This window comes from Caretta caretta, chromosome 1, assembly GCF_965140235.1.
Source record: "Caretta caretta isolate rCarCar2 chromosome 1, rCarCar1.hap1, whole genome shotgun sequence".
Taxonomy (NCBI): domain Eukaryota; kingdom Metazoa; phylum Chordata; order Testudines; family Cheloniidae; genus Caretta; species Caretta caretta.
The window spans coordinates 217,816,127-217,888,004 of record NC_134206.1 but is presented as its reverse complement, the minus strand read 5'-3'; the positions used below and the strand labels follow the sequence as shown (position 1 = coordinate 217,888,004).

General features: G+C 48.5%; 1 protein-coding gene across 1 annotated transcript; it reads right to left on the bottom strand.

Annotated features, from left to right (window-relative positions):
- Nucleotides 1–15,500: 15,500 nt before the first annotated feature.
- On the bottom strand, nt 15,501–70,727 carry LOC125623284 (antigen WC1.1). The gene is given in 17 exon segments (XM_075125098.1): nt 15,501–15,930; nt 17,147–17,290; nt 17,930–18,019; nt 19,136–19,219; nt 21,688–21,783; nt 24,069–24,254; nt 24,663–24,977; nt 25,053–25,115; nt 25,685–25,999; nt 28,577–28,891; nt 28,971–29,288; nt 33,218–33,523; nt 33,778–34,092; nt 48,379–48,693; nt 60,835–60,871; nt 68,337–68,489; nt 70,659–70,727. Coding segments are annotated over 17 exon segments (3,270 nt in total). The 3' UTR covers nt 15,501–15,781.
- Between the last annotated feature and the right edge of the window lie 1,151 nt (nt 70,728–71,878).

Here is a 71,878-nt window from a genome sequence, read left to right as displayed (position 1 = left end):
GTGGAACAGAAATAACTGGGCTGGCCCTGATGCTGAACAGGGCAGTCGCCTCTCATCACTCACAAGCAATGCCTTGTCCTGGCTTCTTGCAGGATGCTGAGGAAGTCCCCCAGGGCCCCTCGAAGCCCATCCGAGTCTGGGAGGAGGCGAAACTTCCCCCAGGGAAGTAAGCGGAAGAGCCCGCAGCAGCAGTAGAGGTGTGTGCCTCAGCCCTTCTGTGATGATGAGTGGGTGCCTCCTGGATCGGTGGGTGGAGGGGGCTGGAAAAATGGCAGGGGCCATGGCCCTGAATTGCAGTGGGGCTTGGCCCCTCTGGGGGTTGGGGTTGTAAGACCAGGGTGTCACTGGGGGAGAAGACTCCATAGACCTTGTACTACTGTGGGCTGCCACGAGATGGAGACACAGCAAAACCCAGGCAGAGGGGGTAATGGCCCCTCCTGCTGGCAGCAGCTGCAGCCTCTACAGCTGAGGGGGGCATTGGGGCGGCAGCAGAAGCATCAGGTGGAGACTGACTGAATTGCCCACCCCGACCCATCACTCTGCAGGGTCGGAGGATGTTTTCCACCAGTCAAAGGGGATGCTCGGTGCATGGTGGGTTGTTAAGTCTAGGATTGCAGGGTGCCGGCCAGAGCATGAGATGCCCTCTGATGTTGCAGCCCCATCTGCTGGCTCCTTTTCAGGGGGGCCATGCATGTCGCAGCACAGGGCATTTGGGGGGTGGTTGATGATGGGAGCCCAGGGCCTGCCCAGATTACACTCGGTGGCTGTGGCTGGCTGTCGATGGCAGGAGAGGCAGTTGGAACAAGAAGAACGGGCAGACCCTGGGTCCCCGTATTCCACACAGACTGGGCAGCTCTTCCCTCTCCCACAGTGGAGAGTAGACCGATTCACTGCCAGTTCCTCTGCCCCCTCCAGCAATGGCCCGGAGAGCAGGGACACCACTCATAGCCTGACATCATCTTTCCTTCCAAGTGTGGCTCTCCCCCAGTCCCCAGGCTGAGTCTGCATGCTGGGCGGGGAAGTGAGGTGGCCGCTGGGAACCAGGGCTGTGACTGGATCTTTTCTGGGCTGGGCAGCAATGAGGTGGGGAAGCCAGGGATCGCTGTGCCAGATCCTGTTGTGCCTCGGGGCTATTACCCTGCTGGGGCGGGAGCGGGGGGCAAGGGTTTCCTCTAAGATCTCTGTCACCCAGCCTGCAGCTTGGCAGCCCCCGGTATTACCACTGCTCTGTCTTTGATCAGATTCACCATCACCTGCTAACACCTCCTGCTTCATGGGGCCAGACTCGGAGGAGAAAGAGGCCCTGAACTACATCGACGGCTTTCTCGAGGGCAATTAACAGGTACTAAGAGCCCTCCTCTGATCTGACAGCTAGTGCCCTGTCCACATGCACCAGCCGCCCTTCTCCGGATGATACACGGACTCTAAGGCCTGACGGGACCACTGTGACCTCCTGTATAACACAGGCCAGAGACCTGCCCCCAAATAATTCCTGTTTAAACTAGAGCATCTTAAAAATGTCCCATCTTGAGTTACAAAAGATCACACACCATGCCCCTTGCTCAGTTGTTCCAATGGTCTATTACTTCCTCTGTTAAAAACATACATTTCCAGTTTCAATGTGTCTAGCTTCAATTTCCAGCCCCTTGTGGACTTGTGCATACTGGATTTGGCCAGTCCCCAATGTGACGGGTTGCCCCCATTTGAGGTGCCACCTGATGTACTGGAATACCACTGAGCCCGCCTCTTCTGTCAGGCTGGGCCCCCTTTACCTTGTCTTGCTGGCCTAGGCTCACAAGCTTCTTCCAACCATGCACACAGGCAGGGCCACGCCCAGCTGCAGAAAGACACAGACACTGAGATCAGCTCTGGGAAGACTCAGCTGAAGGGGCTTGTCCCAGTATTGTGCTGCCCACCTCCTCTGGAGTACAGACCCAAAGGTTTTATGAAATTCACCCCCTCCCTCGATGTGGAGAGAGGTATGAACAACTCTTCGCCCTTCCCCACCGGTTACTAATTGCACTAACTGGGTTGTGGTATAAAGAAGAAATAAGATTATTAACTTCAAGAGGTAGATTTGAAGTGATTATAAGAGATAGCAAACAGAACAAAGCAGATTACCTTAGTCAATAAACAAACCACGCAAATGCAGCTTTACACACTAGATAGATAGGATATACATTTGCATATTCTCTCCCTGAGTGATAAACAGGTTGGCAGATTCTTAAGGCTCAAGCTGCCTTGGCTTTGCAGCTTGGATTTCCCAGGTTTTCTTACACAGGCTAGGAATCTCGCTCCAACCTGGAACCATCACTTCTCATAGTTCAATCTTTGTTCCTCAGGTGTTTCCAGGTATCTTATTGCAGAGAGTGTGAGGGTCCCCCCGCCCCTCTGATGTCATTGTTCCTCTTTTATCTCCTCTTCCCACCTGCTGGAAAACTCTTTTGCTGTGACCTGGGTCCAACAGTTCCCATTGTGTCGTGTTATCTTGGAGAGGTTTCTATTGCACGCAGTTCCTGGTGTAACCCTGGTGCTTGTGTGAATTTCCTCAATAAGCCAGTGTTTGGCTTTTTTACTGTTGCACCTGAAAGGCTGTTTTGAACCTCACAATGTGTTTCAGGAATGCATACATAGCTGAAGTTCATAACATCACATACAATGATAGCACATAGAATCCAATGAGACATTAATGTCTAGCAGATCAAGACTTTTAGAATGATATGTCACAAGACATACCTTGTACCAAACGTATCCTAATTACATGACAGTGGCAAATATTGGGGTGTCAGGGTATCACACCCAGATGTTCCTCCCACACTATCATGCCCCCAGTAAGGCTCTCTGGCTGCTTAGCCCCAATGTTGCAGTTCCTCTTTGGACAGCTACCCCTGAGATCTGCTCCCTCTCTGGTCTGGTATCACACAGCACTGCCCTGCCCTCCCCAGATAGTCACTCCTGTTGCCAGATGAATGGCCTTCTGGCTTTCGGCATATTAAAGCCTGAGCAGCGCTTAGGGGGAGGCTTTCTGACATCTCTCCCACTGGAAGCTCCTTTCCACGCTAACCTTCGTGTTTGTGTCTAATCTCTGCGGGGCATAGGACGAGGCCAAGAAACTTAAGTTCTTGGATTGCGTCAGCACCTTCAGCAGAGCCGTCCTCACGTGACGCTCGTGAGTTCTCTGGGGCAAGGACTGGCTCTCACTCTGTGTGTGTGCAGCACCTGGCACAAGGGGGCCTGATCTCAGGTGGAGTCCCTGGGTGCTAATGCTGATGGAGCCTTTGCAGTGCACTGGTGCATGACGCTGGGGCACTGACCACAGGCCCTGCACTGCGCTCCCCGGCTGCAGCCCTGCACGCCATCGAGTCCACAGTAGGACGACCTGGCTGTCAAGCCCAAGTGTTGCAGGCTCTGCACTTTGCTCCCCAATCGGAGCCTGGCAGGAGCTCGGAGCCCGGCTGGCATTTCCTCACGTTGTCTCTCCAGGAGCTAATTGATCACGAGTCTGTCGACGCCGTGACTGGCGTGGTTCGTCAGCAAGTGATGCTCACCATCATGGAGCTGAGGTACCCGGCCTGCCCACCCAGCCCCAGCCAGTGCTGTGTGCAGCCAGACATGCCAGCCTCTTGGCATGGCCAGTTCTCCAGGGCGTTCTCCCCTCTGCTCCTCCCCCATCTTCTGATTCCCCCGGGCACGTGGCACCAGGTGATGGCGCTGGTGCATGGGCGCTGGCAGAAGTGGGTTGGTGGTGGAGGATCCTTCGGTGCCTGGCGACCTCTCCAAGTGGCTTTATGAAGATGTGGGGGAGGGAGTGAGGGGGTTGGGACCGGTCCCCTCTGCGACCCCGCAGGCGATGGCTCTGCGGGGAGAGGGGCAGTTGGGTGCTGCTGAAGCGGAGCGACTGGAATCGCCGCCAGCTATGCCAGCTGCATCACATCGGCAGCTCAGCGACTCCCTGTGGCTGAGAGGCTGGGCAGGCTGAGCCCTGGCATGTGGCACTGTCTGTGCCATGGGGGGCTCTCTCTCAGTGCCACTGGCATCCTGCTCTGAGCTTCCCAGAAGCCTGCCCTTCAGGCATCCGGAGGGTGGCGGATGCTGAGGGCTGGAGCTCGGCTCTCGCAGTTGGCTCAATAGGTTCCCCAGGAATGGGAAGGGGAGGCGGGGCAGGCGCTGGAGTGGCTCTCCCCACTGGGCACGGGCTTCCTGAGATCGGGGCAGGCGACAGCATTGGCCATGATCCCGTCTCTGCCGGGGTCGACAGGGGTGGTGGTGATTTGCATCAGCAGTGGGCCTATCTGTTCCTCACTGGCTGCCGCCCGCCATGACAGGCATGGCTGTGTCCTGCAGGGGGCAGCTCGAGTAGCCACCTGGCACCTCATTGCATGTGCTGGGGCCATGCTCTTGCCATGGGGATGAAGGGGTTCTTGCTATCTGGGTGGTCCCCACCTTCCTGCCTCCCTGTGCCCTGTCCACCGTGATGAGAGTAATGGGCAGGGGCAGGTCTTGGATCCCTGCCTGGATTCTGCCCTGCTGAGGGCTGACGCAGCATCTCTCTGCTGGCCCGGACTGTGCAGCCGCAGTGCAGATGGCTGTGGTGGGAGGGTCTCTTGCCCCTAGCGGGGCAGGACTGGCAGACTCCTTTGCACTGTGGCCACTGGGTTCAGAGGTGCTTTGGTGCTAGTAGATTCTAGTCTCCTGTCTATGCCGCTTGCGGGATGCTGTTTTATGGCAAAACACAGTGATCTCCACCTCAGCCTGCTGGTATAAGAGAAGGCAGCACCAGCTTCCTCCACCGCCCCCTGGCCTATTCTCATCTGCCACCCCACAGTTGGAGCCCCCACAGATGTTTCCATGTCCTGGGAGCCTGAGGCCAACATTCGCACATCAGTCTCGCCTCAGCCCTCCAATCCGCACGTGACTCTTCTCTTAGCAAAGTGAAGCCACCGCTGTGGGGAATGGAACAATCCAGCTTGCTCGCCACCTGCTTCTCCAGCATCTTCTCCCTGCCTCCAGCACAGACCATCCAGGGTGTGGAGGCTGCTCTGAACACCAAGGTAAGCCCCAAACTGGCTGTGAGGAGCCGCCCCAAACAGAGTGGGAATCCTGCCAGTCGCTCGTGTACCTGCCCCTTGGGTTACCTGGCACCGGCATAAGAGTGTAATGATCACAGCTCCTCGGCAGGACTTCAGCTCAGGAACTGCAGCAGCAAAGCACAGGCCCCACGGCCACAGATAAAGGAGTAACTCCCTCATGGGGTAGCACTAGTAGGCATTTATCCTTCACATGCACTGGCTATTAGCGGGGAACAGACACTGCCTTCACAAGCACATTCATCCCCAGTGCGTGCCTGGGGGCACAGGCCTGAGATCGGCTGCTTCAGACCCACACAGGCCAGGGGAACTGAAGCTTGGCTGGAAATCTTCCCTCTCCCTCCAAATGTGGAATCCTTTCGGACTCTTCCAGTGGGTTAGACTGTGTGCAGTGGCCTTCCTGGGGACAGCAAAGGCAGGTGGGGTCCTGTTGCCAGGAGGAGTTTGCAGTAGGTCCCCTGCGGGTACAAGTGAGTGGGTGAGCTGGAATACCAGGGGCTACCGTGGCCTGGGGCATGTCACACACCAGGGCATTGGTTCCTCACCTAGCTGGGTAATACCACTTGCTCTGGTTTCTCCTCTGCTCTGCATGCAGACTCTGAAAGCCTTGGATGAGATGCGAAAGGCGTTGGTGTGCAAGGATCAGAAGCCCAACCTTGTGGTGCTGCAGAACATCTTGGAGGTCTGGAGGTGTGGGGACAGGAAGGGGACTAGACCTGTAGCTGGGGTGGGGCTCGGGGACCAAGGCTCCATTTAATCCCAAGCATGGGACACCCCCGGGCCTTCTGTTCCTCAGAGTATGTTCTATACAAAGGTTCTTGGGCTGGAGAACCAAGTGCCCCTGCTATATCTGGGAGACATCTGCATGGAGGGCGGGGGGTAGAGGGGTGCAGGATCTGCCGTGATCTCCACTGAGCCCCCATCTGACCCTGGCATTCAAGCCCTGCCCTTGGCTGTGCGCAGGGCCTTGCCTCCAGAGCCCATCAACACCACAGCTGAGCTGCCTGGGAGCGGGGTGGGGTTGCAGAGTGACAGCAAATCTCTTGCAGCCCTTCTCAGCAATCACACTGGGATCCCTGGGCTGTGGGTCTGGAGCATCATTCAAGGGCCCACCCACCTGGCCAGAGCCCAGAACTAGATTTCCCCCAACGTTCTAGTTCTGGGGCCACAGGAAGTAGATTCTGTGGGTGGTTTGTGGTCCAAAAAGAGGGAAATGTTCTTGGCAGAAACTTGGTCTCCTCGATCCTGGAACCTGGGAAGAGGGAATCACAGAAGGCCAGGGCTGGAAGGGATCTCAAGAGGTCATCTACTCCACCCCCTGCACTGAGGCAGGGCCAAGCATTTCTAGACCATCCCTGAGGAGTGTTTGTCCAGCCTGTTTTTTAAAACCTCCATGATGAGAAGTCCACCACTTCCCCCACTGATTTAGTTGGGGATTGGTCCTGTTTTGAACCGGGGGTTGGACTACATGACTTCCTGAGGTCCCTTCCAACGCTGAGATTCTATGATTCCCCAGGTCACCTGTTCCAGTGCTCAGCCACCCATAGAGTTTTTCCTAATATCTAACCTAAATCTCCCTTGCTGCAGGTTAAGCCCATTACTTTTTATCCTACCTTCAGGGGACATGGAGAACAACTGGTCACCATCCTCTGTATAACAGCCCTTAACGTATTTGAAGACTGCTACAGGTGCCCCCTCTGTCCTCTCAAGAGGAAACATGCCCAATTCGTTCAACCTTTCTTCAGAGGTCATGTTTTCTAAACCACTGATCATTTTTGCTGCTCTCCTCCGAACTGGCTCCAGTTTCTTCACATCTTTTTTGAAGCGTGGTGCCCAGAATTGGACACAGTGCTCCAAGCTAATACACCTCAGAATGACATTTCCCTTTTTCACAACAGCATCACACTGTTGATTCCTATTCAGTGTGAGACCCCTGATAACCCCCAGATCCTTTTCTGCAGTAGTGCCCACTTTGTTTCTATGCATTTGATTTTTCCTTCCCACGTGCGTTATGTCACGTTTGTTTTGACTGAAGTTCATCTTGTTGACTTCAGACCAACTCTCCAATTTAGCAAGCTTATTTTAAATTCTAATCTGTCCTCCAAAGTGCTTGCAACCCCTCCCAGCTTGGTGTCATCCGCAAACTTTAAAAAGTACTCTCCTCTCCGTTAACCAAGTTGTTAATGAAAATATTGACTAGTACTGGATCCAGCACACCCCTGGGGGAGCCCACTTGCAGGTTGCAAGTGAGTCAGTGATAACTCCTCTTTGAGTACGGTCTTTCAATAAGTTGTGCGCCCACCTTATAGTAATCTCATCTGAATCATATTGGCTTAGTTTGCTTATGAGAATGTCTGGAACTGTGTCAAAAGCCTTACTGAACTTCACATCCATCATCATATACTGCCTCCCTGCATCCACTAGGCAAGTAACCCTGTCAAAGAAGGAAATTAGATTTGTTTGGTATGGTTTGTTCTGTACAAATCCTGGGTGGCTATTCCTTATCACCCTATTATCTCCTCTAGGTTCTTACAAACTGTTTAATAATTTGTTCAGTATCTTTCTGGGTACCAAAGTTAGGCTGACTGGTCTCTAATTCCTTGGGGCCTCCTTTCTGAAGATATTCCCCTTTCTGAAGATAGGTTCTGGGTCTGCCCTTTTCCAGTCCTCTGGGACCACAGCCCTCCTAAAGGTCCGGACATTACTTAGCCTAGCTACATCTAGGGTGAATATCACGAGGCTCTGCCAACTTAAATACATCTAACTGATCTAAATTGTCTTTTACCTGTTCTCTCCCTAGTCTGCCCTGTATTCCTCCCCCCTTGTTGTTAATATTGTGTTAAGCATCTTGTCACCATTTACCTTTTTAGCGAAAACTGAAGCAAAAAAGGCATTAAACACCTTGGCTTTGTCTGTGTCATCCATTATTTGCTCTCCTTCCCTGCTGAGTAGTGGCCCCACACTTTCCTTTGTCTTTCCCTTGCTCCAAATGCATTTATAGAGCTGCTTCTGATTGCCTTTTATGTCCCTTGCCAGATAGAACTCATTTTTGCCTTAGCCTTTCTGATTTTCATGCTATGTGCTTGTGCTATTTTTTGGTACGTCTCCTTAGCAATTTGTCCCAATTTGTTTCTCTCAGTTCCTGCTCCCCAGGACCACGTCCAAGGAGGTGCATGGGCAGCTGAGGGCTGTGGTAAGGATCAGCTGGCTGATCATACTCATCGCTGGGCATCACAAATTCAAGGTGAGCAGCCTTTGACCCTGGCCGCCTCCTAACTGCATTGAGCAGCCTCATTGTGCAGCGCTTCCTGGCAGGGATAACCCAGGTCTAGAATAGTGACTCAGCAAGATCCTCGGTAGGAGTCCAGTCTAACGAGCACTGATGTCGACAGGTCTGTCCTCTGACTCCAGTGTGCTTTGGGTTGAGTCCCATAATTCTGTCTCCAAGGACTCTCTCCACTGTTCCCATAGGATCAAAGTCTGCTCCACAGGGTCAGTGCATTTACACAGGATCGCCCTGAGAGCACCCTCTGAAACCAGATGTCTGTTCACCCCCTTTGTCAGTTGTCCCCAAGATACTTTGGCATCAGCTCCTGCCAGGCTGCCAGATGAATGCCCCCTGCTCTGGGTGCTCAGGGCCATTTAGCTGCTCCATCCCCTCTGTGGCAGGGCCTCCTCTCTGGCAGCTGGAAGGGGGCGCTTGGATGATGTGCCCCCAGAGGCTGGGGCAGCGGAACAGAAGGAGGGAGGTGGGAGGGGACAGAGGGAAAGGGATGGGAGAAGCCGAAGGAGCCAGAGCAATGAGGAGTGGGTGTGAGGAGGTTGTGCAGACAGCAAGAGAGGAGCGCAAGGGGCTTGGTGCGATGTGGGGAAGAGCAGGGAGCCAGCGCAGGGGCTGCAGGAGGGGTAAGGGAAGGTCTGGCAGGAGGGGGAGACGAGAGGACAAGGCTGCAGGAGAGAGCCAGCAGGAGAGTGCCAGCAGGCTGGGCACGGTGCAGAAAGTGGGGGCTTTGGGGAGATTCAGGATGGAGTGAGAGAGGCAGGATGCAGAGCAGAGGAGTCCAAGGTGACCCCAAGCTCCGGGGCCTGAGGTCAGTGGAGGGAGGGGGATGGCAGAAGGGGCTGGGATGAGGAGCTTGCCCTTGAGATGGAGACTGGATGTTAGTTCATTTGTTACCAGGGTTCTCATTTGGGGGCAACGTTTGCTGACTTTGCTAACCAGATTTCCCGTCCCTGCTGAGCTTTCCTCAGCCCCTGGTGTTGAGCCCCATGGCTCCTCCTGCTCTCATGTCTCATTGACATGTCTCATTGTCTCTCTACGCTGGGCTCTGTCTCCCCTGGTTCTAACCCACTGCTAGTGCAATTGCAGGGGGACATACTGCACCGGTCCTACAGGAGCAAGTGACTCCCTTTGCTCCCTCTCTCCGTCAGGGAGTGGAGGAGTTCAGAGTCCTGGGCCAGCAGGTGGGGTGTCCCACTCTGTGCTGTGCTGAGCAGGAGATCTTCCGATGGGTTGTGGATGGACTTCACCACCTCTACTCCTTCATGCTGTGGCAAAAATGTAAGAGCACTGGAGACCCTTGTCCTTTCTAAATACACTGACATGGGGCTTCCAAAGAGAGAAAACATATTAAAGGAACACTTCCACCTTTACTGCATACTTTTAAACAGTCTCCATTTAGTAATGAGCCTACACCATAGCTAGGATTTCTTTTGTTCCTAATACACTTAAAAAAACCCCCCTCCTTATTATCCTTAGTCCTGCAAGCCATGGAGTTTCCCCTAATGTCTTTAGCTTCCCTTATCCATATTTTACTCTTGATAACTTACATAAGAATGGACATACTGAGTCAGACCAATGGTTCATCTAGCCCAGTATTGTGTCTTCTGATAGTGGCCAGTGTGCCTCATGCTCCAGAGGGGAAGAACTGAACAGGGAAATTTTGAATGATCCATCCCCTGTCATCCAGTCCCAGCTTCTGTTAGTTGGAGGTTTAGGGACATGCAGAGTATGGGGTTGCAGGTCCTGATCATTTTGGCGATATAAAACTCGGTAGCTGTAAATTTTAAATAAATCTATTGAAAAGGGCTTTGTGACTATCTGTGTTTCTGTTTGAAGGTCTCAGTGGCCCTTAAGTGAGCTAAAAGTTTTAAAGGAGCTGAATGTCTGTTAATAAAAATAGTTTGTGAGAACCTAGCTCTTACACCTTTGTAAAAGAGACCCATTTACAGCAAAAAACTGAAATGTAGTTGTAGAATCATGTGGGGGGGGGGAACCCTAAAAATGTGTTTACAATTAAAAAAAAAAACAGGGATGGTTCAGACATGTGTTTGAGTACAATAGAGCTGACCCATCCTGTTGAACTGAATGGTTTTAACCACACCCCCACTGAATAGCCAGGGTGACTGACATTACCCACCCTTGTTGCCATCAGGGTTAATCGTATTAGTAATAAGAAATTAAATTTGACGGGGGTACACCCACAGTAAGGGAGGTGGGTGGGTGAGGATGGTGAGATTTAATATGAAAGGAAATAAAACCTCAGGAGTTGATAGACGCTATTAGACAGTTAAAAATATCACCCCAGCAGTTCGTTGAATGCTATGGGTCACTCTCTTTCTAGCAACTTAAAGTTGTTAAAATAATATATTTGCAAAACTAAAAATGTGTCTAACCCAAAACTGAAATGTTTCAAGGGTTCACTAACCTCCACCATACTTTAGAACAAACATTTGCGCTAAAGACAAACAAACATTTAAAAGCTCTGGGTATTTCTAGGGTGCTGACTATGGTTGTGGTACACCCATTTGATTTCAGAAACAACCCCCAGACTTTAAGCATGAAAGAAACATGTTTAAAAAACAAACAAACAAGCCCCAAGACATTCACTGATATCTGCAAGGGGCTCCACACGTGGGAATGGGTACAGTAACGTTAAGGATTGTTGTGTATGGTGATTTACTGCTTAATACTGTAAGAAGGCCCCAAAGAAAAATGTATTTTAACTAAAAGAAAAAAAGAATAGCCAAAAGGAACCCAGTTGTGCAGACAACTGAATTCCCCCACCCCAGATCACAAAAGGGAATGTTAGGGGAGGGGGGTCTAAAATGGTTTTTAAAAGTTGGTTTTTAAAAGCAGTTTGATTTTTATTCTGAAACAAAAAGTTTGTTTTTTTTTTAAATGGGGTTGTTTGTCTTCTAAAGAGTTGACTTTGATGTTTAAATTGTTAGTAATTCAGGGGCCTAAGCTATACATAAGTGTGGGTGTCTAAAAGAGTATTTTGTTGCAAACTGTTGGTTTGGTGTTTTAAACTGCTGGGGGGGGGGGTGTTTGTGCAAAACATAGGTGTGGTTTTAAAAAATATATTGCTGGGTTTTTTAAACAGAAGTTATAAGGCTGCAAACTATTGGTTTGGTGTGTTTCAAACTAACAGGTGTTTCTGGGGAAAAACGTGTTTTAAAATGGATTTTAAAAGTTGGTTTTCAAGCAGTTTGGTTTTTATTTTGCAAAATGAGATGTGTTTTTAAAAATGTTTCTGGGGTTGTTATTCTGTTAAAGTGGTAGAAATAAACTCATAATCTGTATTTGTTGTACAGCCTGAAATGGATTATTTTGTTTTAAAGCTATGACTTTTTAAAAAGAAAAACACCCTAATGAGCATTTTATTTTTTAAGTTTACAAGACCGTTTCATCATAATCATGTTGTCTGCTCCACAGTACGATCAGAACACAAGAGATCCTCAGGCCAGAGAGTAAACAAGCTCAAAAGAAAAAGAAAAGACAGCTGAAAAGGAAAATTCACCAGATTCAACGGCTGATGGATGGATGAAGCCCAGTAAATATATTTCACTTTTTGGTCTGGTTATTTGATGAGGTTGTGTATTTTAAGTAAATACATGGGTGTGGGTGAGAAAGATGGTAAAATGTAAGCATCCTGGTCTGAAAGCCAAGCCATTGCCTGTCTCCTGTTTAAAGTTTTACTATGCTTTTTGGCCACTTGAAAAAGAGGGTTCACCCCACCAAAGCTCCCAACTTCCCCGGGGGTGTAATATATTTTCTTTAACAGAGCCGTCTGCGTAGACATGACATGACTGTTACTAGGACCAAAGTCTGCTCCGCAAGGTCAGTGCATTTACAGAGGATCGCCCTGAGAGCAGCCTCTGAACCCAGGATTTTGCTCACCCCCTTTGTCAGTCACCCCCGGGATGCTTTGGCATCAGCTCCTGCCAGGCTGCCAGATGAACACCCCCTGCTCTGGGTGCTCGGGGCCATTTAGCTGCTCCAGCTGCTCCATCCCCCCAGTGTCAGGGCCTCCCCTCTGGCAGCTGGAGGGGGGCACTTGGACGATGTGCCCCCAGAGGCTGGGGAAGGAGATAGGCCTTGAGTAATATTGGCCTGTGGTGCTCCTGCTCCTTGAATATTCATGAGGATGGGCCTGGCTCCACTAATGTTTGGGCCCCGGGCCCCGTGCTCTGGGGGGCCTCGCGCCATGGCTTGGCGACGTGGGGCCCTCTCACCTCAGGGGCGGCCTCCCCTCCCCCTCCCCCCCCCCCAGCTCCCCGCGTGCTGTGGAGAGTCTGGGCCCAGGCAGGGCAGCTCCGCATGTTGCCTCCATCCCCGCCCAGCACTGACCCTGCTCCCAGCCCATTGGCCGGGAACCACGGCCAATGGGAGCTGCGGGGGGCGGTGCCAGAGCTGCCTGGCCACGCCTCCACACCAGGGCGCGGGAGAGAGGTGCAGCAGAGAGAGCAGCAGGAGTCTGTCACTGTCAGACAGTGATGGGCACCCTGGGGCTGGCATTAAATGCAAAGTACAGAGGGGGTTTCCTGGGGGGGACTATAGCAAGCCCCCACAGAGCAGACCCAGTCTGCAGCTGGCTCCGTCCATCAGTCCCCCGCGCCATACAGAGACCCACACAACCCTGTGCCCCCCCCCCCAAGACCCCCACCAGCCCCTGTGCACCCATCACCCCTCTCTGGACGACCCCACCCCTTTGTGCCTCCAGGGACAGCTCCTCTCCCCACCATCCCACTCCCTACAATCTCCCCCTTTGCCTCCCCCTTCCTCCCAAGCCCATTGGCCAGGAGGCTCCCAACCTGTTGGCCACCATGGCTAATGGGAGCTGCACCTGACGCAGGGTGCCTGCTTGCAGCTGCAGACCTGCCTGGCTGGGCCTCCACAACACGGGAGGGAGAGCCACAAGTGAGCAAGCCCTGGTCATCCTCAACACAGGCCCAGCAATTCTCTGGGTATTTAATTTCACTTAGGCAAGTAATTCAGTCTACTCTTCCTTTCTAGACAGTTTGTGGCTTTTCCTGGGAGAAAACTTACAATTTCTTTGCAAAGAAGTCCATTGATAGTTTTTCACTTGAAGTATATTTTCTGATTGTTCATAAGCTTGTTTATTTTGTTAACTCAGTTTCATAGGCAATTTTAAAAGTCACTTGAATTGTACCTGATTTTTTTCCATTGGTCCAAAACCACATGGAAGATGTGCAGATTTTTATTTCTGTGGGCCAAACCAGTCAAGGTTCCTTCCCCACTCTGAACTCTAGGGTATAGATGTGGGGACCTGCCTGAAAACCTCCTAAGCTTACTTTTACCAGCTTAGGTTAAAACTTCCCCAAGGTACAAACTATTTTACCCTTTGCCCTTGGACTTCCACTGCCACCAAACTTTATCTAGGTTCCTGAAAAAACATAGTTTGGAAACATCTTTCCCCCCAAAACCCTCCCACCCCTTGCACCCCACTTCCTAGGGAAGGTTTGGTAAAAATCCTCACCAATTTGCATAGGTGACCACAGACCCAAACCCTTTGATCTTAGAACAATGAAAAAGCATTCGGTTTCCTTACAAGAAGACTTTTTTTAATAGAAGTAAAAAACAATCATCTCTGTAAAAGCAGGATGGTGAATACCTTACAGGGTAATTAGATTCAATACACAGAGAATCCCTCTAGGCAAAACCTTAAGTTACAAAAAAGACACACAGACAGAAATATTCATTCTATTCAGCACAGCTATTTTTTCAGCCATTTAAAGAAATCATAATCTAACACACACCTAGCTAGATTACTTACTAAGTTCTAAGACTCCATTCCTGTTCTGTCCCTGGCAAAAGCATCACACAGACAGACCCACACCCTTTGTTTTTCTCCCTCCTCCCAGCTTTTGAAAGTATCTTGTCTCCTCATTGGTCATTTTGGTCAGGTGCCAGCGAGGTTACTTTTAGCTTCTTAACCCTCTACAGGTGAGAGGATTTTTCCTCTGGCCAGGAGGGATTTTAAAGGGGTTTACCCTTCCCTTTATATTTATGACAGACCCAGCTTACCAAGTGATCCAGATCACAGTATCTCCATAACATCCCCCACTTATACAAGGGAATTCCCTCTTCAGTCACCTTCACCTGCTGCTGTCCCTGTTCTCTTTCCTTTTCTCCAGGATCTGCATGTGTCATTTTTGGGGGGAGTTCTGCTCCTCTCTTTGCCCTGGAACAGGGTTGCACAGCCCCTGAGATTTCCCTCCTCAGTCTCCACAGGTCAGTGACATGTCTCAGTCATGTCTTTTTAATTTTTCTCTTTTCAAAAGTAAATTGCTGTATTTCTGTGTCTTCATATGACCCCTGACCCTGTTGAATGCAGATGATTGGAAACTCCTTCTCTCATCATTTCTATTTCCATTCTATCCTTCTACAGATGAAGTGACCAAACTGCAGCAAGGATTGGTGGTGAAGGAAAGAAAGCTATTTCTGTGAAATAGTGATGTACTCTGTGCGCATTCTGGTATTGATTCCACTGAGGGTTCATCCAGAGAGCACTTCTGGCTTCTCCACTAGTCAGTACTCAACTCAGCATTGACTTTAAACTATATTCGTAGATTGTCATGGAAATAAATCTTCCACTGTGTGAAAAAGATCAGTATTACTGGGGTTTCTAGTAACAACTCAGTGACTTGTTACTTGTTTTAGCCTTATTGCTTCAGTAGAAACCCAGATTCTTATTAACTCTCCTCTTGTCATTATTTTCTATAAAATTTATTTATTGTCCTAGCAGAAATATTCATCCTCTGTATTTATCGCTAATGGGAATTCTTTTTACCATTTCCTTCAGTTCAGGTGTGAATTACCCAGGGAGAATTTCCCATTTATCTCCTCGGATTCAGGGAAAGTTTCAGATCTGAATTAGGTTTAGTAACAACTATGTTGCTCATCTCAGAATGTTCCCTTGCTGGTGTCTCACTTTTACCACATGCCTGATAGAACATTCAGTGTAAACTCACCTCCCATCAAACAGCTGGCCATACCCAGAGGTGGCCGACCCTTGTCTCCTGGTTTGTTGTATCTCAGCCTCTCCCTGTGATGAACTCTGGAAACTGCACAATTCCTCTGGCAAGAAGCACTTCCACAACAGGGAAGACTTTCAGAAAGGATTTAATATGCAAAAAGGCACAAATTCAAGATGAAGAAATTACAGGCATAAAAAAGCAGGAAACTTCCACCCCTTGAAACAATGGAAAATTATTCAAAGAAAGTTTATGAATCTTTTCCCTCTCACACTTGTATTTCTTGCAACTTCACACAAATCTTATAAAAACACCTGCTTTGTCTATCAAACTGGAAGGGGCTGTCTCTGGACCATCAGAACAGATGGAGCATTTCTAAGAGAAAGAGGCGAAGCGTTTACATCAACACAAGGTTATTTTGTCCAGTCACATTGTTCTGATATTGATCCCCCAGAGTCACAATGTCCCACATCATCATAACCTGTGTCTCCCAGAGGCAGGAACAGGGTTTCCTTCTCCATCCCAGATACACCTTCACTCCTTCGTGAGTGCAGACTCCCACCTGAAAATACCAAGGGAGACACATACAGTCAGTGGATCCACTCTATGGTGATGGGCAGCAGCAGAGCAAGGCGGCGTTTACAGCAGTGTTTCTCAAACTTATTTGATCAGCCCCCTTCTTTGTGTCCATTGTAGTTGACACCCCCCACCCCCACCACACAAGTACATCTACCGATTTACAAAAATCAACGTGCAATTCTCACTAAATATGAAAAGCAGTCGGGCATTGAGTCACAAAGAGCCATTTAAGCACATAGCTCCCTGGCCGTCGAGCTCTGAAGGCAGGACTACCGCCAGCAGCAGCGGAGAAGTAAGAGTGGCAACACCATACTCTGCCATCCTTACTTCTGCGCTGCTGCTGGTTGCAGCGCTGCCTTCGAAGCTGGGCACCTGGAAAGTAGCCGCTGCTCTCTGCTCTGGCTTCTCATGCTGCCCCAGAATATATTCCATGCTCCACGGTTTGAGAACCTTTGCTCTACGGTGTGGGCTAGGAATTGTTCCTCCTTCAGTCTTCTGGCTTGGTCTAGAAAAGTTCTAATCCATCATCTCGATACATAGTCTAGAAATTAAAACCTTTGGTTTCCAGACCAGCTAACACTGCCCAGTGCCAGCTATAGCTACCTGTACATTGGTGAAAAAAATCCCAAGCACTTACCAGCCAGGAGCACTTAAGGACATCAGAACTTTCACTCTGCCCTAACAATGAAGATAAGCATCAAGCACTAAGCAATGCACATTTCATCACCACTGCACCTCCTCTGCTCATGGCACAACAGGGAGGGGAGTGGAAATTTAGGCCAAGGATAATAGGCAAAGCTCGACTTTTACAGGAAGTGTCATGGGCTCTTTAGCATTTGTGCAGCAGTAACATGACTTTGGTTTATAAGATTCTGCCCAAAAGATACACGTTCAGTAAATAGGTAGGAATCCAGTACATCAAGAGTAGGGCAGCCACACAAGGATTTGAACCTAGACCTTGAGGGAATCTTAGCTATCTTGCTGGTTTGACCAGGAAGTACCACCCAGCACAATCCTACTTTTCCTCTCTCTATTTCAGGCACTGAAGCCTCTTCCTTGAGGGAATGGAGAGATGAGAGAAAGAGAGTTTTTCTCACAGGCGTTGGGTTGGCCAGGGCTGTTCCCTTGCTGTGTACAGCACATTTCCAGCTACCCCACTCTGCAGAGACACTGTGAAGTGCAAACAGTTCTCCACTCACCTGTCTGTGCATCCCTGTCCCTGTCACTCGCCCCAGTGCCTTTGTCATCATTCTGCCCTAAGCCAGGGTCACCTTCAGGGACAGACACTTCTCTGGCATCATCATAAACAGCCCCTGGGACATCTCCAGGCAGGGCAGGGGCATCTGACGTGAAGATGGGAAGTAATTAAGAGAATATTCAAAGTGAAGACAAAAATAAACTACAAGCTGCAGCTGCACCAGCCTCACTGGTCCCTGGGGATCTCTCAGCACTTAACTTCCACCTTCAGGGCATTAAGAGAAGCCCTCCTCTGGAACCCTCAGCCTGGGGGATTTCACATATCACACTGATTTGATATATTTCAGGAGCTAATTGAGAGGATCCTAGAGCTCCCAGATTATAAGCGTCGGGAGGCGTGGAGCCAGCTAATAAGGTTGGGACATGGGTCCTTGGGTGTAAAATCTCTATGTCCCCCCCAGCACAGCGTGTCTGACACAGATGTATATAAACTGGGACAGTGACCTGAGCCAAGTATAGCGTGGGCAGCTCCTGAGTGAACTGCTCCTTCAGTCCCTGCAATGGGCCTTTATTATGCCTTTGGACATCACATGCTTCCCTACACCTGGGCCTCCACACAGCTCTTGTCATGCACCTGGTCAGCGCCCCCAGCGTTACGCCAATAGACAATATTGGTGGGGAGAACTTCCTGGTTTTCTTAACAAACCACTATTGTCCCTACTGGGAAATACAGTTAGTTTTTCGTCAGGGTGACGTTGCTTCCAGGAGGCGGATTCACTGCTCACCTCGGCCTTCTGGAGTCTGGGGGACGTCGTTCAAGGCAGGCTCCTCCACGTTATCGTAATTCAACTGAGACCCCCTCGGGGAAGCTCCCTCTGGAACAGCAAACACCACAGTCAGCTCATGGCACCAGCAGCGTCTCTTCAGCGCAGGTGGCCCTTATAACTAGAGCTGTGTATCATGGCACGTGAGAGGGGAAGTCGCAGGCACCCAGGGTGAGAAGGGCACAAGTCAGAGAACTACAGTAAAACAGGAGTCCCAGAAATAACTCGGGGCTAATCCTGTCCCTGCAGAATCTAACAGCAGCTCTTTTACATGTTTCCATGGGAGCAGGATCTGGGCCTGTGCTTAGATAACAGGTTGGAACATGGGCGCTGCCAGGCTAGAGCCGGCCTGTGTGAATCCAGCTGATCTCTGCAGACAGGTTTGATTTTTCCTGTTACAGTGGGGAGGGGGAACCTCCCCTCTGCAGGAATTAAAGCTCTCACTGGGAGATCACTGGCCTGATCCTTTGTGAGCTCCTGCTCTCCACTAGCCTCTTACGCAGCCCAGAGCTCAGCTTGGCAGCGCTCCAGCTTCTCAGCAGAACTGGCTCATCTGCTCAGTGTCTCCCCCACCCAGCCACAGGCTGAACTCCCAAAGGGCCCAAATCATGGGCTCCCTTGAGAGCAGCTGGGGTAGAAATGCTGCCCTGTTTATGATTAGAGATGGGACCAGGCCAGGAAGTTCAGGTCCAGGATTTTGCTTCAGCCTGTTATAGCGACAGGTGCCAGCCCCAAAACGGAGATCCAGAGCTGGGGTCAGAATCTGCAAATCCCTCTGCCCCCCAAAGTTCTGGTGGGTTTGGATCAGTGAGTTGGGCTGAGCCCATCTGTAATTATAACAAAGGACAATCTTCCTCTCTCTCTTGGGGACAAGAGATGAGCCCTGCTGGGCACTGACGCCTTCCACCCAAAGAGACTGACCCATCTCCTCCAGCTCCTCACCTGGGGAGGTCACTGGGAGCCACTCCCAGGGGTGTGTGCTCAGGAGATGGTCACATGTTCCCTTCCTGAGATTCTGACAGAAATCCTGTTCAATGGGATCAGACCCGACTGTGTAAAATGGGAACCATGTGAGGGGAATGGCTGCAATTTCAAAAAGTGTCATAGAAATTTTTTTCTCTGCCCAGATTTGGGTCTCTCGGCCTGAGTCTGCCCCTCCCCCGTTACCTTGTTCTGATCCAGGATCGTTTTCCCCCTCGCTGTCCCCGGTGTAATACTGCAGCTTCGTCACTGAGTCATCTGAACAGGAGACTGGAGAGACCAGAACCAGAAATTCATCACAGTGAGAACAGCACAACTGTGGGACTGGGAACACATCCGGGGCCTGGAGCAGGATTTCCAGTCTCAGTCTATACTTTCTTCTACAGGACATGGTGACTCACAGCAACTCTGAGCAGTGAGAGGCTGACACAGACTCCCCAAGAGAAATCTCCATGTTACTGTGGTAAATGTGACTGAGGGGATGATACAATCTGACCTGAAAGACGCTGTGGTGAGTGAAGGGCCCGTCTCTGGCTGCTGGTCCAGGGAAGTTCCACAATTCTCCTGGCCTCCTCAGCCACAGAGGGGACTCCTCCTTCGTAAGGGTAAATACCCACCTCCCCCATGAATCAGTCAATCAGCTCTCCGTGGTGTTTCCAGATTAAACCAAGGAACACCCAGAGCAGAGTCTGTGATTCATAAATTTGTTAATCTCTACGGTGCCACAAGTACCCCTTTTCTTTTTGTGATTCACTGTAAGCTTCTTGGCAGTTGTTAGGATATAGATATTCAGGCCTGTCGGTAAAGGCCTGTACTCTAAGAATTTAGGTGTATTCTTATTACTTGGCTAGTTATAGAGGTATAAAAGAAAGAATCAAAATCACTGTGTGCCAATGTAAGGGCCTTCTCTTACTGTGACAGTCTGAGGCCCTGTTCTTAGGCTCAGGCCTTTGGCTAAGCAACCGAGGCAGCCATAAGCTGGGAAGCGAACGGTCACATCCTCACATTCCAAACTAGTCACATTGAAATAAGGTGCTATTGGGCTGTTAGGAATACAATCCTGTCCTGATAGTGCCTATCACCTCCAGAGAAAGGGAAGTGCCCAGAAAATGTAAAAGGAAACTTAGTTTGATAGCATCCTGTCTGGCAAGAACTCACTTATCAATAGCTGGCATGTGAAATCCTCACTTCTGTATTGTTTTGTCATTATAGTTCCCACTTTGCTATTGTTTGTCTGTATAATCTCTGTCTCGTTCTGTGATTGTTTCTGTCTGCTGTATAATTAATTTTGCTGGGTGTAAACTAATTAAGGTGGTGGGATATAATTGGGTACATAATCATGTTAGGATTGGTTAGTTAAATTTCAGGAACATGATTGGTTAAGGTATAGCAAAGCAGAACTCAAGTTTTACGATATAGTCTGCAGATAATCAAGGAAGTAGGGGTGTGGGGGTGGGCATGCGGGTGGGGGAAATGGGAACAGGGAATGGGGCTGGGGAAATTGGAATCATGTTTGGCTAAGGGCAGGAATGGGAACAGGGACACAGGTGTAAGGCTCTGTGGTGTCAGAGCTGGGAAGGAGGATACTAAGGAAGGAAACTGGAATCATGCTTGCTGGAAGTTCACCCCAATAAACATCAAATTGTTTGCACCTTTGGACTTCGGGTATTGTTGCTCTCTGTTCATGCGAGAAGGACCAGGGAAGTGAGTGGGTGAAGGAATAAGCCCCCTAACAGCAGTGGTGCTCGGAGATGCCCTGAGCATGTTCCCAGAGCCCCACCACAGCAGAGCCCTTGGGCAGGATGTTCCCATCAGACATTGAGACAAAATGGCACAAAGGATAAAAGGGCCAGGACTCAAAGTCATGAGGCTCTCCTGGGCTGATCTCTCTGCTACGGGGGCAGGAGGGAGCCGACCCAGCAGACCAGTGGCTGCGGTGGGAGGGGGGCACAGAACATCCCCTGCTCCAATGCTCCAAAGAAGTTTTCAAATGATAGTTTAGCCTGCCCCAGACAGTTGCTTTCCTGACCCCTCACTGGTTACACGCCAAGGCTGCAGGACAGGCAGATGGGAAATTAATTGTCCCTAGAACTGGGACACTCAGTGTATGCTAGGAAGGAAACCCACCTCTCTCAGTCTACATGAGTAACTGCTGGTCTCAGCAGTTACTCATGCTCCCACAGCTACCACAGACCCAGCTCCCACAGCTACAGCTTGGCAAAAAAAACCCAGATGGTTTGGTTTTCTGACCGTTGGGGGAAAAAAGCAAAACATAAGATTGTTTTGAGTTGAGCCCAAAATGACTTTTTTGGGCAATTTTTAGGAAATGCAAAAGTAAAAAAAAAAGTTTATTGTTGAATGAAACCATTTGGTGTTCTTTTGGACATTCGTTAATTTTTGTTTATTTGTTTTTTTTCCGGTAATATTAACGGAAATTTCTAATGGAAAAGTAATATCCAATTGAAAAAAAACAAAATGTTTTCTTTAGAAAGTGTTGAAATGAAATGAATTGTTCTGTGTGTATTTGGAACAATTGGGTGAAATTGACAGGAATTTGTGAAATGTTTGGGTGTCTCTGAATCTCCATTTTTCACCAAAACATTTCATAACGGAGACTTGTGCCCAGCTCTAGTGACAAGCTCACAGGGCGGAAGCTGCAGTGATTTAACTCTGGGTCAGGGCCTCAGATGGACAGGGCATTAGATAGCTGCTGCCTGTTAAGAGTGAGACCCACAGACCTGAGCGACTGAACATCTCCTGCTTTTTTCTCATCAGGTTATAATCAATCTCCTCGTACACGGCCTCAGAGAAGGGATCCAAGGGTCTTCTGGAGCCTGAAAACAAAGGGCAGGGTTTGTACAAGGTCATTGAAACCAGAGATGGGAAACACTGAGGGATCATCCAGCCCCTCCCCGTGGGCCCAGTGCAAGCCTGAACCTGACCGCACATTCCCAGTGCTGGAATTTAAATGAGCCAGGTGACCGGGTTTCTTTCCACAACAGCCCTTTGATGATGGTTCCCAGGGCTAATTCGCTGTCAGGAAGCTTCCTCACATTCATCTTAAATGTTTTTTAATCTCATCTCATTATTACTGGCTATTCCCCTTTGGAGCAGTTTAAATAATTCTTCCCCCACGCAGGTGTTTCTCTGCAAAATGGTGAGAACATCGTTTTTTTTTCATATAAGTTTAAGGCCAGAAGGGACCATTTGAACATCTAGTCTGACCTCCTGTATAACACGGGCCACTGCATTTCACCCAGATACTTGTAGGTTTGAGCCCAAAGATGCACTTAGAGTAAAGCATTTCAGTCCTCAGGAGAATAAACTCTTGTGTGCCACAGGCAGAAAGCAGGAGTGAGTAAGATACCACCAATGCCCAAGGGCCCCGCAGTGGCAGGGAACCGATTACTCAAGAGATACCTTGATAATCCTGGCACGTGATCCACGCTCCATGCTTCAGAGGAAGAGGAAAATCCCCCAAGGTCCCTTTTTGCCAATCTGACCTGGGGGGAAATTCCTTCCTGACCCCAAATCTGACAATTGGTTTGACCCTGAACATGTGGAAAGACACACCAGCCAGATACCTTCGAAAGAGGTTTCTCTGTATCACCTCAGAGGACTGCTCCAGCCCATTCAGTGACACATATCCCTCTGTAGCTAAAGTCTGATGCTTCAGAGGAGGGCAAGAAACAAAACGAAGCAAAAAAACCCACAAAGATGGGGGCTTCCCAGAATTCCTTCCTGACCCCTGCAGGTGACTGGCTGAAGCCCTGAAGCATGAGATCTGATTATAGTCATTGTCTTACTGCAAAGTTGTGACTGTTACATGTATGTTGATGGCAGTCCCGTCCTCTACCTTCTTGCCAAGGACCTGGTAGCTAATGTTTGTATAAAGTGTGTTATAGACGTAAAATCCCCTACAAGTGCCAGCTTTGAGTACAAGTCAGTAAAATGCTCCTTTCCCACACTTTTCCTTCCTAAGATTGTCTTTTCTACTGGATCACTCTCTTCACAACTATTTACCACAGCTCTATTTTTATACATCTTTTTTCCTTGACAATATTTCCAATTTCTCTAGGTCCCTTTTCCATGATGTCTCTCCTCATGATATTCAGATCCCCTCCCTGTGGCAGATACTGTGGCTCCAGGCAGTATCTTTGGGAATCACTAGATTAAAGCTATGAATGGTTTATGTTCTACTGCAAGTGGGACGGTTACCACAGCTCCTCCAGGAAGAAAAAACACTGAGTGTGTGTGGGGGGTGGATGGGTGGGTGGGTGGTTAAGATGAATCACTGAGAGTGTAACAACTCCAGAAAGGTAAAAACCTTCAGGGTGGTTTATACAGACTGGTTCAAACTGGGTTACCAGAGACCAAGAGACAAAGGAGGACTTCTGATATGAAAGGCTGAGTTTAAAAAGCCTCAGGGCCTTCATTTTGATTCTGCAAATGGGCAGGACCTTCTGTCCATGGGGATCCCAACACTGAATCGTTGGAGGGATGTTGGTCTACCAGGCTGCCCATGAGGAAGATGGGTGAATTCTGGTATGTTCAGCAAGTGTGGAGGAATTTTTATTGTTTTTAATGTTTTCTCTGTCACACTTTTATCCTAGGAATAAGGTGTAATCTGCTGAGAGAGAGCTGGGTGGTAACTTGTAACTGCTGGCAATGCCCTGCTCATAGCCCTTGGGGAGAAAGCACAGCATGGGGGCTGGCCTGTAGGGAGACTGGTTTGCTGGGGGTATCACAGTGGAAGGCAGGGGGCTGTGCAGTCTTAAAAACCCCTGGCCGCAATGAGATGGGACAGGGGTTTCCCACCCAGAGACACGTGACAGCAGGAGGCCTGAGTAGGCATTCCTGGAGCGGATCACTGGAGGGTGGGTGGGGGGATACAGATGCCGTTTCTCTGAAACTGTAAAGGTCCCTAGCCAGTATCATCTCCAGATTTCATGGCTGGGCTGTTCCACTGCCAGACAGTTAATGAAATAGTAAAAGAGAGAGGCGTTAACAGGCACCCTTGGCCACCCCACCCAGCCTGGTATCGCCCCTCACCCTGACACCCTGCAGCCCCCCTGCTACTGCAGAAGCATTTCACTCAGTGACACCAGTCAGGACCCACCTCTGCGCTGTGCCCTGGCACTTCGCACCTGCGCCCCCAGGATGATTAAGACCAGGCAGAGCAGGGCCCCCAGGATAATGCAGATGACCACGGGCACCGTGACTCTCCCACTGTCGGTCGGAGGGCGGCGCGGGGGAGCTGGATGGAAATGAACAAGCGACAGGGAGAGATTAGCCTGTGAGAGTCGTGGGAGCCCACAAACCTGTAGCAAGGGGGAGGTGACTTGTTTGTTCCCGGGGGGATCCTCACCTCTGAGAGTCCCTGGTTGTCTCCAGCTGTCACCTCCACAGACTCCCTCACAGCAGCACAGGGCCTGTTTGTTGGTGATTTAGGGCCCAAGTCCCTTGTGCTCTGTGCAGCAATGAGGACTCTCATAAGAAACCAGCACAGTGCGGCCTGTGATGGATGCAGGGGCTATGTGGGCTGGTGCCTGAGCCAGTCTGACCCCACAAAGGTTCCACCCCTCAACATCCAGGATGCTCCGGCACACAGGAGATGGGAGGGCCTGGTCTGGGACCAAAGGGGATGGGTGGGCTAAACCATCCTTCTCCCTGAATATTACAGCATGTAGCAGAAACATCTCCTGTCACTCACCTGAGCAATTCACGGCAGCATCTTCCTTATGACCACAGTTGCTCTCACCCCAGGGCCTGGCAGGACAGTCCCAGAGAGATGACTCTGTCCCTCTGCAATTCAACGTCTCCACCCAGATGGGACCAGTCCCCTCGCCGAATGCAGCCTTGTCCCGGGCAGATAGAGCAGATCCACAGCCCAGTTGTTTACACACAACGTTAGCATCCGCCATGTCCCAGGAGTCATCACAAACTGTTCCCCAGAAGCCACGGTACCAAACCTCCACTCTCCCCGAGCATCTGTCCTCTCCTCCCACGACACGTAACTTGTCCTGGTCTAGAAATGCAGAAACCTCACATGTTACTGGGAGAACTTAGGGACCAAGAGGGAGACAGTGAGAAACAAAGATACCTGTGCAGCTTGGAGAGTTCGGGCATTTGGCAAACAGGGTCTGAGTTGGTTTTGGTTTTTTTTCTATGGAGAGAAAAAGCTGAGGTGAATGCACTGGGTTGTGTGTGTGAGGTGGGAGTAGAATTTATCGGTATTTTAACCCCCTAATTTCAGCACTGTATAAACTGAAATGTGAACTCTGGGTCATTTAATACCTCATTAATTTGCTATTCAGCTGTTAGACACATAGGCCGGCGTGCACCCAGACTTATGGGGGATTCCATTTCTGACCCAAACTGCACAGCCTGGGCCCACCTCTGATTGTTCATCCCAAAAGGATTAATAACCACAGAGCTGCCTAATGTCCGTCTCTAGGGAGAGACTTTTCTTGGCTCTCAGACTACCTTATCGCAGTGTCTAACACCGGTCTCTTTTAAGATTAATTGATTAACTTCCATGTTTGTTGTTAGTCAGACAAATGCTTGTTCCTATAAAACATCATGAAAATATGTTTGTAACTTGTGTTGAGAATTTAAATCTGCCTACACTGAGATGTGAACAACAACAAAAATTCTCTCCTAACCCTTCAATTAATTGAACACATCGCGTACATGTGGGTTTGCACGCGCGCATGCAGGTAGTTTCAGAATTACCAGTACAAGAAATATGGGTCTCTTCTGCTCGGTTATCACACGACTTTGGATCCCAAGGGTCTGACAGGCACTGCCAGAGGGAGCTGTGCTGCTCACTGCATGCAACGTGGTCCAGCCACGTGGGACCAGAACCTGCTCCATATTCAAAGTCACTTGCAATCTGCCCTCCGTCCCCACAGTTCAGCTGTTTGCAGACAATTGCTGGGGTGACTCCAGACATCTGATTGGAGCAAACACTGCCCCACGTCCCATTGTAGAAAACCTCCAGCCGCCCTGCACAGTCACTGTTGCTCACCAGCCTCAGATCTGTGAACTCTAGAAGAAAATGCAGAAAAAGGGAATTTAAATCATTTGATTCTGAAATGAACTGGGGTGTGAAGAGTGAAATCCTGGTGATTGCTAACGATCCTGTGCATCATTTTGCAGGAGCAACTGCTAGAGAACCACTCCAGGAGTAAGAGACTCTTTTAGACACCACAGGCCCCTTCGAAATACAGTGGGCATCTCTGGAAGGCCACCATTTAGCAGCAGCTACATACAGATTGTAATAGATAAAAGGCCGGGAAGGATTGTGACATTGGCAGGCCAGATGCCAGCTCTTGCCCAGGCTGCAGGCCTTGGCTGAGAACTTACAATCTCGTAGCTGGAGACCAGGCAGGGTCACATGTGTGTTAGTTTTGCTGAAAACAGGTATTAGTCTTGTAAGAATGTATTGAGTGTTTAGACTTTATGAAATGCTGGTTAGTTGCTGCTGGCATTAATCTCACTTGTGATGTCTGTGGTCCATGCTACAAGAACATATGCAAGTTTTGCTTTATAACTGAAAATGTTTGCTCTGAACTTGTGAACTCAGGCACGGGAATGATCCCCGCCGCCCATCCCCTGCATGTAGTACATGCAGAAGGTCTTATCCCATTGATTTGAAGGCTGGAAGAGGGAAATAAAAATAATAGATGGGAAGATTTTTCATCTTTTTGGCTGTTTGAACTGTGACAGGGCTAAAGAAACCAAACTGAAGCCCGAGACCCCAAGGGGTTACCCCTGGGTCAGCGCTGAAGGACATTTGGACTTGACAGATCACTACAACTCTGACACTCCGAGGATATAAATGGTAACTCATTTGTGTGTAGGTGATTGCTTGCTTTAACCGTGTAAACAGCCCTTTTATTTCTTTTTCCTAATGAATAAACCTGTATATAGTTTATTACAGGATTGGCTACAGGCATTGTCTTTGGTGTAAGATCCAGGGTACCAAGGGATCTGAGTAAGTGGCTGGTCTCTTGGGATTGGAAGAAACCTGAATGTGATGTGATTTTAGGTGTAAGTGACCACTTATCCCTAAGTCCAGTTTGTTTGGGTGACAATAGACTGGAGAGTCTAAGGGGACCGTCTGTGACTCCATGGTAAGATAGATACAGTGATCCAGGACTAAGTTCCCTCTGAGCTGCGTGGCCATATGGACGCACAGAAGGCTATCAAAGGCCACGTAGGCAAGCAGCCACAGGGGCCTAGACTGGAGAGACACCTCTTCCCCAGCCCTGGAGCTGCCGCAGTGGGGAGAGGTGCCTCTCCCCCAGCCCTAGGCTGCTGCAGCAAGAGAGGCCTTGGGGGAGTCCTCTCTTCCTGCTGCAGCCCCAGGGCAGCCAGAACTACAAACCCCTCATCCCTGGCCCCACCCCAGAGCTCACACCCCCAGCCAGAGCCTTCACCCCGTGCACAGCCACCCTCTGCCCCAGCCCTGAGCTGCCTCCCACATTCTGAACCCTTCAGCCCCAACCCCACCACACATCACCTCTAGACTGGTGCACAGAACAAAATTCATTCCACATATGGATGTAAAAATTAGAGGGAACATTGGTCCAGGAGTTCACATCTGTTGCTGGCTTGGTGAAATCTACTTATAGAACACACCAGCAGTTTGGGGTATTGCCTTGTTTCTCACCATCTGCCCTGAGGTGGGCACTCAGTGCCGTGAGCCTCTCCAGACAGTGTGACAGGGATCATGAGATCAAATAGTCTGACCTTCTGTAAAACAGCTGCATAGAGCCTAATAACTTGAGTTTGACGTAAGCATAGCTTCCAGAAAGGCATCCAGTCTAGACAGGAAGACTTCAAGAGATGTAGAATGCACCATTTCCCTGGTAGTTTGTTCCGATGGTTAATCACCCTCCCTGTTAAAAACCTGGGCCTTATTTCTTATCTGAATTTGTCTGCTTTCAGCTTCTAGCCATCAACTCTTGTTCTGCCTTTCTGCATTAGATTAAAGAGCCCTTTAGGAAGTGGTATGTGCTCCTTGTGAAGAGACTTATGCCATGTAATCAAGTTACCTCTTGGTCATTTTCATAAGCTAAACAGATTCAGCAGCTGAAATCTCTCACTGTAAGGCTTTTATTCATCAGATCACTTTTGTGGCTCTTCTCTGCTCCAATTTTTGTGGACATAAGAACTGGACACAAAGTATTCCAGTATCTGTCTCACCAGCATCATGTACAGCAGTAAAATTTAGTCCCCACTCCTACTCACTATTCCCCTGTTTATACATCCAAGGTTCACATTAGCCCGTTTTGCCACACATGGCACTGGGAGCTCATGTTCAGTTATTTCTCCACTAGGACCCTACATCCTTTTCAGTCACTGCTTTCCATTATATAATCTCCTTTAGATACCTGAGATGCACCCTTCTAGCATTCTAAGGGAAATCTTGCAATATCTCCAATGCCTCTGGGTGGGAGTTGAGGACTTTCTAATGGTGACCCTGGTAGGTAGTTACACAAGGGAAAGGGAGGCAGAGACAGTCAATGAGAGTGTCATTCTCAGCAATCTCCTTAAACATCTGCCCCCTCCATTTAATCCCCTGGTCACCAGGCTCACGTGAGCATTCCCAGAACAGACCTGAGCAGAGAACTCCCGCGTCCTCTTTGTGTCTGCAGTTGTGCTGGCCCCAGCCCCTGGAAGGACACGCCCAGAGATCGGATTCCTTCCCAGAGCAGTTCACATCGTCCAGCCAGATCTGCCCGGATCCTTGCCCATAACGAGCAGAGACAGTTGCACTGATGGCACGTCCACATCCCAGTTGTTTGCAAACGACATCGGAGTCTGACAGATCCCAGGAATCATCACAGACTGTCCCCCAGCGGCCATTGTAATAAATCTCCACTCTCCCGGCACAGCGACCTGTCCCATTCACCAGTCTGATCCGCCGGCTCCCTGCGGGGATAGATCCCAGCTGTTAATATGTATTTTCCTACTGAACAGAAAATTTTTGTGAGATTTGGAAATGAATCACCTGAGCAAAGGACACCGACATCCTTAGCAATTCCTGCCTGGGCTGTCTCAGACGTGGAGATGTCACAGAGAGTCAGATGAGTCTCATTTCCTGCACACTGGACCCTTCACAGCCCCACGGGGCCCGTTCCATTCTCAGTCTTTGGTGGGTTAAAAGCTTTCTCAGCGACTCCACACTGGAGCTCCCTGCACACCACGCTGGCATCGTTCATGTCCCACTGGTCATCCAGCACTCTGCCCCACACACCACGGAGGGAAATCTCAACTCTCCCATCACACCGGCTCTCTCCATTCAGCAGTCTGAGTGATTCAGAGTGACCTGGGCTCAGGAGAGATGGGAAATACACTGAATAACACTCTCTCTTATACACTAGAAATACTGCACATGAAATTGTGGACTATTTCTCAATAAGAAGCTATAAGCCAGTCATCAGAGTGTGTCACAGTGTTGAAGGGAACAACCTCTGTCAGAAGACACTTATTCCTGTGAATCTAAAAGTGGAAGGTGCTGCAATGATTTTAAAACTCTGAGCTTGACACAAGGGCTTGCCAACGGACTCTCTAAATGAGTGAGCGAGGGAATTCCTGCTGATTACTGATTGGGAAAATAGTCTCTGTGCATGGTGGTGGAATGGCTGCTGAGGTTTGTAGTCACTTTATCCAGGCTTAAATGCCTGGAAGCCAGTGAACGGTGCCTGCACAAGCACTTAGCAGGTGGGTCGTGAATGATTTAGGCAAGTTTGCCTTGAGGGAGTTTGGCCAATGGAAGAGCAGGATTCACGGTGGTCAGGAACAGGTTATTATTGGTAAATTCCCTTAGCTTCCTCTGATCTTTGCTCAGCAAGTGGCAACTTTCTTGGTTCACGTAGATCCAGTGCAGGAGCTCCTAGTGTTAGATAGTTCCCGGCACTGGTGGTTCTAACTGGAGCTGTCCCCTGAAATGTGGTGTCATCTCTGAGTCCAACATGAGATTCCTGCTGATCAATTCATAGCACAAGAAGCAGGTTGTGTATGGGGCGGGGAAGGGGACGTGCTTTGTTGGTGAATATTGTGACTCCCTTGGGATGTGAATCTCAGTCTTTCCGTGTGTCTCAGAATCAGTGAGTCCTACAGCAAGGTGGTAAGTTAGGAATTACTCCCCGAGTTCAGACCCAGGTGCAGCCAGGAGAGACTGACCATGTTAAAAGACAACAGCAGAGTCAGTGCAGGGCACACCCACTGGCTGTGTCGGGTACAGTATGTACTAGTATGGCAACCTGACGGGTGCAGTGTGTGTGCACTGGATCCAACCAGCTCAAGGATCTTGGTAGCCAAATAACATTTCAAAGCTAAGAGTGAAATCCTGGCCCCACTGAAGGCAATGGTAAAACCTCCATTGACTTCAACGGAGCCAGGAGTTCACCCTAAGACTTGACCTCCCTGCATGCAGCTAGGGTAGTGCAGGGGTGTAGCCACGGGTGGGCTGTGGCCTACCCAGTGATCATCCAGGCCCACCCAAATCAGGGCCGGAGCCCCGCGAATCCACAGGCTGGGACTCCCACCCCCAGCTCAGTGTCCGTCAGCCTGGCCACATCTTTCTCCTGCCAGCGCCATGCGCTGCTTCCCTGGTCTCTGACCCAAGCACTAGCCCTGCGGTGGGTGTGCCTCCTGAGGGCAGGTCTGGGAGGGACTAGTGCTGGGGCCAGAGACTGGGGCAGCAGCTCCCAGCACCGGCAGGAAAGGGACGTGGCTGGGCTGACGGACACTGAGCCAGGGTCGGGAAGGGTGAGCAGAGCTTGAGCCCTAGTGGGACCCCACTTTGCCCAAAAGGCACGCCTAGGTGACCAGATGTCCCGATTTTATAGGGACAGTCCTGATATTTGGGTCTTTTTCTTATATAGGGGCCTATTACCTCCCACCACTTGTCCAATTTTTCACATTTCCTATCTGGTTACCCTAGGCACGCCCCGCAGCCTGTGTGCCCTGAGCAGCCTCAGCTTTGGAGCCCCCCTCCCTCCTGCCCCTTTCCCAAAGCACCGGATTCCTCCTGCATCCCTCCCTCTGCTCCTCCCGTCACTGCCCACCCCCGAAAGCTGAGGCCCACCCAAGTTTCCTGTCCTAGGTATGCCACTAGTGTACTGTGAGGGCAGAGAGTAGCTCTGGGGCTTTCCGAGGAGGCTCATGGATATAACTGGGTACCACAGCTCCGCAGGAAGGCCGGATGGGATCATGGCAGATGGAGCTCGTATGGAAGGGACCAGGTGTTTTTCCTTAGAAGGGATTCTCCTTCCAGCAATTGTAGGGAGAAATCAGCATCTTCATGTGCTGAGGAGTTCCCTCCGAGAACCAGGGTCTGGGCTGAGTAGCTAGTTAGGAGAGGCAGGGCAGGGCTGCAGGCAATTCAGTGAGGAATGCCGGTAGCAGCCTCTGTGAGAAGCAGGAGAACTTGGAGGTTTTTTGCCCCCAAGGTACAAAGTTATCAGTTGTAAAGAGGAGAGTAGACCTCTGTTGAGAGTTCTGGGCAGGGCCACATAGGCTTAGTCATGGTGTGTAACGGCACCAGTGACTCTGGGCTCTGTGGGGGTCAGTCCTGGAAGCTACGTGTCCATTATTAGGAAGAAGGTTGAAATCCAGGGCTTCTGCAGTAGTTTTCTCTGTAAGGATCCCAGTTCCAGCCAGGCAAGAAGCCCTATGGAGACTCTGTACATGGATCTGAAGATGTGGCAGAGAGGGGAGCTGAAACTTCATAAAGCAGGAGGGGTCCTTGTGGTGAGGGGAGAAGCAGATGATCATAATGGCCCTTTTGGGTCTTAAAACTCTATGGATCTATAGACCCATAAGATGGGCTCCATTTAGGCACAAGGGAACCAGATTGGCTGGCCATTTAAATTAATTTTCTAGTGAATTATTTTCCCGCAGGGCCCTGGCCACTTTCAGTGCCCAGGATGGATAAATCGGGGTTGTGCAGCATCAGACTGTTGCTTGTATGACCCCTGACTCCGCTGCTGACTCACTGGGTGGCCTTGGGCAGGTCACTTTGCTTTTCTCTCTCAGTTTCACCGTCTGTAAAATGGAGCTGTGACATTGCACTCTGTAGGATTTTATGAAAGTATGCTGATGAGTGTGAATATAATGTAACTGAAATATGCTTCCTGTATGCTGGCAAGGGGGTAATGAAGTCTTACAGTGACATGTGATCATGTCACCTGAACTCGAATCCATCTTTAACCTGGTGCTTTTCCATTGAAAAGGAGGGATGGGAACCCAGAGAGGGACAAAGGATTCCCGCCTTATGCAAAAGATATATAAGTGAGTGGAACAGAACAAAGTGGGCAGCCATCATGAGAAATCCCCTAGCTACCACCTGAGCTGGAACAAGAGCTGTCCAGGGAAAGGATTGTGCCCAGACTAGGTAGGCATCCAGTCTGTGAAAGAAACTTATTGAAACATCTCTGAGGGTGAGATTTTATCTGGATTCAGTTTTATTACTGTATTCGGCTTAGATTTGCGTGTTTTATTGTATTTTACTTGGTAATTCACTTTGCTCTGTCTGATACTACTTGGAACCACTTAAATCCTACTTTCTGTATTTAATAAAATCATGTTTTACTTATTAATTAACCCAGAGTATGTATTAATACCGGGGAGGGGGGTTAAACCACTGTGTATATCTTTCTCCGATAGTTATAGAGGGTGGACAATTTATGAGTTTATCCTGTATAAGCTTTATACAAGGTAAAACGGATTTATTTGTGGTTTGGACCCCATTGGGAGTTGGGCATCTGAGTGTTAAAGAGGGGAACAGTTCTTAATTGCTTTCAGTTAAGTCTGCAGCTTTGGGGCACGTGCTTCAGACCCTGGGTCTGTGCTGGAGCAGACTGGCATGTCTGGCTCAGCTAGACAGGGTGCTGGAGTCCTAAGCTGGCAGGGAAAGCAGGGGCAGAAGTAGTCTTGGCACATCAGGTGGCAGCCCCCAAGGGGTTTCTGTGATCCAACCTGTCATAGGAGATAATAATAATACTTACCCACCTACTTCCCTGGAGTTTGGTGAGGGTTTATTAGTGTCTGGAGCGTACTTTGAACACATAAAGCTCTGCAGAAATGGTGAGTACTCTGGAGAATCAGGCCCTGAGGGTCTCAGGTTGCTGCTCAATCACCGCAAATAAGTAGCGAGTTGGGAATTTTGGCTTTAATCGTTGTAAGTACTGTGGGACAGCATCACACACTGAGGGGCAGGTGTCCTTAATCCAGCATCTCTCTTGCACTTACCTGAGCAAATCACACTGGCATCATTGTCGTGTGAGCACTGAGAGGCCCCCAGGGCAGTAACAGGGCAATGGCGCAAATGGGTTTCAGTCCCTTTGCAGTGAAATGTGTCTGTCCAGACAGAGCCAGTTCCCTTCCCAAAATACCCTCCTCCTGGGGCTGATACAGCGAATCCGCAGTCGAGCTGACGACAGAGAACGTTGGCGTCTGGTAAATCCCAGCGTGAGTCACAGAGGGTTCCCCAGGCACCAAGAACCTGGATCTCCACCCTTCCTGAGCACGCTGTGCTGCCGTTCACCAGACGGAACCCTGTGTGCCCCGGGGAGAAGGGAGAAGGGGTTTAGAGAGGGAACATTTAAGATATTTTATATTAAATAATAAAGGAAAGGAAAGTTGGGGGATTGAACCCATTCCCATTATATCGAGTTGTTTAGGTTTTACTGGAAGCTGATAGCAGCTTTGTTATCCCAGCTCCCTACAGAGTGAGATCATTTTTTTTTTGCTGCATTCTACTCTAGAATACACACGACTGGGATTTTAGAGACATTGTGCCAAATTCTTACGTGAGCATATGACACTTGCATCATTTGCATGTGAGCACGTCTGACTCCCGTGTGATATCCTGGGACAGTACATGATGTGTGACTCATTCCCTACACACTGGAATTCCTCAGTCCAGATTGGTCCATGTCCTTCTCGGAAATGAGCTCCTCCTGGGATAGATAGAGCTGTTCCACACTCTAGTCCATTACAGATAACACTGGCAGCTTTGAGATCAAAGTGTGCATCACAGATTGTAGCCCAAGTGTCTCCATGTCTTACTTCCACACGTCCTGAGCAGGCACTGTCCTCTCCAACCAGCTGGAGCTCAATGTGTCCTAGAAAGCCAATGAAGGATGAAAATTACAAAGGAGCCTCAGGGAGTCAGGTGTTCCACTGCCTTAGAACTTTGGCCAAAAGCCCATCCTGGTGCAGTGGGACAGTGCAGGCAGCAATTAGACATTTTTTTAAAAAGCAATGTACAACAAATGGAAAGAGGGGAACTTAATAGCAATCGATATACACTGGAAGTTCTGAGATGTAGAAAATCGATAAGGGAAGCTAAAGCTATCAGGGAAAACTCCATAGTTGGCAGGGCTAGGAACAATAATGACCATTTTTTTCAGTATATTAGGAGTAAAGACAAACAAATAAACAAATCCTAACAAAGGTGTAGCCCATTACAAATGGAGATGGTAAAATAGTTTATAATGATGCAAATAAGGCAGAAGTGTTCAATAAACATTTCTGGTTTGGGATAGAAGCAGGAAGTGTATTCATACTATGTGAAGAGGGTGAACCTCTCTGCAGTCTGTTGGTAACTAAGGAGGATGTTAAACAGTATCTAGTAGGGATAAACTTTTTTAAAAAATCAGCAGGCCTGAATAGCTTATGAAATCTTGGAATAAATAGAAATGTAGGACTGGAAGGAACCTCATGAAGTCATCTAGTCTATCCCCCCACACCAAGAGAGGTTTAAGTATACCTAGTCCATCCCTGATAGATGTTTGTCTAACTTATTCTTAAAAGTCACCAATGACGTGTGTGACGGGTTCGGTTACAGACACCCCCTTGGGACTGTCACCTCGTGTTCTGAAATTACCTCTGAGCCCGTTTTCCCTGCCAGCTTGGGACTCCAAAACCCTGCCTTGTTGAGCCAGACATGCTAGCCTGCTGCAACACACACCCAGATCTGGTCCACACCCCAAAAGCTGCAGACTTCAACCAAAAACTGCTCAGCAGGTCACCTATCTCCAGCATCCAGACACCCAGTTCCCAATGGGATCCAAATCCCAAATAAATCCCTTTTACTCTGTATAAAGCCTATATAGGGTAAACTCATAAATTGTCCACTGACAGAGAGATATGCTGTCAAGGTTCCTCCCCCACTCTAACTCTAGGGTACAGATGTGGGGACCTGCATGAAAAACCTCCTAAGCTTATCTTTACCAGCTTAGGTCAAAACTTCCCCAAGGTAGAACATATTCCACCCGTTGTCCTTGGACTGGCCGCTACCACCACCAAATTAATACTGGTTACTGGGGAAGAGCTATTTGGACGCGTCTTTCCCCCCAAAATACTTCCCAAAACCTTGTACCCCACTTCCTGGACAAGGTTTGGTAAAAAGCCTCACCAATTTGCATAGGTGAATACAGACCCAGACCCTTGGATCTTAAGAACAATGAACAATCCTCCCAACACTTGCACCCCCCCTTTCCTGGGAAATGTTGGATAAAAAGCCTCACCAATTTGCATAGGTGACCACAGACCCAAACCCTTGGATCTGAGAACAATGAAAAAGCATTCAGTTTCTTACACGAAGACTTTTAATAAAAATAGAAGTAAATAGAAATGAAGAAATCCCCCCTGTAAAATCAGGATGGTAGATATCTTACAGGGTAATTAGATTCAAAAACATAGAGAACCCCTCTAGGCAAAACCTTAAGTTACAAAAAAGATACACAGACAGAAATAGTTATTCTATTCAGCACAATTCTTTTCTCAGCCATTTAAAGAAATCATAATCTAACACATACCTAGCTAGATTACTTACTAAAAGTTCTAAGACCCCATTCCTGGTCTATCCCCGGCAGAAACCAGCATATAGACAGACACACAGACCCTTTGTTTCTCTCCCTCCTCCCAGCTTTTGAAAGTATCTTGTCTCCTCATTGGTCATTTTGGTCAGGTGCCAGCGAGGTTACCTTTAGCTTCTTAACCCTTTACAGGTGAGAGGAGCTTTCCCCTGGCCAGGAAGGATTTCAAAGGGGTTTACCCTTCCCTTTATATTTATGACATATGCACAGCTGCTTGCTCCCCCAGGTATTAATTACTTACTCTGGGTTTATTAATAAACAAAAGTGATTTTATTAAGAATAAAAAGTAGGATTTAAGTGGTTTCAAGTAATAACAGACAGAAGAAAGTAAGTCATCCAGCAAAATAAATAAAAAACACGCAAGTCTAAGCCTAATACATTAAGAAACTGATTACAGGTAAAATCTCACCCTCAGAGATGTTCCAATAAGCTTCTTTCCCAGGCTAGACTCCTTTCTAGTCTGGGCCCAATCCTGTCCCCTGGTACAGTCCTTATTAGTTCCACCAGACATCTGAGGTGGAAAACAGGGGCTTTCTCATGACTGACAGCCCCGTCTGTCCTGCTCCACCTCTTTTTATAGCTTTGGCACAAGGTAGGAATCTTTTGTCCCTACCCCTCCTTCTAAATGGAAAAGTACCAGATTTAAGATGGATTTAATATGGATGTCATGTGAGACCTCATTGTTCATTACCCACAGGCTGGCCCACACGTACACAGGAAGGCTTGCAGGTAAATAAACCATCTACAACCAATTGTCGTAGTCAATGGGAGCCATCAAGATTCTAAACCACCATTAATTGCCCACACTTTGCATAATTACAATCTGACCTCAGAGTCATACTTCATATTTCTAGCTTCAGATACAAGAATGACACATACATACAAATAGGAGGAATATATTCAGTAGGTTATAACTTTTGTTTTGATACCTTACATGAGACCTTTTGCATAAAACATATTCCAGTTACATCATATTCACACTCATAAGCATATTTCCATAAAACATATGGAGTGCAACGTCACAACGGGGACTCCACAACCTCCCTTGGTACCTTGTTCCAGTACTTAACTATCCTTATAGTTAGAAAGTTTTTCCTAATATCTGACCTGACTCTCCCTTGCTGCAATCTAAATGGATTACTTCTTGTCCTACCTACCCATTGTAGAGAGAAAGCCCAAAACTGGACACTCTGCTCCAGCTGAGGCCTCACTAGTGCTGAGTACAGCAGGACAATTACCTCCTCTGTCTTACATATGACAATTCTGTTTATAAAATCCAGAATAACATTTCCTGTTTTCAAAACAGCATCACCCATTTCAGTCTGTGATCCAACATAACCCCAGAACATTTTCTGCAGTACTGCTGCCTTGTCAGTTATTCCCCATTTTGGATTGTTTGCATTTCATTTTTCCTTCCTAAGTCTAGTACTTTGTACTTGTCTTTACTGAATTTTAATTTACTGATTTCAAACCAATTCTCCAATGTATCAAGGTCATTCTGAATTCTAATACTCTCACCAAAGAGCTTGTGACCCCTCCCAGGTTTGTGTCATCCACACATTTTATGAGTTTATTCTCTACTCCATCATCCAAATCACTAATGAAAATATTGAATAGTTCCAGGCCCAGGAGAGTGATATTATTTCTGTATCCATAGGAACACAGTGACCAGAGAGAAAAGTGTTAAGGCAACTAAAGGCCAACGGGCATATGTCTTACCTAATCCTCAGCATTTCCCTCAAAACCTGGGCTGGCCCAACCTATCAGGGCCAGGTACCCCTGCTTGTGGGGACTGGGTTTCAATATCCTTCCCTGCAGACCCTGCCTCTCCCTCTTTGTTCATCAGGGCTCCCCTTTTCATCGTTCCCAAGCTCTTTGTTTAATTTTCCCACTTGAAGGGCCCCTCCCCAATCCCAAGCTGGGGGGGAGGGGTGCCTGGCTTGGTCAGAGGCAAAAGTTCAAAGGCCTTGACACCCATATTGTCAGTTAAGCACCAGTGACTGGGTTCTCTGTAGCCATTGTCTGCCTTGCTGGGACATGTGGGGAGCTCCAGCAGGAGTTACTCTTTGAACCTGGTAAAAAATGGCAAAACAGCAATAAAAGAAACAGAAGTACACATAATATACATAACAACACAGATATTTCCCACGGTCTAGGCAGGGTCATAGTGGACAAGCAACGGGACTAGCGCTTCCAGGGTGATGCTGTGAAAAGGCGAAGGTGATCCTTGGCGGTTTAAACAGGGGAGCAGTGAGAAGAGCTGGCTGAAACGCAGGATTTCCAGCTCACAGGAAATTTTGCTAGTTCAAAACTTCCTGTGAACCAGAAATCCCCTCAAATTTGTTCTGGAAAGACCAACACATGGTGTGTCTGACATGAAATTTGCTCCCTGGGACACCAGCAGATTCTGAGTGACACTGACATTCTTGTCAGTTTCACCTCCAGTGCTAAGAGAAAAACAAAAATGTCAATTTCTCTCAGCTGCTGTTGGGGATCCCAGGATCTGTGGCTCTTGGGCAGCCTCACCATGCAGACTGCCTTGGCTGGGGACCCCTGGGCTTCCAGAGTCCTGGGCCAGTTGGGGTCCCAAATAGCCAGCTGGCCTGGGAGTACCGAAGCTCTGGGGTCCCCGGTCTGGGGCAGTCTGCAAAACAGAGCTGCCTCAGAGCCGCAGACCTTGGGAATCAGGATCCCACCCAGGATTTCTAAATTCCCTGCTGTGGAGCTGGGAGCTGAGCCCTGGTTAAAGCTGGGACTCCCTTCTCCATGGCAGTGTTTCCCTGGAGCTGCAGACTATAGAAAACCAGGGTCTCTGGTCCTGGGGCAGTCTACAGGGTGCAGCTATCCCAGAGCAGCTGACCTGAGAAGACTGGGGTACCTGGCCCCAAGGCAGTCTGCATGGCAGGGCTGGCTGGAGCCCCCCAAGCCAGCTGGCACTTAACCATGCAGGTTTCTGCCACAACCCTGCCTGTGGTCTAGAGAAAGTTCCTTGCACCCGACTCACTTTCATGGGAAATGTCCAGTTCAACAAACCAGCATTTTCCAGTGAAGCTCCATTTTGCTGGATAATTTCTGACCAGGGACATGATTTTACCTCTGTATACAGTATGGTGAGACCGATACCGCATCCAGTGTGTTGTCCACATTTTAAGAAGGATATTAAAAAAAAAATGGAAAGGGTGCAGAGAAGAGCCACAAAAATGATTTAAGGACTTGAAAATACGCCTTCTAGTGAGAGATTCCAGGAGCTCCGTCTGTTTATTTTTAATAAAGAAGACCAAGAGATGATGTGATTATACTGTATAAGTACTTTAGTGTAGAAGTACTTGCGCAGGGACAAAACACTGGTATGTAGAGGCCTCCTTATTCTAGTGGAGAAAGACAAAACAAGAACAAATGGCTGGAAGTTAAAGCCAGAGAAATTCATATTAGAAGTAAGCCATATATTTTCCATAGCGAGGACAATTAACCACTGGAACAAACTAAAAAGGGAAGCAGAAGATTATTCACCTCCTGAAGTATTTAGATGAAGATTGGATGCCTTTCTGGAAGATGTACTTTAGCCAAACAAAAATTATTGGATTTTTAAGGAGTAACTGGTTACTCCTTAAAATTGGTTAAGGAGTAACTGGATTAAATTCTGAAGCCTGTTACCCAGGAGGCCAGACTATATGATCTAATGCTTCCTTCTGCCCTTAAAATCTATAAAGCTACGTTTCTAAAAGGAGGTTAAATTTGTAAAGTCAAGCACTCAAACATTCAGAATGCCAGACTCGTGTTGTCCTCTGTAACCTTAATTAGTCCCTTTTGTATTTCCATTGTGATACAGTCTTTAATTACACCATCAAATGCTATTTTTGCCCCAGGACCCCTGCCTCACTCAGTGCACAGGACACGTGGTGCTGACTGAATGGGTGGATGGTCAATCGTTCTTTTTATACTCATTGTGCAATGTTTGGCCCCAGCCCTTATGTACTGCACATCATCCAAACTGAACTCCCAAAATAGAATTGTTCATTTCCTCATGGGCTTTTCTATGGTGCTCATTCCTATGGTAGCTGAGTGCTTCACAAACATTAAAGAATTTCTCTTCACAATACCCCTGGGAGGCAGGGAAGTGTTGTTATCTCTATTTTACATAGGGGGAACTGAAGCCCAGAGACACTATGGCCAAAATGATCAAAAGTGTCAACTGATTTTGGGTGCCCAACTTGAGACACCCAGGTCCTGATGTTCAGAGCAGAAGACCTACTGCAGGGGTGGGCAAACTTTTTGGGCCGAGGGCCACCTCTGGGTGGGGAAATTGTATGCAGGGCTGGGGCAGGGGGTTGGGGTGCGGGAGGGAGTATGGGGTGTGGGAGGGGGTGCGGTGTGCAGGAAAGGGCTCAGGGCAAGGGATTGGGGCAGAGGAGGGGTGCGGGTGTATGAGGGGGCTCAGGGAAGGGGGTTGGGGTGCAGGAGGGGTGCGAGGTGCAGGCAGGGAGTTCGGGCTCCGGCCTGGCGCCGCTTACCTAAAGCAGCTCCGGGGTGGCAGCAGCACGCACCGGGGCCAGGGAAGGCTCCCTGCCTGCCTGCCCTGGCCCCACGCTGCACCGCTCTGGGAAGCGGCCGGAACCACATCCCTGCACGGCCCCTGGGGGAGGGGGTGCACAGGGCTCCGTGCCTCCAGGCACCACTCTCCGCCGCTCCCATTGGCCAGGAACGGGGAACCGCAGCCAATGGGAGCCCTCTGCCCCGCCCCCCCCACCACCCGGGGTCCCAGGGATGTGGTGCTGGCTGCTTCTGCGGGGCCTGTGGCACCATGGGGGGCAATCCCTCGGGCCGGATCCAAAGCCCTGAGGGGCCGGATCCGGCCCATGGGCCGTAGTTTGCGCACCCCTGACCTACTGACTTCAGTTTATAGCAGCATATGCTCAGCACTTCTGCAACCAGACTCCCACGGTTACAAGGGGCCACCCATAAAATGAGGAACACACAATTAATGACCACCTGTGAAATATTTGGTTTCAGAGACTTGCCAAGCATCACATAGGATCTCTGTGGCAAAGGCAGGGAGAGAATCCAGTTCCCCAGGGCAGGATTCAGCTGCCTTAACAAGAGACCCTCCTTTCTCCTTCTGCAATCCCCTGCCTCACACACAGCACACTTTGCAGTTTCTGTGACCAATGAGGCAGGGTCCTACACAGACCAGCCTCCTTCACGCCACAACCAACCCTGATCCAGAGCCCTGTCTAGCACAGGCGTAGTTTGACTGCTATATCTGGGGGGGACAGAGAGCACACACACACACGCACACACGCACGCACGCGCACACACGCACACACACACACGCACACACACACACGCGCATGCTGAAGCCAGTTATCTTGGCTCACTGACTCTCTCTCCCGTTCTTCTTGTCTACCCAGTGCCAGTCTCCACTCCTCAAGCTTCTCATCCCCAGGCCCAGGCTCCTGGACAAGCCAAGCCTGAACTTCACCTCTGGCTTCCCCAGCCTAGTCCCAGTTTCCCACTATTCTCTGTGCTGTCCCTCTCCTCTGGGGTCCTCAGCTGATCTGTTTCTCACACTTATCCCTGCCTTGGGTTGTCCTGTCTTCCCCAAGCCCCTGTTTCTCTTCTTGGATGCCTCTTCCTGTCTCAGGGTTTCTCTCTACACACACTTAGCTTGTGTCAAACTGGGGTGTAAATTTACCCCGCACTAGCCTGCTGCACACTCAGTGGAGATGATTTAACGCGTCTGGTGAAGACACATTACGTCGATGGGCAAGCGCTCTTCTGTCTACACAATTAGTCCACCTCATCGAGAGGCAGAAGCTCTGCTGGTGGGAGAGCGTCTCCGGCTGACATAGTGCGATGCAGACACTGCTTTAAGTCGACGTAAGTTACATTGTTGGGGGGGGGTTGTTTTCACACCCCTGAGCGATGTAACTTACATCAACTTAAGCTGTAGTGTAGACAAGGCCTCAGTGCTCAGCCACACCATCCACATGGACACTCGATGCATGGCAGGACAGTGCAGGGTAGATTTACACCCCAGCTTGCCACGCAGTTAATGTTCATGGAGGTCTGCTCTCAGTCTCCCATAGCCCACTCTGGCTGCTTATTCCAGTCTCGTCACCCAGTTAGTCTTAGACTCCCCTGACACCCTGGTTCGTCATCTGGTTTGTTTCCTCACCCATCTCCAGTTCCTCCCCATTGGTTCCCAGTCCCAGACTCCTCCCCCAGTCAGTCCCAGTCTCCCCCAGCTCCTTGCTCAGCACATCACAGTCTCTCCCCACCCACTTCCTGTCCTAATTGCCCTGCCTAGCCAGTCCTAGTCTCTTTCCCCCTCCTCCCAGTCCCAGGCTCCTTGCCCAGCCAGTCCCCATCTCCTGCTTTCTCTCCCAGTCCCACTTTCTCTCCATCCACCTGCCTCCAGGCTCAGAATAGTCCCCCTGCATCCTTATCCTCATCTACTTTCCCCTGCTACCCTGGTCTGCATTCAGTTCAGGTAGCTTCCTCCTCACACTGCCCAATAGGGCCCAATAGGTGGATACAGTCTCCCTCATCTCCATTCTAGTGACTGGTGTCACTCTGGCCCACAGCAGCCAGGAGCACAATTTCAGCATAATTTTATTGGTTACACATCTTGCCACTGTGCAGCCCCTCTTCAGGGACTGTCACCTTCTTGCGGTGAAGGGGCTTGGGTGCTCCAATGATCCTCAGAGCTATGTTGTCGGGAGATTCATTTTTCTTCAAATTTGGTGTAATGAGAAGATTCTGGAAGACTTGAGAAATGCCAACATTGTTACAATCTTTAAGAAAGGAGATAAATTGGAGTGTGGAAATTATCGTGGCATTGACTTGCAATCTGCAGCAGGGAAGATTCTTGCCCATATCCTCTTAAACCGATTACTTCCCCTTGCTGAGGAAATATTGCCGGAATCTCAGTGCAGTTTCAGACCATCCTGCTGGACAACCAATATGACCTTCCTTGCCCACCAAATCCAGGAAAAGTCTCGGGAGCAAAATCAGGACCTGTACCTGGCTCTCATTGATTTGACAAAGGCCTTTGATTCTGTCAATCATGAAGCCCAGTGGAAGGTCCTGGCCAGATTTGGCTGCCCTCCAAAATCTATTAAGGGCCTAAGGCTTCTTCATGATGAGATGACTGTCACCGTTCTCTGGCCTGGAGATGGATCCTTTCATCGTCAAAACTGTGGTTAAGCAAGGAAGTTTTATTGCCGCAACCCTGTTCTCCATGTATTTAGCAGTCATTTTGGTCCTTGATAAATACCTCCTCCCCACTGGAGTTGACATTCAATACAGAATGGATGGGCTGTTCATTAATCTTTGACATTTCTGCTCAAAGTCTAAAGTCCTCAGGGTGTGCATGACTGATCTTCAAAACGCTGATGACTGTGTCATTGTCACGCACACTGAGAATAACTTTCAGTCCACACTGGATTTTTTTGCACAAACTTACCGAAGCCTATGACTCTCGCTCCATATCAAGAAAGCTAAAGTGCTCCATCAGCCTGCTTAAGGCCTTGCACATGAGCCACCACAAATCACCATCGAGGGACAGACTTTGGAGAGAGTTGAGGACTTCTGTTACCTCGGTAGCCAACTTTCTCAAAATGCAAAAATGGACAGTGAGATCCAGCACAGGATCCAGTGAGCAACTGCTTCCTTTGGGAAACTGCTCTGGCGCGTTTTCGCAGACCGTGACCTACGGGAGGAAACCAAGATCCAGGTCTATGAGACAATTGTTATTCCTACACTCCTTTATAGACGCAAAACCTGGGTGACCTATCGACAGCACCTCAAGAGTCTGGAGAGGTAACACCCACGATGCCTCTGGAAGATCCTTTGCATCAAGTGGGAAGATCACTGCACTAACACCAGCATCCTCATTGAAGCGAATGTCACCAGCATTGAAGCAATGATCCTCACTCACCAACTCCGCTGGGCTGGACATTGTGTGCAGATGCCAGACTCTCTCCTCTCAAAACAAGCCCTCTACTCTCAGCTCACCAATGGTCAGAGATCCCGTGGTAGTCAGAGGAAACCCTACAAAGACACACTGAAAGCGTATCTCAAGAAAACTCATCACGAGCTGGGAGGAGCAAGCAACCAACCGATCTCAGTGATGCCACATCCTCCAACAGGCAGTGGCCTGCTTTGAGGAGAAGTGCCCTGCCCTCGAAGTTGAAAAGAGAGAGGGAAGGAAGGAAAGAAAAAGAACTTTCTCCCAACAGGCAGCTGACCCGTCAGGAAACATCTGTACCTACTGTGGGCAGATCTATAATTCCAGGATCGGACTCCTGAGTAAAGGACCCAGATGTAAATCTGTGGTAGAGATCATCCCGGAATGGAGGGATCGCCAATGCTGCAACCAATGAGGCTGTGGGCCTACAGACAACAGCCTCTGTCACTGTGCATCCCTGCTTCACTCCCTTGTCACCGTCCAGCCCGTGCACTGACTGAGGCAAGGACCTTGGCAGAGGAGAATGTTTTGGCAAAGTTTGGTATTAATCCAACCAGAAACGAAAAGTGAAACTGGACGAGAAGGGGTTGAGAGAGACAAAATGGCTGAGGTAATAGCTTTTATTGGACCCTCTCCTGTTGGTGAAAGAGACAAGCTTCTCAGCTTACACTCAGCTCTTCTCTGTCACATCAAAAGTTTCTCTCTCTCCAACAGAAACTGGTCCAATAAAAGATATTACCTCACCCACCTTGTCTCTCTAATATCCTGGGACTAACATGTCTACAGCAACACTGCATATCAGAAGACGACTGTCACTTTTGGGAAAGTTTTCTAGTGTTCTGTCAGGTCAGCATCTCTCAAAAATCACTTGGTGCCGAACCATCACAGCTCCCGTATGAGTTTGATCTCAGTGATATCTAGTGCACAGGGCAGTTTGTCAACAGATGACTGGTTATTTCTGGCATAATTCTGAATGCACCCAATCTTGAGTCCTTTATTCTGTTTCTACTCAGTCTGTACAAAGCAAACTCACATTACAGTTGTGACGTTATTGACATGAACTGTGACTTAATGGATCATTGTCTAGGGGAAGGTTGTAGTTTGCTGGTTATGATTATGCTGCCTGAATGTGTGTATCATTTTTGTATTCGAAGTTATGAATATTGGCTATGTAATTATTTGATTCTAAGTTGCCTCAGTGAAGCATTTGGTCGGCTTCTGGAGAAAGGACTATTCTCAGTAAGTGCCCAATCAAGAAACACTTAACTGACAATGGACTTTGGGAGACACCAATCCACATCTGAGCTTTCCTGGGAACATTCAAACTAACATGTAAACAATGGCGTCGGCCTGCAAAAAGCTGAATCATTCATAGATGTGACTTGCCCAGGTGTCTGCAAACTCCATCTTGTGCAGGGGATTTTACACAGGAGGACAAGGTGGTTTCCAACCACAAGAGAAAGACTATATAAGCCCCCGTGGAACTACCCTGCCAGCACGGCAGGGGTTAAAGGGAACCTTTGGGCCCAGCTAGCTCCACTCCGCTGTACATGCAGCCAATGCCAGGCCTGGGGGGAGAAAAGGAGAGAGCCTGGCTCAGTTGAGGGCTGACTGGCGAAGAGGCAGGAGCTATCCGCCTCCCTACCTGAGGGGAAGGCTCACTAGCCTGCCAGCTGGGGTAGCCACCAGGGAGTAATCACTGTCTCCCCAGCCAAGGGGGACTGTGGAGGAGACCTAGGAGCCTCCAGAAACTGAGGTAACTGGGTTCCTGAAGCTAACTGGGTCACCAAACTTACAGCTTCTCCCTCTGAAGGAGCCTGAGACTGCAGCATGATACCACCCAAGATCCACAAGAAGGCGCTATGGGATGCAAGCCACCCAGCGAATAGAACTACAGGGGCCAGGCTCCAAACAACAAGAACAGGAATAGGAAGTAGCCCAGGACAGGGGATTTAGACTCTCTGCTGGGAGGCCTCTCCTATTCAGGGGTTGAGACATGCAGGACTATGGACTAGGACCTGGTGGAGAGAGAGAACCTAAGTTTCTTTGCCCAAAGGACTAAGACAAATTGACCTTCAAAACAAGGAGCCAGAGATTAGGGGTACAAAACATGCAGGAGCTTGGCCCTTCAAGGGCCCTGTTAAAAAGCTGAACTCTATTCCCACTGCAAACATGCAGCTCTAACTGAAACACAAGTGTAATTTTACAAAAAGATACACAGACAGAACTTTTGTTCTGATAGCCCCTTTGTTAGTATACAGCGCTCTCTTTCTGGTGAGATTGAGAAAAGAGAAACTCCCTACTAAGCACTTGGTCGGTAGGCAGCACAAGGCATTGTGCCATTGTTATTTCCAGGTTAGGGGTTTTACATTGGTGAAGGTCGATCTGTTTTCTGCAGTTTCAAAGTCCTGACAATGGAGCTCATTTTTGTAAAGTTCCTGCCCAACCCATCTTTTTATTGTTTAAAAATACAAGGAAATGGCAGCTGTAAGCAGGGTCTGAATGAGTTCTCCCCTGACAGCTGCTGGGAGGAGGAGAGTTTGGGAAAAACTGTATTTACATGAACATACCTCCTCTGCCTAGATATCAGCAGATAGAGCCGTGTTGCTCAAAGTGATCAACTTGGCGACTGTTGGGTTACAAATCACCTTAGTACTGAATGCAGGGGTAGCGAAATGTTGTTATCAGTGTTGTTGTCTTTACTGTATGAGTAAAGGGGAGCAGAACTGTGCTTAACCTGTCCCAAATGAGGGGGTCACCCTCAGTTGAAAAGAACTTTTTAAGTCAGGGACTTGAATGCTAGACCTCTGTGAATCTAAGAGGGGTGTGTTAGTCAGAAGGTGTGGATTCTTCCTGAGGGTTCTTGGTCTGGTTTAATCTCTTTCTTCTCATTGTTCAAAAATGGAGCTCAAGAGGTTCTATTAGAAGTTCTCTACTATGTTAAGTACTGCTTAGAGCTGAAAACACTTGAGGGGAGGAGGGTACTATTTCTGCCCAGCCTGCTTTACTAAGAGCTGACAATGACTAGGATTTGGGTGGATTCTCAGAAGACTGATATGCACGGGTGATAGTAGGGAAACCAGATGTCTAGCAGAGAGGAACAGTGGCTAGTGAGCTAACTAGCCAGAACAAGTGCTTAGATGGCAGAGCGAGCAAGGTGCCTTTTTCCCTGGCTAGAAGGTGAATTTTCACAGATGCATGTCTGAACTCTGGGTCTTCACTGACCAAGGACAACCACTGTGACTGGGGTGTGATGAGGGGGCAGAGAAAAGGAATTTTTGGTTGTGGAACTCAAGAAGATAAGGTGGAAGGCGCTGCCCCACACATGCTGGGGTGGGTGCCCTGCTCACAGTTTTATGTTTATGAATCCTGCTTGCAGCATTTTCCCTAATGAATGTCAGCTGATTTTCCTCCTTTCATTAAAAGTTTTCTTTTCTACACGCAGACTCTTCTTGCGAGTGGGGAAGTTTTGCCTCTCTAAGGCACCCATGGGCGGTGTGTAATTTTACAGATTACTGGGTGGGGGCTCAAACTGGTTCTGTGTCATATAGTTGAAAAGGAACCCCTGGATATTGAACCAAGCCCTGGTTGCTGCTGGCTCCACCTGGCAGAAGGGTGACACATACACACACCCCACACCCCCACCCGCTAACCATGTGAAGTGAATGTTGAAGTTTCTCACTGAAACACTCAAAATCCGGGAAAGGGTTGAGATTAAACCCTGCCCTGAGCTCCCATCGCCAAGGGGAGCTGCTAAAACTTTTGGAACTATAGGAAATATTCTACTTTTCCTTGTGCTATTTCAGGGGAAGATATTATTCCTACTAAATGTTAAGAAGAGAGAACTTAAAAATAAAATTTATAATGGGTCTGTAGCTGTAATGTTAACTATTCAGTTACAACAAATGCGATAATATGATATTCCTGTGCTGTGTAGGATTGAGGTATATTTTTGGCTGAGCTCTCTATTCTACTCTCCATTTACAGGGTATCAGAGATTGTGAAATTTTCTGTTACTGGTTGGTCCAAAATGTGAGAAGTAACAGAGCAGACGGGGGAGTGCTTTCGGCAAAATCTAATTCTGGCCAAGCTGGGAGAATCTGCCCATTCCTTGGTCACCCTATGAGGGTGGCGAAGGGGCTACATAGATGCCCCAGCCTCTGTACCTCTCTGATTGGGTGTCTGGGTCTGCATTTTAGCATGAGTGTAACATTTTCGAAAGTGCCTCAATGACTTAGGACCCTACGTGACATTTTCCTTTTCCATTTTCTCTCCTATCTGCATTTTTAGACCCATTCAGAGGGAAAGGGAAAGGAACGATGTGGCACTGAACCAACTGGAAATGAGATAATGAAAATGCTTCACAGTCACACATGGGGCTCCACGGTGCCCAGTGACATGAACAGTAATAATTGCAGTTCAGTAATAATAATAATTACAGGACTTGCTCTGCTTTTTGTTCATTTCTCCTTAGGGTCACAGGCACACAACACGTTGTGGGTTCCAGCCCTTTTCTCTCAGGGGATTTGTCTTTCAGGACAGAGTTGGCTGATTCTTACCTGAACAGGTCACTCCAGCATCCTCTGTGTGATCACAATAATTCACTCCCCATCCCCTGTTCCTGCAATGCCAGAGAGCAGACTCGGTACCACGATAGGCAATGTTATCCAACCAAATTTGTCCAGATCCTGCTCCAAAATGAGCATTACGATGGACACTGACAGCAGCTCCACATTCCAACTGCTTACAGACAACCCCAGCATCTATCATGTCCCAGCCATCATCACACACCGTCCCCCACTGCTCCTGGTGTTTAACCTCCACTCTCCCGGCACAGGGGCTGCCTCCATCCACCAGCCTCAGTTCGTCGGCACCTTCAAAGAGAGACACAGAGTAGGGTCAGAGCAGCAGGGAGCCCCCTCCTCAGCATTATCACAGCAGAGTCTGTGCTCGACAGGAAGGGATCCGCGCCCAGAACCAGGAGAATGGGACATGCCCAGAGCTGCCTCATGGCGCCACCTTCTCACGTCTCAGGGCCTCGCACTCAGGGCTGTCACTGCTGCAGCTCTCCCCATTTTATCCCCACTCTGGTGGTTTGGGGAGTTTTTACCTGTCTCGTGAGAACACGATGGAAGGCGCCAACTCATGGAGTTTCCCTTATTCCAAATGGCACCATCTCCTGTGACTGTCACTGGGGCTGAAGCCAGCGAGATGGTGGGGAGATGGTCTGCAGTGGGGTAACAGGGAGGCAGGAGAGAAAGTCGGAAGGGAGGGGACAGGGATCTGAAATTGGGGCAGGAGGGAGCAGGGGAGATGGAGCACAGGGTGGTCTGGATGGGAGAGCAGGGAGCATAGGGCTGGAGTGGTTACTGAGCAGGGGGCAGGAGGGAGGAGAAGGGGGTTTAGAGAAACGGGTCTGCATGGAGAGGTGGAAAGAGGAGGGGTCTGGAGTGGGGGACAGGAGTGAGAAGTGAGGAGGGGGTGAGGAATTGGGCAGGAGGGAGAGAGGGGGAGGGGAGAGAGCAGAGAGGGGGCAGAAGGAGGCATGGGGAGAAGAGGGGTTCTAAAAAGGGGGGAAGAAGGAGGTAGGGGTGGGGAGCGGTGATCATGTGTAAGACAGGAGGGAGGGACTCTGAAGCAGTGCAGCAAGAGGGTGAGGAGGGGAGGGGTGCGGAGCAGAGGATGGGAGGGAGGGGAGGTGGCCTGGAGCAGGGGGAGATGAGGGAGAATTGGGGAGGATGGAGGAATCGGGATGGAGTGTGGGGAGTCTGGTGCTGGTAGACAGGAGGGAGGGGAGGGGTTCTGAAGCAGGGGGACAGGAGGGAGTATTGGGGAGGGGAATGGAGTCTGGAGTAGGCAGGGGATGGGATCAGGAGTGTGAGGGGCAGGAGCAAAGGAGAGAAGGGGAGGGGGCTCTAGAATGGGGGCAGTGCTTTCCCGCCTCAGGCAGAGAAGTTGCAGGGGTGGGGTGGGGGAAGCCTGGGAAGTGTTGCTGTTTGCAAATGGCTAAATCAACCCTGCCCTGTTACGGTGACATTATAGCGGATGTGAATGGTTGATGTCAATGTGAAGGTCTCCAATATCTGTAACTCGCCCCTGAACAGTAACAGAAGTTCTGTGTGCAAGTGTGAACCACGCTGCATGAATTAGCTCAGTGGCTGTCAAGCTATTTCCCAGTCAGCCCTTCGTCTGTCAGAGGAACTGAACCAGGAGGCAGAGCGAAGGCAGTGCTGGGCAATGGCCGGCAGTTCCCATCTCAGGGGTGAGGGGAGGGTAAGCGCAGACTCCAGCTGAGCAGCCAGGGGGAGTTGTGCAATCTGGGTGCATTAAATGGTGACTTTTCAGTCTGCAGTTCTCACCCCCACGCTGGCAGAGGAGTAGAGGGGGGTTCTGCAGTCCAAAGACATACTGAGTAACATGACTGGATGGTTTTTATAACCTCGTAATTTTTGTTCTGTGGAGCTTGTCATTAGAGCCTTATGCTCCCCACAGGACTTTCCTCTCCCCACCTCCCCACACATTTCCCTCTTCCACTGGTCTCTTCCCACCCGCCTCCCCTGGGCTCTTCCCCCCTCTCTTCTCCCCTTTCTATCTGGCCTCTCCGCCCTGCATATACAGGCTGCTCCTTCCCCATATGAGAAGCAGACTCTGCCCCCACTCCCTGACACTGGCTTTTCTCCCAGTAGCTCTGAGCTCCACCCCTGCCCCCAGTTGTCTCTACAGCTGTTTGCATTTCTGGGGGTTGTGGAGAGGCAAAGCTGGCTGCTGGGAGGGAGGCAGTTAACAGGGAATGTGAGGAGGGGCCACTGCCTGCCACACAATCCTGGGATATTGGCTGGGAGAACTGGTCCACAGGACAGGGTGTGAAGAGCCAGGACTGTCCCTCAGACTGGGAGCAAGTATGGGCATCGTTACAATGCCCAGGAGTTACGGCTACATGCAGAGTTCCAGTGTGAGCCCTGGAACAGGCTGGTTGCAGCTGTGGATGGCTGAGCTGGGGATACTATGTTTAAGGAGCCTCCCTGGAGCTCAGAGAACAGTGCAGTTCACACCAGTACGTGGCCAGACCATCCTGCTCCTTTAATGCCAAGGAAATACAAAACACTCACTTTGCTGCAATCCACAGGGGCTTTTATTCAGGTACAGCTCACTTCAGTGCAATCCCACAGGGAACCCATGGGGCCTGGTCTGCACTGAGAAAAATAGGGGCTTTTTTTCAATGGAGTTAACGCCGTGATATTCACTTGTGGCAGGGCCCAAGGCTGCAACACTGCTCTAGCTAAGTGCACACACAGTTCTGTTTCCCTGCACCCAGTAGAAACTAAGAACAACCAGCAGTTTCCTTGCTCAGAAATCCCCCAGCCTGCCCCTCTAGTGAGCTCCAACTGGCTTTGTTTCTTTTCTGCTTCCAAGATCCCGGTCACAACTCCTACTGGCTTCTCCCCCCACCAGACACAGTCTGAGACCAGTATCCTAGCCCCTGCATTGGCAACAATGGAAATCCCTGGCTTAGCTCTGCCCTGCCCATGTGCCCAGTGCCTTTGGCAGTAGCCCCCACTGTCTGCAGCTGTTTTTACTACATAAAGGATCTTGATTGCTCTGTCTGTTGAGCTTAAAAGAGAGTTCTCGCCCTGCCATTGGCTTTCATGAGGTCTGTGATTGTCTTAGGATCGAAGACTCCCCAATGGCAGCCATCAGCACCTTTCAGGATAACAATCACTTTTACAAACTGCACCTCTCATATGCTGGCTCCACTTCTGTGACCCAACTTGGAATAATGACCCCACCCAGCACTCTGAACATTGGGGAAGTTCAGATCTGGGTTTGGGAGTGAAACCTGCAGCTTTGGCCCATCCCTGATATATTCTCATTTGTTGGCCTGAACCCCACTGAATTTTACAAATTAGTTTTCCTGCACAATGTAAAGAGGTCAATAATTGTGAAACATGATCTTCTGGCAAAGATTGACCTGGCCTCTTCTTAGAGCTCAAGGAGGAGAATTGGGGCACTGAGGGAAACGGAAGAGTAGCTATATGGTGATATCCCCTTTGTTGTGAACTCCCCCACATCACTGTGTCTGTGTCATGTGAAGTAAACTCAGATTTCCAATAGAAAATAAAAAAATATAAAAGAGATGATGCACATTTCCTCAGCAATCAAATAAAAATACTTTGAGTTGAGCATGTGCTTGGCATCACTATAGGACGTTATCCCACAAATAGCTGGAGAGTATTTTATGCTCCCCATGTCACTGTGGCTGCATCATGTGAAGCAGTCAAATTTCCCATAGAAAATAAAAAATATTCAGGGGATGATGCACATTTGCTCATAAATCCAACAGAAATACACTGAGCTGAACATGTGCTTGGCATCACTATATGACACCATCCCACAATCGTGCAGCAATTCATCCCTCGCGTGGTAATAATTGTCCATCCCCTGCAATGTCAGTCTGATCAGCAGAAGTCACCCCAGAATTCCATGCTTTCCGGTGATGTACCGCTGTGTCATGGGCTCTAATCCCAGCACGTTATATTTGAACTTCTTGGGAATCTGAAATATAAACTCCAAGTCACCTGCTAGATGGTTGGTTTTGTCAGGATTTTCTGGGTTCCAGCCCCCTACTCACCGCACAGTTACTGAGCTGTCTGTGAAATATACATCAGGGCAGGTTTTTCTCAAAGACAACAATTTAAACCGATCTTGCTGATTATCAAGGTCAGGGTCAGTTTCTCAGGCTGGCGCAGCAGCACATCGGGTTCCCATGAACCAGCTACTGCTGAGCAGTTCACTGCCCTGCCAGACACATGGATCATTCTTGTGCTGCTAACACCAGCCCAGCAGGTTCCAATCACTGTATTATTTGAATCATATCTGGGTCCCACATTCAATTTGAATCCTATTGCTGATCAGTTTTGGAGTCTTTGGGCCAGATTCACTCCCTAAGACGCACCAGCACATTCTGATGTACCTCATGATCTGCTCCCCCCTCCCGCATTGCTGTTAAATCTTCCTGGAGCTGGGACACTGTGTAGCAAGGAGCCTGCAGCCCCCTCTGTGCTGGAGGAATGAGAGCAGCCCTGAAACTGGGCAGGGGCGGCCTTGAGGGAATGAAACCAATGTAGCTGTGAGAGGCCCTGATGCAGCACCTCTGCCATGCAGCTTGTGCCGGTCGGGCTTCTCTAGATTCCAGCGAGGATTCAAAGCTTCTCTGCTCCAGCAGAAAACCTGGGGGAGGGAAGCAGGGCTCCTGCAGGATAAATCTTCCTGCTGGCAGAGCTTCCAGTACCCCCAAGGGCACAGGGCATTGCACACTGCACCCCAACACACACAAACGCACACATTTGTGTGGGAGGAATCAGCTCTGGATTTATTTGGATAAATCCTGCTCACTTCAAAATTGCAAAACTTCTTCTGGCTTCAGTGAGTGAATGGGGGAGTGAGGAGCCAGGACTTGGCCCTTGGATTCTTGGCCCTGTTGGATTCTGGACCAAACAGACATTTCTGTTGGATCCCAAATTATGGATGTATTTATTGGGATTAAAATTACTAAAGCGATGCCCAGCCAAGGCTCTAGGCATGCGGACGGTATGGATAACACTCAAATCCCTGCAGCATGAAGTGACCATTTCAACCGGAACTCAGCCAGACAGACACGCACAGAAACTTCTTCCCACCCTTTTCTCATTATGTGACGCACGGCCTGGGTCCTTCCCACCTGCACCCCCAAACAAGTGTCTGTTGCAGTGTGCCCAGAAGGTCACCAGATTTGGGCTATTTTGGCCCAAAGGGGACAACAAGTTTCAAAGTCCTGGAGGCCTCACAGACAGCACCCTGCCAGCCACCCCTCTCCTTTATAAAAAGGGGGAACCAGCTTAGGTGCCCCCGCTAACCAGAGCTGTGGCAGTACGTCACGGGGAGAGAGGTGATCTCTCAGGGAGGCTGGTCCCAGACCATTCAGGACTTTATAAATCATCACCAACACCTTAACCTCCACCCAGAGATGGGCAGCTAGTGCAGACCCTCCAGCACGGCTGTAACATGCTCCCAGCAAGATGTGCTGATCAGTGAGTCGCTGCTATTTGCACCAGCTTCGTTCTCTGAATGGTTCTAAGGTACAGCCCCACATTAGGGTCATTTGAATAGTCCAATCTCAAGGTTACAAACATTTTGATAACAGTGGCAAGGTCTAATCCCAAAAGGAAAAGTCATAACGTCCAAGCCAGGTACCGATGGTAAAAAGTTGACAGTAAAAGTTACCACCCTCGTTCCAGTTAACCCAGCTCCCCTGGTGAAACACTAAGGAGACTTACCTGCAATGTCATGAATTGTGAGGAGAAGAAGCCACAGCACCAGAGTGGAGAGATGTCCCTTCATTGCCAGCCTGACTTGCTGTCCCCCCACTCACTGCACTGGCTGCCCCTAAACACCTGCCAGGACTCCTCTGTATCTGACAAGTGACAACAAAGCAGGGGAAGGGAAATATATAGATTCAGAGACTGGCATCAGCTGCGGGAAGGAACCAATAGCAAACCCATCTGCCTTTTTAGTTATTATCAGTGGTTTTATCTGTGACTTTATGCAGCTAAAACATCCAATAAAACTCGAAAGCAACAAATATCACCATATATGAGTGATGAGCCCCCTCCTGATGTCAGGTTTACCACAGCCTCAGATCATCGGGTAACCCCCAATCTCCGGAGCCGGAAGGAAAAGTTCTGCACAAACTGTAGCCGTGCTGTTTCTCGCCCTGATAGATTCTATATCATATTAAACATGAACTGAGAGACATTAGAGGCTGGTTATTTTATAAACTAGGAAAGAAATCTCTTGTGCCAAAGGTGATCATTACAAGACCAATTCCCAGTATAGGACATGTCCAATTACAGACAAGGGCAACTCACTAGAACCAGGTTGTGTTGCTCAGTTCAGCTTTATAGAAGAATAATTACTCAGCAGCATCTGAAATATTGACAGTTCTTCCACTAATAGGCTTTGGGGCAGGGGTGAAAGTGGGCCGGTACAACATACCAGTAAAAATTGGCTGCCGGTAGCAGCCCGTACACAGATGATGTTAAAGTGCTGCCATGGCAGCGCTTTAACATCATTGCCCCCCCACCCAGGCTGCCAATGAGGGGCACAAAAGGGGCAGCTGCCCCGGGGCCAGCAATTTAAAATTGAAATCACCGACGGAGCCCCGGGCAGCACAGGCCAGGGAGCGCGGATGGGCTGGCTGGGGGAGGCTGACTCCCAGCCCCGCCCCTTCTGCCCAAGGCCCCGTCCTTTCCAGGGGCCCAGAGTCAGGCCCCTGTACTGGTAAGTGCTTAATGTTACTTTCACCCTGGCCTTGGGGTTTCCTGTCTAGACCATGATTCTTAGTGGTAGAGGCAGAGCATAGGGCTTCCTGAGTAGGCCATGACCCTCTCTTGCAGTAGCAGGAGGTCCTGCACACACCATGCCCATCAGTGCTATCAGCAGCAGGAGGGCTCCTTGGAAACAAGCTTACTTGATTCATGGGACACAGACAATTCAAGGAACAGACACAAGGCAAGGGAATAGCACAGAATAATGACTGGCTGGCACCACACCTACCTCCTGCTCTTCCTCAAGAGAATTGTTACAAATACTTGGATTAAGGGAAACGTCTTTAACTTTTTACCTTTGCATTTTCTCCCCTGCTGCCCTATCTATATGGAGAAAACTCCCTGAGAAAATCTCTGGAACCAACACCTGATCCTCCTTTGAATCCCTCCTTGAGACTCTGTTCTGTTGTGATTCCGGAAAAACACTTGGCAGGGGAGGTGTTTATGTGCCTCTTCCCCTTCCTTCTGTCTCCTTATTTTTAAGAAATTCTGCGCCCCAATCCTTCCATTCCCCCTCACTCTCCCCTCCCACTACTTAAACAAACAGTAATGACAAAAAGGAAATTGCACCAAAGTGGTATAAGGGGTCTACCGTCAATCAAACATTAACCCCGCCCCTTTACCCTTAAGTCCCGCCCACCTGTCACCAAAAGTCCTGCTTATGGGGTATTACCTCCGGGGTCAATCTGGACAGATGACCAGGAGCCAGGTCTGTCATGTGACCCCTCTAAGAACTCCTCCCACTGCCCTCTACCAATCAGAATGGTTTTTGCCCTGGTAGGACTCCTCCAAGAGGTGATTTGACCAATCAAGGGGAGTTCCAGGGAGGGTTGACCCATCCAGAAGTGGGTCGTGTGATGCCCTCTAACAACTCCGCCCACTGCTCTCTACCAATCAGAATGGGTTTCAGCTGCTGGGGACCACCCCCGAGAGGATATTTGACCTATCGGGGGAGTTCTGGGGCAGGGTGACCCATTTAGGTTGCCTCCCTCATTCATTAAGGGGCCCACACTTTCCTGTGACTTTAATTTTCCTGATATCTGCTGGGAGAGCAATACAGCGGTGCATAGACAATCCAGGAAGTTTTTGGAAAGCATAGGGGACAATTTCCTAGTGCAAGTGCTAGAGGAGCCAACTAGGGGGGGAGCTTTTCTTGACCTGCTGCTCACAAACCGGGAAGAATTAGTAGGGGAAGCAAAAGTGGATGGGAATCTGGGAGGCAGTGACCATGAGTTGGTTGAGTTCAGGATCCTGACACAGGGAAGAATGGTAATCAGCAGGATACGGACCCTGGACTTCAGGAAAGCAGACTTCGACTCCCTCAGAGAACAGATGGGTAGGATCCCCTGGGGGACTAACATGAAGGGGAAAGGAGTCCAGGAGAGCTGGCTGTATTTCAAGGAATCCCTGTTGAGGTTACAGGACAAACCATCCCGATGTGTCGAAAGAATAGTAAATATGGCAGGCGACCAGCTTGGCTTAACAGTGAAATCCTTGCGTATCTTAAACATAAAAAAGAAGCTTACAAGAAGTGGAAGATTGGACAAATGACCAGAGAAGAGTATAAAAATATTGCTCGGGCATGTAGGAATGAAATCAGGAGGGCCAAATCTCACCTGGAGCTGCAGCTAGCGAGAGATGTCAAGAGTAACAAGAAGAGTTTCTTCAGGTATGTTGGCAACAAGAAGAAAGCCAAGGAAAGTGTGGGCCCCTTACTGAATGAGGGAGGCAAACTAGTGACAGAGGATGTGGAAAAAGCTAATGTACTCAATGCTTTTTTTGCCTCTGTTTTCACTAACAAGGTCAGGTCCCAGACTGCTGCGCTGGGCATCACAAAATGGGGAAGAGATGGCCAGCCCTCTGTGGAGAAAGAGGTGGTTAGGGACTATTTAGAAAAGCTGGACGTGCACAAGTCCATGGGCCGGACGAGTTGCATCCGAGAGTGCTAAAGGAACTGGTGGCTGTGATTGCAGAGCCATTGGCCATTATCTTTGAAAACTCGTGGTGAACGGGGGAAGTCCCGAATGACTGGAAAAAGGCTAATGTAGTGCCAATCTTTAAAAAAGGGAAGAAGGAGGATCCTGGGAACTACAGGCCAGTCAGCCTCACCTCAGTCCCCGGAAAAATCATGGAACAGGTCCTCAAAGAATCAATCCTGAAGCACTTACATGAGAGGAAAGTGATCAGGAACAGCCAGCATGGATTCACCAAGGGAAGGTCATGCCTGACTAATCTAATCGCCTTCTATGATGAGATTACTGGTTCTGTGGATGAAGGGAAAGCAGTGGATGTATTGTATCTTGACTTTAGCAATGCTTTTGACACGGTCTCCCACAGTATTCTTGTCAGCAAGTTAAAGAAGTATGGGCTGGATGAATGCTCTATAAGGTGGGTAGAAAGTTGGCTAGATTGTCGGGCTCAACGGGTAGTGATCAATGGCTCCATGTCTAGTTGGCAGCCGGTGTCAAGTGGAGTGCCCCAGGGGTCGGTCCTGGGGCCAGTTTTGTTCAACATCTTCATAAATGATCTGGAGGATGGTGTGGATTGCACTCTCAGCAAATCTGTGGATGATACTAAACTGGGAGGAGTGGTAGATACGCTGGAAGGGAGGGATAGGATACAGAAGGACCTAGACAAATTGGAGGATTGGGCCAAAAGAAATCTGATGAGGTTCAATAAGGATAAGTGCAGGGTCCTGCACTTAGGATGGAAGAACCCAATGCACAGCTACAGACTAGGGACCGAATGGCTAGGCAGCAGTTCTGCGGAAAAGGACCTAGGGGTGACAGTGGACGAGAAGCTGGATATGAGTCAGCAGTGTGCCCTTGTTGCCAAGAAGGCCAATGGCATTTTGGGATGTATAAGTAGGGGCATAGCGAGCAGATTGAGGGACGTGATCGTCCCCCTCTATTCGACATTGGTGAGGCCTCACCTGCAGTACTGTGTCCAGTTTTGGGCCCCACACTACAAGAAGGATGTAGATAAATTGGGAAGAGTCCAGCGAAGGGCAACAAAAATGATTAGGGGTCTGGAACACATGACTTATGAGGAGAGGCTGAGGGAACTGGGATTGTTTCGTCTGCGGAAGAGAAGAATGAGGGGGGATTGATAGCTGCTTTCAACTACCTGAGAGGTGGTTCCAGAGAGGATGGTTCTAGACTATTCTCAGTGGTGGAAGAGGACAGGACAAGGAGTAATGGTCTCAAGTTGCAGTGGGGGAGGTTTAGGTTGGATATTAGGAAAAACTTTTTCACTAGGAGGGTGGTGAAACACTGGAATGCGTAGCCTAGGGAGGTGGTGGAATCTCCTTCCTTAGAAGTTTTTAAGGTCAGGCTTGACAAAGCCCTGGCTGGGATGATTTAATGGGGGATGGGTCCTGCTTTTGAGCAGGGGGTTGGACTAGATGACCTCCTGGGGTCCCTTCCAACCCTGATATTCTATGATTCTATGATTCTATGATCTGGAAGTGGTTTGTGTGACCCCTCTAAGAACTCTCCCCACCACCCTCTACCAATTGGGATGGGTTTTGTCAACAGAGGACCACAACAAGAACAGATTTGATCAAAATAGGGTAGGTTCCAGGGCAGAATGAACTGCCCAGCAGAGGGTCATATGACCTCTCTAAGAACTCCTCCCACCACCCTCTGCCAATCAGAGTGCAGCACCACCACCCCATAAGTCCCAGCCCTGGGCAGAAGAGGCCATCCCTTACTAAGAATGTGTGTTGTAGAAATCGTGGAAATGCTGAGAGGAAACATGGACTCCTTCACCACCCCCATGAAAACTTTGGACTTTGTTTTAGCACCAAGGGCCTTCGACCATCCGCAAAGAAAGCGCTACATCAGCGAGAGTTCCGAGGAGGAGGAGGGAGCAGCCAATGGGAGCCCTTTGGCCCAGCCATTGATGGGTACACCAGAACCTGACCCCGAAACCCAGCTGCTCATGAGACCCCCCGATAAGTGTGCTGGCCTCTCGTCGTCCACCCCCTTGGAGGAGGAAGGCAAACGCAGCTCAGAGGAGTCAACGGCGGACAAGGTGAACAGAAAAGACATCGCTCAGGTAAATGAACAATTTAGAAGTAACATTAGAGGGTTTGTGTGTGTGTGTATGTGTGTAATGGGGTTAGAAACTGGTGTTGTGTAAATCTAAAAACAAGCAGTGGGAACTTAAACTTGTTTCTTTTCTGAAAGTTCCTCGACAGCTTGACAATGCCTTTCTAGAGGCCCTGGAGGCCCTGGACAGTGTTGCATCAAACAATGAAGATGGCCTTGTTTTTGCTCAACACCAGTACAAATTGTTAAAGAGGACTCCGAGCATGACGGCTATGAGGAGTTTAAGAGGAGGCTTGGCATGGAACTAACTGAGCCAGTGCCATGTCATAAGCATAAAAAAGTCATACTTTTCTTGTACGCATTGCAGTTTATGCTGTCCTTAATCACTGTCTTAGGGAAAGATTTTCGAAGACTGTGAGAGCTGTGTTATAGACGTGCTAGGCCAGCAGCACCAGGACTGTGTAGCCTGGACTTCAATGGATATCAACTGCAAGCTCCGGGGCTTGTGTGCTGAGCTGTGTTTGGAAAGCTTCTTAAACACTGTTATTGCCATAGGTGATGCTATGCAATGTCTGTGCTGAACTCAAGAATATTTAGTGCAAGGGGTGACCTTGATAAATGCTGTGCAATTCAGTGGAGACCCTGAAGTGTTTTAAAGAAAATGACCAAACTGGAAGATGCCTGCTTATAGCGTTATATTGACCATCTGGTCCGCACAAAAAGTTACAGAACCCTGCTTAAGAAATCTAAAAGGATTAAGGTAGAGAATGGTGAGGGGACATACATGCGATATAAAACTTGGTAGCTGTAAATTTTTTAAAAAATTATTGAAAAGGGCTTTGTGGCTATCTGTGTTTCTGTTAAAAGGTCTCTGTGGCCCTTGAGTGAGCTAATAGTTTTAACGGAGCATCTTGGTTTGTTTTCAAGGAGCTGTATGTCTTTTCAATAAAAAAAAAAAGTTTGTGAGAACTTAGCTCTTGTGTCTTTGTGTAAAAGAGACCCATTTACAGCAAAAAGCTGAAATGTACGTTGTAGAATGTTGTGTGTGGGAGGGGGACCCTAAAAATGTGTTTACTGTTGTAGGCGCAGCAGTGATCTGTATGCTCTCTATGACTATGCTATGTATAACCTGTATGCTCAAAAGGTCTGTTACACTCCCCCCGGCCCCTTTGTCTCCTCTCCCTCTTTGAATACCTGTGAAGTGGCTTTCCCCCTCCCCGTCTCTCCTGGAATGCTTGTGGGATTAAATGGGCTGCTGGAACAGCTGGAAGATCAGAAGAGCTCCCAGGTAGACAAGGTGCCTGGGACTCTAATTAGGCAGCGCTCCCACACCCAATGCATGGACACTGCATGGACACTGGCTTGGGTGGAGTGTGACCAACCAGACGCAGCAAAGTCATCTCTAGTTGCAGGCCATGAGGAGGAGGTTCTTAAAATGGGAAGTGTCCATGTGCTCAGGAGTGTACTCACAAGCTTGGACCTCCCGTGAAGGCCCTTCACCCAGACCGCCTGGCCAGAGGTTCGCCGTGTTGCATTGCATCGTGCCTCGGGAAGACTTACCTTCATCGCACCGTCCATTGCTGCACTGTGGAACACTTACCTTGAAGGATCCTGACATCTCCAATGCCGTGCCTGTCCTGTGAGCATGAGTATGCGGGTGTGAGTGTGACACCCCACCCCCCATCCCTTCTTTTGAGCTTAGCTATCAGTATAATAAACGTGCTGCTTTCTGCTAAATTCTGGGGGGTCATCAGTCCTCCCTAAGCTTACTAGCTGGCTCAATTTTCGGTAACATTTACAATTAAAAAAAACAAAACCCAGGGATGGTTCAGACATGTGTTTGAGTACAAGAGAGCTGACCCACCGTATTGAACTGAATGGTTTTAACCAACTCCCCACGGAATAGCCAGGGTGACTGAGATTACCCACGCCAAATCACAAAAGGGAATGTTTGGGGCAGGGGGGTGGGGCGGGCTAAAATCCTTAAGTATCTATTAATTCAGATTTGTGGTGATCAAATCAACCTGCTAACTACAGACTTTTGAAGTCTGTTTGAAACAAAGAGTTAGGATGGTATAAAAACCTTAATTTTTTTGGAGACTGTCCTCTTTCAACAGAAACTATCTTGAATTGAATTGCTGCTGGACTGCAAGAGGAGGTATGTTCCCTGTTTTTAACTCTGAAAATATATATTATATGTAAGCAGAGTCAGAATGAGCTCTACCCTGACATCTGGTGGTGAGCTGTGGAAAAGGACTTCAGGGGCTGATCTCATTTGCATGGGCACATCCACCCTGCCTAGCATGATGGACTGCCTGCCCAAATGGTCACTTTGGCTGCTGTGGGATCCCCAGTCTCTTTGTTATTGGGGCAGGAGCAATAGAGGGTTGTTATCCTGGTTATGTGAATCAGGGACAGTAGAACTGTACTTGGCATTTTATGATGGAGGGAGTCACCCTCCACTAAGTAGTACTCGCTATGCAAGGGACATGGGTTCCAAAACCCAATGACTTGAGAGATATTGTGGATAGATAGGTGTATTTGTGATGTTCTGAAACACTGTTCTTGTCTTTTTTCCTTCCTTTTCTGCTATGTAATAATAGAATTAATTTTGACTCTCTAGGAGTCTTGTTATATGCTGTAGAGCTGAAACCATTGATACCTAGGTTTAAGCTTTAGATCTACTTTGGGATAGTGGTGCACCGGCATTCAGACTTTCCTGCTATTTGCTAAACTTGCAGAGAGCTGTGTTAAGGGGGGTGATGTCAAGATAAGTTGGAGAGCGAGTAGCAGATAGCAGGGTGTTTGGTGAACAGGCATGCAGAGAGGATAGCAGGATGGCTGGCAGAGAGGCATGTGGAGTGGATAGCAGGGTGGCTGGCAGAGAGGAGTGGACAGCAGGATGGCTGGTGGAGAGGCACACAGAGTGGAGGGGACAGCAGGATGGCTGGCAGAGAGGTGTGCAGAGTGGATAGCAGCAGAGAGGTGCAGCTGGCGGTGAAGACTGCATCAGGACCCCATGGAGAGGTGTGGTACTGGGCCATTGACCCGAGCAGCAGAACATGTAAGGTGCCCCCCATACCTCTCTCCACTTCCACCCGGGCTGGGAGGTAAACTCTGCAGATGAACTTCTGAACTCTGGAGGCTGAAACTGGTCAAGGTCAGAAACTGTGGGTGGGGTGACTTTTGGGTTGCTGGACTTCAGACTCTGAGGGGAAAAGGACACTGCCAAACATACTTGGGGTTGGGTCTTTTGCTCATGATTTGTGTTATGAATCCTGTTTGTGGTGTTTCCCCAACATAATGCCACATTGTTTCCCTCCTTTATTAAAAGGCTTTTGCTACATTCAGACTCTGTGCTTGCGAGAGGGGAAGTATTGCCTCTTTGAGGTGGGTGGTATGAAATTGTCCCAGGTCCCTGAGTGGGGGCTCGAGCTGGTTTTGCATCGTGTTATTGAAACAGAACCCCTAGATACTGAACCTGGTCCTTGTTGCTGCCAAATCAGGTGGGCAGAAGGGTTACATATATAATGACAGGTTTCAGAGGAACAGCCGTGTTAGTCTGTATTCGCAAAAAGAAAAGGAGTACTTGTGGCACCTTAGAGACTAACCAATTTATTTGAGCATGAGCTTTCGTGAGCTACAGCTCACTTCATCATATATATAATATATTATATAATATATATTATATATAATGTCACTCTTTGGCCATGCTGTCCTTACTAAATAATGGTACCTATCTTAATTGCAGTGTGATCTGTTTAGCATAGAACTAGTAACTTTAAGCTGATTTCACCACCAGGCCAAGGTGGTAAAAGCCAAAAACCATTTTTAAAGAAAGTTGTGCTTAATACTGTTAAATTAAAAAACTTCAGGTATTATACAGATTGTACAGGGGGTTGGTGCATTTAGGGAATGATGCAAACTAAAATTTTTGCTTGTTCTTTAACCTAAAGGCCCAAACACACATGGGGGAAAAGAGAACAACCATGTGCCAGCAACCCTTCTTCCTGTGGTAGAAGGTAATTTTCTGCAATTGGCTTTTAAATGCATGTGGGTTTATTGAAAAGTATATTGTAACAAACTGTTGGTTTTAAACTGCTGGGGTTTTATGGCTGCAAGCTGATGGTATGGTGTGTTTCAAACTAACAGTGCTTTTCTGTGCAAAATGGTTTTTAAAAGTTGGTTTTTAAAAGCAGTTTGGTTTTTATTCTGCAAAAAAATGAGATTTTTTTAAATGGGGTTGTTTGTCTTCTTAAAAGAGTTGGCTTTGATATTTAAATTGTTAGTGATTCAGGGGGCTAAGCTAGAGATAAGTGTGGGTGTTTAAAAAGGTATTTGGTTTGGTGTTTTAAACTGCTGGGGTGTGTGTGTTTGTGTCTGAGCCCTGGTCTACACTAGGACTTTAGGTCAAATTTAGCAGCGTTAAATCAATGTAAACCTGCACCCGTCCACATGATGAAGCCCTTTATTTCGACTTAAAGGGCTCTTAAAATCGATTTCCTTACTCCATCCCTGACAAGTGGATAAGCGCTTAAATCAGCCTTGCCGGGTCGAATTTGGGGTACTGTGGACACAATTCGACGGTATTGGCCTCTGGGAGCTATCCCAGAGTGCTCCATTGTGACCGCTCTGGACAGCACTCTCAACTCAGATGCACTGGCCAGGTAGACAGGAAAAGAACTGCGAAATTTTGAATCTCATTTCCTGTTTGGCCAGCGTGGCAAGCTGCAGGTGACCATGCAGAGCTCATCAGCAGAGGTGACCATGCAGAGCTCATCAGCAAAGGTGACCATGATGGAGTCCCAGAATCGCAAAAGAGCTCCAGCATGGACTGAACGGGAGGTACGGGATCTGATCGCTGTATGGGGAGAGGAATCCGTGCTATCAGAACTCCGTTCCAGTTTTCGAAATGCCAAAACCTTTGTCAAAAGCAGGGCATGAAGGACAGAGGCCATAACAGGGACCCGAAGCAGTACCACGTGAAACTTAAAGAGCTGAGGCAAGCCTACCAGAAAACCAGAGAGGCGAACGGCCGCTCCGGGTCAGAGCCCCAAACATGCCGCTTCTATGATGAGCTGCATGCCATTTTAGGGGGTTGAGCCGCCACTACCCCAGCAGTGTTGTTTGACTCCTTCAATGGAGATGGAGGCAACACGGAAGCAGGTTTTGGGGATGAAGATGATGATGATGATGATGATGAGGTTGTAGATAGCTCACAGCAAGCAAGCAGAGAAACCAATTTTCCCGACAGCCAGGAACTGTTTCTCACCCTAGACCTGCAGCTAGTACCCCCCGAACCCACCCAAGGCTGACTCCTGGACCCAGCAGGCGGAGAAGGGATGTGGATAAATTGGAGAGAGTCCAGCGAAGGGCAACAAAAATGATTAGGGGACTGGAACACATGAGTTATGAGGAGAGGCTGAGGGAGCTGGGATTGTTTAGCCTGCAGAAGAGAAGAATGAGGGGGGATTTGATAGCTGCTTTCAACTACCTGAAAGGGGGTTCCAAAGAGGATGGATCTAGACTGTTCTCAATGGTAGCAGATGACAGAACGAGGAGTAATGGTCTCAAGTTGCAGTGGGGGAGGTTTAGATTGGATATTAGGAAAAACTTTTTCACTAAGAGGGTGGTGAAACACTGGAATGCGTTACCTAGGGAGGTGGTAGAATCTCCTTCCTTAGAGCTTTTTAAGGTCAGGCTTGACAAAGCCCTGGCTGGGATGATTTAACTGGGAATTGGTCCTGCTTCGAGCAGGGGGTTGGACTAGATGACCTTCTGGGGTCCCTTCCAACCCTGATATTCTATGATTCTATGATTCTAAAGGATGGGATGTGTTTATGAATGCCATGGCGGAACTGAATGTACCATCTTCCGTCATGGCCAACCTGGACAACAGAGATCTTTTGGAATGCTCAAAGGCCTTGACTGCCAACACGGGGGGTGGATTGAGAAACCGTGACCCCTTTTTTGCGATCTAAAAAACAAAAATTGGTGAAAAGATCCAATTGGCTCAGTGTGTGATGTTTTTCATGTTCTAAAAAAAATATATTTAAAACTGGTAATGTTTTGCTTTAAATAAAACATTTCTATACTTTTTTTTAAAAAAAAAAATCTGTGTAATTTTCTGAATTGGTCATTCTTAAAAAAACCAAAACAAAACAAATATCAATTGTCTTTAAACCCCTCACCTGGGGTGCTTTATTGGGTAACATGGCTATGAAAATCGTTGCAAGATACAAGGGTTTGTTGAAACATGTTTTGAGCGAGGCTAGGCATGCCTGAGAGTTTACATTTTATATTCTTTACAAAATTCATCACCATCTGGTTGTTTTGCACTAAGTTGTTAGAATACAATTTTAAAATCTGGTCAAAAGATAAACCCTTGCTACAATGATGTAAGAAAAACACCCAGTGATAGCCACAGGTGACGGAGCGGGGGTCTTGTAATTGTCTATTGTGAAACACAATGTCAGTGGCATTTTTGTTTAAAAAATTCATAATGCTTCTAGGAAACAACACACAATTTGGGGGATGCCTATATGAGTCAAAAGCTCTCCATGGTTGCGCTCCACCAGATACAAGGTGAGCCAGTGTTTAGCTGGTTGGTTGTGCAGATGCGTGTTGACCACCAAACCTAGTGGTCTCTGAGACAGTTTGCCACAAGGGAGCCAATCACAAGGGAACATCTAAGAAATTCTTTTTTGTGTAAGGGTCCATTGATAAGACACATGAAAGCTACATGGTGTCTATATTCACCTGTAGTCAAACAGAACGTTTCTCCTCTGATTTATCTCTATGATGTTATCAAAAATCCCATACACGATCATCTTGACGGTGACCGTCAAAGCTGACCCAAAACGTATTTCTGCTCTCAGGTTCCCGCTTTTAATCAGGGAATAGTGATCGGCGCATTCCTGGTCGGGAGACAGGTCAAAGGCAAACAAGGTGTCACCCTGTACAAACTCCTCATGGTCGATTAACAGAGAACGATCTTTCATGTGTTTACCAGCCGTCTGTACCAGATTCGTGTATTCTCTCACGCACCGTCCGGCCTCGAAGTCTGGTTGCAGAGGCTTGGCTGGTATCTGTTCACCATCCACATACAAGGCCACAAAATTAATGTCGTAACATTTAAAATGAAAGGGGTTTTTGGTGTAACTTCCGCTAAAGGCATCATTATCCACAAACCCTAGAACAAGCATTTTGGGTAACTGTCCCAAAACAGATTCTCCTGGTTACTGGCCCTTCTGCCCGCGGGGATACTAAACACTTTCATTCCCACATGGTTCATGGGGTATTTAGCATTAGTGGTAAGCAGGGCCTCCATGTGCCCCAGACGGATGCCCGGGGCCACCCATACTTGCTTCACAAAAAGGGATGCTGATACAATGGGGAGTTTAAAGCCTTCGGCCCCATCACCCATTAAACAGAAGGAGTCTTTGCTGCGCGTCAGTTTAATTTTTACATACACTCTGTTCAACAAAAGTTTTTCTTGAAAAAACAGGTCGCTGTGTAAATGACCCAATAGCTCTACCATCCTGCTCTGGGCCATCAGCTTTCCATGCCTCACAAACTCTAGACTCCCGCCATCCAACTCCCTTTCTTCGTTTGTCCAGGAGTGTCTTTGTAAAACAGACCGACAGAAAATTGCAGGGTGAGGGTGTCGTAACTGTAGTTGAGCATCGATTCTATAAAGGCCCTGTAAGGGTATGTGATGTTATTGAAACAAACTGGGACCGTATAGATCACTGTTGCAATCAAGGTCCTGTAGTGGCACCAAACCTTGTATAAAGGGGGTCAAATAAGGTGTTTAAGACAAGGTTATGATTTCCTGGTTATGACTATGCTATCTGTATGCATGTATCATTTTTGTATTTAAAGTTATAAGTATTGGCTCTAGACTGTCTGTATTTTGAACTTGTGCTATGCTTCTGGGTGACACCCCAGACAAGTTGCCGTCAGCACTGCCTAGCCTGCTTGATGGCCCATTAAGGACCATCAGCTATAGAAGTGACCCATTGAGAGAAGGCAGATACACCTTGTGACTCAGCAAGGCATGCAGGGACATGCCTATGCACAGAACTCTAAGGTTTTTCCATGCCATGTGCTGGATAGCTTGTTTTTTGGAACAAAGGAAGCAGAAGCCAAATGGCAAGAGACTATAAAAGGCTGCTGCATCTCCTCCACCTTGTCGTCAATCCTGCTTCTAACCTCTGGAGGAACTTTGCTACACTGAAGCTCTGAACAAAGGACTGAATGACCCATCCAAGCTGTGGATGTTCTCCAGAGACTTGATTTGAGCCTGCAGGTAATTCCATCAATGCTACAAGCCTGAACCAAGAACTTTGCCATGACTGTATGTAATTGATTCCTTTAACCAGTTTTAGCTCTCATCTAAATTTCTTTCTTTTTATGAATAAACCTTTAGATTTTAGATTCTAAAGGATTGGCAACAGCATGATTTGTGGGTCAGATCCGACTTGTATATTGACCTGGGTCTGGGGCTTGGTCCTTTGGGATCGGGAGAACCTTTTTTCTTTTACTGGGGTATTGGTTTTCACAACCATTCGTCCCCATAAAGAGTGGATTTGGCGATACTGGGAAACTGGAGTGTCGAAGGGAATTGCTTGTATGACTTATGGTTAGCCAGTGGGGTGAGACCGAAGTCCTCTCTGTTTGGTTGGTTTGGTGTGCCTTGATAATAAAGGGAACCCAGCCTTGGGCTGTAACTGCCCTGCTCCAAGCAATTTGTCCTGAATTGATACTCTCAGTTGCGTCCTGCCAGAGGCCGCATCGTTACAGGGTGACAGTTGTTGCTTTGGCTTACTAGGGGGTCTCCCAGTGAAACGTCCAACCGGCTAAAAATAGAGGACACTGGGTAATTCACCAGGCCCCACCTCGGTGTCCCTGGCAAGTCCAGTTCCGTCTCCTTCTACAATCTTGCAACACAGGTACAGCAGCATGTTGTTTAAATCGATGCCATTCCCTGCTATAAAAAGTCAATGGGGGCAGACTCTGTAACCAGCCACGTAGCCAGGTGGAGGGAACAGGGGGAGCGATCCAAAAAAAGGGACCACCCGCTACGGCTCGTTTACTCACCCAGCGGTGCTCCGGGGGCAGGCCCTCAGTCGCTCCGGGTATCTTTGGTGGCACTGAGGTGCCGCTGAAGCCCTGGAGCGAGTGAATGTCCCGCCGCCGAGGTGCCGCCGAAGACCCAGAGCGCCGACTGGTGAGTAAGAGGGATTGCTCGCCCTGTTCCCTCAACAGGGGAAAACTGAAAAGGCGCCAAGACATTCACAAGGCGCCACTTGTGCTCAGCGGGGGAGCGGCTGCTGTCCCGCTCCCCCCAGCTACTCCACTGTCCATAACGACCGATAGAGGCGGCATCTCGATGTAGATGCTTTTCTCAATGCTGGTCTGCGTAGGGGCTATTTGAAACAAGTCTAGTTCAGATTTGGTGTACTCTTCAGACCTGCAGTGAACAAAAGCCATGTTGATTAAAATATCTCTCTTTTACCAGGCGGAGAGCGTCTCCTCTTTACCAGGCTTCCTCTTGGACTTTCGCTTATGGCTGGCCCTGCGCGTCAAAGCCCTTCTTTTAAAGGGTTTTGGGGGACCTATGCGTCGTGGGTATGACACATTTCTCTTTCTCTTCCCCCTTTTAATGTAGATCAGCCCCGATCCCTCCTGTGAAGCTGGATTTCCCACCTTCTCCAGAACAGCACGGGAGACATGGCCTACCCCGTCTCTAGCTATGTTTTGAGTGGCGGTTTTTTCATAGGGATTAATAATCTCTACCCCCCTCCTCAAAAGCGGTAAGGCTTTTCGAAAGACGTTATGGAATATTCCGCCCATGCAAGCCCTGTACATCACAGGGGCCCCATGATATCCAGGTAGAGCATATCCAGCCTGAACTCTGGAATAGTTTCTGTAGTTGGTGGGGTCACCATAATTTTTAGGATTGCCAAAATAGTGTTTTGCTTTTTAGAAAAATCCGGGGATGCAGGTGCAGCTTGATGATCACCTTGCCGAAGGGAAATGAGATGTGTTTCTCCTGATCTGTCTTTATTTCAATGGTGATGGTGTCATTGTGGTGTTTACTGACAGGGACGTAATGAGGTTTATTGCTGGTACAAAACATATCAGTAAAATCGATGGATTTAAGTCGAACTTTTCTACCCACAGGGTCATAGTTCATGATTACCTCAGGCGATCCTGGGTGACAAGCCACGGTATTGTTCACATGATCCAGTAATTTGGGTATGGACGAGTAATAACCTCGTCACAGGATGAAACTTCAGAGAATTTGAAGGGTTAACATCAGTGGGTCTGGTACGTACAGTTCTGTCAAAGCTCTGGTTGTAACTCTTTATAAAGTCAGGTAACATGTCAGTGTAGCAAAAGGTGTGATGGGCTGTAAAATAACTCCACATCCACATTTTTAAAGTTCTGTTAAATCGCTCCACAACCCCTGCTTTGACTTTGTTATTAGTAACAAAATGGTGAATGCCATGCTGTTTTATCAATCTGCTTAAATGTTTGTTGAAAAATTCTTTCCCCCGATCGGTTTGTAATTTTTGAGGCACACGACTTTCACTGAAAATAGTTTTAAAGGCCTTGGATACCTCACCACTCGTTTTGTCTTTAAGGCCTAAGGCCCAGTCATATTTGGATAGAATGTCTATCACTATTAAGATGTACTTAAAACCGCTGTTGTGTTTGGAGAACCGGTGCATGTCCGCCAAATCTGCCTGCTATTCCACTTGCACATCTGAAACAATGGTCTTGTTTCTTTTAAAACGTATTCAAGCCGGTTTGTGTAGAGTGTAAGCATCCTGGTCTGAAAGCCAAGCTGTTACCTGTCTTCTATTTAATCTTTTAATATGCTTTTTGGCCACTTGAAAAAGAGGGTTCACCCCACTGAAGCTGCCAACTTCTTTTGGGGGTGTAATATATTTTCTTTCACAGAGCCGTATGCGTAGGTATGACTGTTACTTGTGTCACCTTTTACTAACACGAGTGTGGAGCGGAGACACATTCACATTGACACATTGAAATAAATTTTATTAATCGCTTGGTTTAACACGACCTTTCACAGCCACCTGCAAAAATGGATGCCATGACCTCTACCATTAGGGAGTCTGAGCTGGTTCATTCCTCCATTTTGTTCTTTTTGGGATTGTCCAGATCCCTGTCTCAGGCAGGAGCAAAAATAGCTGACACAGGATAAATTTACCCCCACAGGGCTACCGATGTGTAAGTTCGCAAAGGCCTCTAGAAAGGCATAGTCGAGCTGTCAAGAGATTTTCAGAAAAGAAACAGTGTAAGTTCCCACTGTTTGTTTTAGATTTACGTAACCGTGGTTCCTAACCCCATTACACTCACAAATCCTCTAACATTACTTCTTAATTGTTCATTTACCTGAGTGACATCTTTTCCATTCACCTTGTCCACCAGTGACGCCCCCGAGCCGGGGTCGCTTTCCTCCATAGGGGTGGACAATGAGAGGCCGTCATGCTCGTCGGTCTTCCTCACGAGCCGTTGGGTTTAGGGGTCGGGTTTTGGGGTTGGGTTCCAACATATCCATCAACAGTTGAGTCAAAGGGCCCTCATCGGAACTGTCGCTGATGTAGCGCTTTCTCCACGCAAGTCCAAAAGTGCTCGGGGCTAAAACAAAGTCTGAAGTTCTCATGGGGGTGGTGAAGGAGTCCATGTTTCCTCTCAGAAATCCCATTTCCATGATTTCTAAAACACGCATTCTTGATAAGGGATGGTCTCTTCTGCCAGGCTCTGGGACTTATGGGGTGGTGTTGACGCCCTCTGATTGGCAGAGGGTGGTGGGAGAAGTTCTTAGAGGGGTCACACGACCCTTTTCTGGGTGGTTCATCCTGCCCCAGAACCTGCCCTATTTTGGTAAAATCTGCTCTCAGGGGGTCCTCTGCAGCTGAAACCCATCCTGACTGGTAGAGGGCAGTGGGAGGAATTCTTAGAGGGGTCACATGAACCACTTCCAGATGGGTCACCCCACCCTGGAACTCCCCCCGATTGGTCAAATCTCCTCTCAGGGGTGGTCCCCAGTGGTTGAAAACCCTCTTGATTGGTAGAGGGCAGTGGGAGGAGTTCTTAGAGGGGTCACATGACACACCTTGCTTCCAGCTTGACTCCAGAAGTAATACCCCTAGGGGCAGGACTTCCTGTGACAGGTGGGCGGGAGTTAAGGGGTCAAGGGGCGGGGCTAATATTTCATTGGGGGTAGGGCCCTTATACTACTCATCAATCATCACCATGTGAATTTGATTGTTTGTTATTTCTCCCATATGTAATCCTACATCTCTTCTTGAGTGTTTTAAACTGTCAGCTTTCTGGATCTTGGAGTGTATCTGTGACCTGAATGGGCCTTTGGGTGCTACAATAATATATATGAAATATTTGATTATTAATAATAATTAATATACCGCCTGCTTTATTACCAGGAGGTTGAAAGAAGAAGAAGGCTGCACTAGTTAAAAATAAACCAACCTGTCTAAAAACCAACTTCTATAAAATCTACCTAATTTTGAAGTGTATACATACCCTTAGAGGGGAATTGAAGGCTTTTATTAAAATTATGTATATGATAAGAATGAGTATATATGAGCAGT